We start from the raw sequence: 72089 nt of genomic DNA, 5'->3' as shown, positions 1-72089 counted from the left end.
AGGTGAAATTTTGCAATCACATAAGCAAGAAGAAGAAAGGGTTTAAGGTAAGTATTGAATTTTATTTATTTTTTCTTCTCAAATTTAATTAAATTTAAATAGGAACAAAGATTGTAAAAAAAATTACTAGTAAAATCAAATAATACTTTTTTTTTGAATTGTGAATAAATCTAACATAAATGTAAAAAAATTTAAGAGTAAAATTTAAATTTTTTGCTATGCTTGGTTTGAGTAAATCACCATACCTTTCAAATTCTGATCTTTCTACGGTTCCAAAATATTTTTCTACTCCACAATGCTCCCAATTTGTCTCTCTTGCAAATGGTCTCTCTTTTAATTAAACCTTAACATAAACTGTAAAAGTAATTAGTAGTAAAATCGATAATAAAATTTAAAAATTTTACTATGCAATGTTTTGAGTGAATCAACATACCTTTTAGCATTTGATCTTCTAAATAGTTCTACTGCTTCAAAGTATTATGTTGTTGTACAATACTCCTGGTATGTCTCTCTTGCTAATCACTTCCTTGAAGTTTTGGGAAAAAATTATGAAATAATGAATAAATTTTTACTATTTAAAAGACTTTATGAAATTAGAATTTGAAATTTTCACTCATTTTTTAATTTAAAAAAAGAAAAGAAAAGAAAATGTTTTATTTTTTGTTTTTTTTCGATGTCCCAAAACAGTGCGATTAATATTTTAAAGCAATGGTGCGGTTTATATTTACATGCATCAGTGTTGTAATTGTTATAAGAGAACCAACGTGGTAGAATTCGTTTTTATTTTTAAAATCCCAGAAACAGGTGTGTACGGGTGTTGTTTTTATTTAAATGCATTGGTGCAGTTTTGTACAAGAGCACCAATATGATAACACATTTTATATTTTTCGGAATGACGGAAATCAATGTGAGTATTATTTGTACGTGTCGGTGTTGTTGTGATTTAAACACATCAGTTTAATTTGTACTGATAAGCGCACCGGTAGGGTTTAAAAGCTATACGAATTTTTATTTTCATATAAAATGGCATATCAATCTCAAATTATCCTTTAGGATGCATCCACATGAATTATAGTAGTTTATAGTATACATTTTTTTCTTAAAGTCGCCTTATTATTGAAAAATTGTTTAAAAACTATATTGAAAGTAGTATTATGGTTATATGGTTCTCAAATTTAATTTTAAATATGCACACAATTTTATTTCTAATTTTTCTCAAATGCAGGGACAAAATATCAATAATATCAAATGGTCAATTTTTCAAATTCCATTTCGTTCCATATCGTTGACCAAAGTCATACTTTTTTTATATTTCAATTATCTAATTGATTTTTTTATGTTTTTAATCCATGTCAATTTGAATAAAAATGTATCCAAATTTACAGGAACTTGATTCAAAATTGAGTTCAGATGCATAAAATATTCTTCCATTTCAAAAGTGTTGAAAGTTCTTATAAGGAGCAGCATATCGCTAGCAGTTGGTAGATGAAAATGGATAGCCTCTTCAACCTACCAATTGGAACATGGTATCTGCCAATTGCAATTTGGGATCAATGACGGTAATAATTGTTTGGTATAATGTAATTTGAACAAACCAATTGCATTGATGTGCTTACTAATATCAGTGATATTGTACTAATGACATCCAATATTTTTTGAAATTAGGATTCTAGTCATGATTAGCGACCCACCTACCATCTTTCGATGCACCCCACTACAACATCAAATCGAGAAAAGGTTGCATTAAGAGCAAGGCTTAGAGAGGAAGCATAAAAAGAATGGTTGAATCAACCACATATTCAATTCCCCTTATGTTCAATTCAACAATTAGGAATGACTATAAAAATAGTATTTCTTCATCACAAGTTGGCAATAGAGGCAGTCAAATAGAGGTTGGAACAGATGATTACTTACAGGATATGACTTGCATGGAGGAATTGTTGTTAGATGCATTCCAGAGTGATGAACGAGGGGATGATTCTCATATTTCTAATACCTTATCTAAAAACCTGAAATATACTTCCACCACCCATCTCTTTGGACCTTTGACAAGTCAAATTCTACTTAGCTAAGGACAACGATGTTGATGTACAACTTGAAAGCAATATTTAACGCATGTTTCTCGACAATATTGAGGTAATTCACCTGCATGATCGATCAATTCCCTTATATTTTGAGAAATCTTGTAAGATAATCAACATTAAAAATGGTCGATTTTACAAACATTAAATATTGACATTGTCACAATTATATTCCCCACCAACTTCAGGTTATTCAAAGATAAGATTTTTCTGAGTGATAATGTCTTGCTAGGTAGTTGTGAAGAGGCAAAGCGGTTGTTGAAAATATTGGGTGTTGAGTACATATCATATCATGCATGTTTGAATTATTGTATTCTATATAGAGGAAAATATGCAAACAAATAGATGTCTAAAATGTGGGCATGATAGGTACCGTAATTAAAAAATAGGTAAATCACATGGCCCTCCTCATAAGATATTGAGGCACATACCTATAATCCCAAGGATTCAAAGGCTCTTTCATTACAAATAATTAGCTATGTTGCAGGGATGGCATGCCACACACAATAATGAGTTAGAAGATATGCGAATCCCAATAGATTCAATAGCCATGAAGCATATAGAGGACACATGGCCTGAAAAATTCAAGGATGAAGTCTACGAATCAACATAGCCATGGATGGCATCAACCCAAATTCCCTACAAAACACTAACTATTCTATTTGGCCTATATTAGTGATCAATAACAATATGCCCCCCCATGGTTGTCCATGAAGAATGAACATCTTATGCTAGCTCTCATAATCTTCAGTAGAATACATGTGAAGAATATGGATTTCTACATACAACCATTGGTAGATGAATTAAAGGAATTATGGGAAGGGATACATGTGTACAATGTATAAATACCCATCACAAAAGAGAGGAGTTTTACGTTGTATGGAATATTTTCTTACACCATACATGATTATCCAGGCTTAGGAGTTTTCTCTAGTAAATTACATTTTTATTGATTTGTTTATATACATAACAATATTGTTTCACATATTAATTTAATTCGCTACAATTATTTTGATCTTCATGGTTGCTAACATGTCGACCTGTATACAATAATTTCATAGGTCTTGTAACAAAAGGGTATCATGGATGTAAATGTTGTGGACCTTCTCTGAAGGCTAGGTGGTCCGAACACCTATGAAATCTAGTGTATGACTACTCCATGGTATTCCTCCCAGAAGAACACCCTTACAGAATAGAAACATCCGCTTTCAATGGTAAACCAAAGAGAACCCAAAGGCAGGCAATAATGACACCAACTAAATGGATTAGATCATATGAGAGAGAGAAGGAGAAGGAAATTACAAAAATGTTTGATTCAAATGGGGAGCCTATGTTCGATGATCCAGAATCCTTCGACACCTATGTTGAAAAAATTTCCCATTTGGATGAAAAGGAAATTTGTCTTTTATGAAACCCCATATTGGGAGAATCTTAAGATTTCCCACTTACTAGATCCCATGTATATATTTAAAAATGTTTTGTCTTATTTATGGAGGCACATATCATCGAAATAAAATGACACATTAGGTGTTAGAAAAGATCTTATTTATTAAAAAAATAAAAAGAAACATTGGCCAAGACATGAAACTAGAGGAGAGTCTAGTCCCTCTTGGTCTTTCAAAGAAGGTGACGTCCCATGGATTTTAAAGAAATATGATCTTTATTTGGAAAAATAAGTTATAGTGATTGTGAGGGCCCCTTATTTATATGGGTCTTCACTATGGTATTGCTTCACTATGGAAGATTGTTTGTTAGGGTTGAAATCACATGACCATTTGGACCTTCTAAGAGTATGTATATCAAAAACATGATTTTTTTATTTTTATGCAATGGGATATTTTATAATTAATTTTTTTATAATGTACTATTTACTGTATAGTGTCATTATCCTCTACTCATGTGTGGGTGTGTGAACCATGACTTCCCCCAAGACCTACGACATGCCATATCTAAATTATCTGCATTTGTACATTGGATCACATCAAAGGAGATTCATATGGCTAGCATTCAAGGGTGGCGTTAAGAGATAAATGACATTGTTTGTAAGTTTGAGAAGGAACTACCAACAAGTTTCATGGAATTGCAAGTTCATATTCTAATTCACTTAGTAGATGAGGTTGAATTAGTTGGGGTGGTTTCTTATTGTTGGATGTTCTTCTTAGAGAGACACATGAAGAAATTGAAAGGTTTTGTTTGAAAATAAGAAAAACCTGAGGGGTCTATGGAAGAGGGGTATATATCATATGAGTCTTTCTATTATGCAAGTGAGTACATCAAGTAGTTCGACAACACACCAGGTGACACAATTTTGGATGATGAAAGGGATGAAAACAAAAGAAAATGGGAGCTTCTCAAAATTAATGGAAAGAGGCACATGATAAAGAGTAAATGGATTATCATTTGTCAAATTTATACCGAATGATTATTCACATTTAACTTCATATTAATGCATATTTTGATCTCATATGATGCTGCTTTGATTTCATCAACGAATTCTAAAATTGAAGTCATCAAAAAATTAATTCTTTACAATATGGAAGTGACACAACCATGAGTCGCATTGTACGAGTAAAACAGGAGGAAATGGGATAGTGGCAGGAACAAATTCAAACAGTTGAATGGTAGAAGTGTGCCTTATCCTAATCATTTAAAAGAAAATATGGCAATGTCATGCCCTAACAGTTAGGTTGTTAATAAAGTTAGAGAGAAATCTTATGCATATGGTCGTTATCCACATGCTAAACAGGATGAGATAAACATCAGGATTGGGTGTAATAACTCAGTAATTATAATCTCTTTCTGTACATTGTTAACTTCATACTGCACCTTTAAATTGTAAAATCTATATATATTTTATATATTTAATTATGTTTGAGTTATGAGACACATGACACTGTGATGAGACACATGACACTGTGATTTTTTCACTTTCTAATAAGTACATTTGTTCCCATCTATATGAGACTATGGACATCATTTTTGCACATAGGATGCCAGTGATGGATGCATGACACAATATTGTGGAGTGGAAGTTGAGTGTCACCAATCTAGTCATGCTAGCCACCACAATCAAAACATAATACAGAGGACATTAAGTTACAATGGAAATATACAAGAGATCATTCAAGTGGACTTCTCTTTGTTCTAATGTGTTATTTTTAGCTGCAAGTGGTGGGACACCATTGATAGGAATACTGTAAAGGAAGATCGTGATGGTGGGTTGATATCTATCAACTCTAGAAAGATGTGGCATGAAGCTAGGGAGCCTTATGTTTTCCCAAAACACTGCAAATAGGTGTTTTCTTACCCATATGTGTTGGATAGGGATTGGTGGTTTGTATTCAGACATGGCCCTAGATCAAAACATAATTTTGAGAACAAAAATGTTATCATTGTTATAGACATTTTTGGGCACTACAACCCCAATCATACACGTCCATAAACTAACGGATCGTAAGTCCCTAAAAGTGTTGCTTCATACCCTAAAGGAACAAGGTCAGCTTATCGTATCATCTCCCAGAAGTTCTCCATAGAAAACTGCTCAGAACTGGTCAAAGCTAGACCATACAGGCTGCCCAGTGCAGAGGGTGCGATGCATCTCACCTACTCAGTGAAAATGGTGTGATGCATACTGGAAAGCCCTTCTTTAGGGTGCGATGGGCGAGAGTAGACAGAGATAGTTTGCAAGGTGTATCGTCATGGAATCTTCGAGAAACTTCTCCTGTGACACTTGCCTGAGTAAGAGATCATCAATCTCCAAGTGGAATTAAGAACTATCAGAGAGAGGACACTAATCAAAATCCCAGAAGTTGACTCACCCCCCTGCAATCATCTATATATGGATCCCTCATCACAGAGATCCAGAGGCTGGAATTTTGTATCTTGTAAGGAAGTGCTATTGGCTTCTTGGTGGAATATCATAGTGTTGGGTGATCTAAGATTTTCATGAGGTGAAGAAGGGCTTTCATGCTGGGAGGATGACGCTGGGTCAGAAAAATTGGTTGTAATCCTCTTTGCGATTCTTGATATTAATAAAACTATTCAATTTTTCCTCCACATTCTTGTATGTTTGATGATATATGCATTTGTGTGGTCAATATATATCTGGTCCTATATTGTTTATTATTGTAGATCTCTGTTCTTCGATAGTATTATGTTGCTTTGATCCCACAGGTGCTCTTTGAAGCTGGGAAGATAAAGGAAAAGCGGCAAGGATCTGTCAGAAGGGAGAGGAACCAAGCAAGGAACGAAGTGCAAGACTAAGGTCGGTGTCCTTTGTTCCCCTCTTATCTACTTCTCATAAAGGAAAGCAAAAGTAGTTTTAGTTTATTTGTTTCTAAGATAGCTACCAGTCTTAGTGGGACTAGAAGCTTCGAGTGGACACTAGATTTCCCGATAACAAAATGGCGACTCCACTGGGGAGCGAATAGATTGTTTGCTTGTCTATATTTGTTTGTTTTATAAACTTACAGATGGAGCCTGAAGTTAAGCCAGCTAGCCTTCGAACTGCATTTTCTATGCAAGTACAAAGTAGATCAATGCTGCTTCAGTCTATCTCCAAGTTTTGCTTATAAACTGAACAATCGATTTGCAAACCTTCTAATTTCCCTAGTGGTGGCTCTAGTAACCTCATTAGATCAACCCCTATGATTTATATTTAATGAACATCACTTTCTCTGCCTAAATTCCTGAACTGAGCTGCAAATTGTGACCAAAGACCAAGTAAAAGTCTCGCACTGGTACCATCACACCCTCTCTTCAAGGAAGTCTATATGCATCGCATCTCCTGTGTGCAGTAGTTAGGATGCATACTGGATTCCCTGTGTAATAGGTGTGATGATCAGAAAAGGCTAATTTTGCCTTCAGACTTTGGCTTTTCTTCACTCTCATCAGCTCTATTCAGGAGTTTTGCTATCTGTGATCAATATACCACTGTGGAAACCCCCTTCCTTTACATGATTCTGCCTCCATAGTACAAATAATTTTGAATGTTTTTATGTATTGTGCACCATTTACAATTCTCTTTTACAAAAATTAACCTAACCAAACTGTCGTCTTTTGATTTGGAAGTGTCGCAAGTGTCGTTTTCAGTCAAAGAAAAGAATTCTATTGTTATTGATGGTGAATTATACAGTTACTCTTGTATTTGATTTGAATTGGTAGCTTTTCAAGTGTCGAAAGTAGTTTTCATTTCAAAATAGCAAAGTGTTGTCATTATCTTCCTTTCATTTTTGAAGAGAATTTTGTTAGTAGTGTCACTTTGAAAAGATAATTCAGATTTGTACTTAGCATTCTTCTTGTCATTCACACATTAAGAAAGCTGAAAACAAATATATGCATGTGCATTTGTATTTAGACTGCTTGTTGGTTTGATTTAGGACAGTGCATCTAGTGTGTGCTCTCTGCTCTATGTTGAAAGAATATCATCTCTCTTTCTTTAGTAGCTAGGATTTTCATTGCAAAAAGAAGATTAAACGATTGTTTATCATCTTAGATTGCATTTTAAGAATTGTATATCTACATCATGTGGTGAACCTGAAAGGCAAATTTCTTAAGAAAGATCAACTGTAAAATAAATTTAATGAACATAAAAATGCTTTGGAACCTAATGCACAACATCTAGAAGTCTAGGCTACAAATGTATTTCGGCATCATAAAGCCTGGTAACTGTCGCTTTCATTGTTGGTTGGGTGATTCCTCCTCTTTGAGACGACAAGTGCCAGTATGGACTTGTGCTCCCACGTACCGTCGAGTATATATTGGGAGACCATAATAGGATATATCCTTTATCCATAGGAAGTCATGTCTGCCACCATATCGATCGCAATGCACTGAACACAGCATTCGGGAAGATTGACTGTCGTACCATAAAAAGTATTCTACAGTTTTGCGATTGGTTTGGTAATCCCTCTGTCTGTATTTCTAGAGTAGTCTCTTTCGTTCCTTTTAAGACTTCTTAAAGGAAAAGATCCATCTGAGCATTTGTCACTTCAGGCTCATTAAAAATCGAAGGCGACTAGTGTCACCTTTTGTTTTTTCTAGACTCTTAAAAATTGAAAAAACAAGTTGTGTCAAAGCGTCTAAAATTTATTTTAATCGGAATAATATCACCATTCCTGTGTTGGTCTTAGGTTGAGAAAAATGGAATCCACCAATCAAGGATTTCCCCCTGGAGGAAATCCTAGTCCTTTCTCCTCTTGGGGAGATGTTGGTGCACCTCATATGGCCACATTGTCACTTCTAGGATTGACGATTGGCTTGCCAATATGGCTCTTCTCGACCTCCATCATTCAGATCACCATGATTCCTCAACAATCGAGTCAGAAATTGGATGATACTAAAGTTACCCCCCAACCTTCTACTTCGTCTGATTCTCCCTCTCCTCCTTCCTCTTCGCTTGATAAAGTTGGTAAAGCCAAAAGTCAAGTAACTAAGAAGGAGAAGAAGGGGAAGGAGAAGAAAGAGAAGAAGAAGAAGGAGCCAAAGGCAAAAAGGGGTAATCGGGCGTCGTCTAGTGAAAATATGCACTCTGCACTGTCCAAGCCTAAAACGCCATTTTTCATTCGCAAAGGAGACCACTATCACATAGATTGTCCTTGCATCGCTCGGATCTTAAGGGACTGGTCTCCTCGTTTGCACAATCTGGTGTCATCAACCTCTGAAGATCATGTTGAAAGTACACCATCTGTTGGAGAGGTAAATCCCCTCTACGGATAGAGGCGATCCCTACTAGCCCAGCAAGGGTCTAGCAACAAACACACAATGCTGCTATGCATGTTCCTAATTACAATTAAACAAGAGGTAAAGAGCACCTACTTGGATTCCCGCGCTGTCATTTGATGAAGAGATGTTGTCTTCGCTCCTTCGCTTCGACCGGTCACAATCCTCCGCGATCCCCGCGAATAGACACCTGCACACACGAAGAGGGAACAAACGCAAGCGTGCAATCTAGTAAAAGCAACCATACATCGGTCAGAAAAGATGTAATTCACATTCAACCATTGCATGTACAAATGAGAATGGAACAATAGTAGCAGTCATCTATTATTAATCAAGACAGAGAAGAGTACAACCAAATGTTCTGACGTCGGTATCCTTCTCAGGAGGGGCCAGTCAGCAAGCGTCTCAAGCATTCACCTTTGGAAATGATTCTCCCAAGACAAGAGACTCTCTCTCACACAAGCAACACAAAACAACCTTCCCTAAGCTATCAATCACTTCCACACCTATCACACGAAATACCTATAGTAGCATCAATCTGAGCACTATAAGCTCTATACAATCCAAGCTATTCCAAACTAGCTGCTCATGGTAATGGTGGGAGTTTATATAGGAGAAAGAGCCTCCTAAAAAGGTGGAAGGATGAGCTTATCCTTGAGGGAAGTGGTTGCAAAGAGTCGAACAGACATGCCATAGAAGGGAGTCGATACTCACAAAGCCAACAACCAAACCTGGAGTGATCTGGAAGGCTGGCTGTTGGAACGAATTCGCTCAAACAGGATCAGCGCGGATTATAAGGAAACTGACGCGCTGACGTCGCGCCTCGATAACTGGGAAAGTCACGTCAGCGCGACTCAATACAAAGGAGAGGTGCGCTGGCTCATAAAATGCGACCAACGCGGAAAAGTGATGTGCTTCCGCGCTGGCAGCGCACTGAAAACATTAAGAGCTGCCGGTCAGCGCGGATATTTTAGAAACAGACGCGCTGATGAGGAAAACTTTGGAAAAATGGGTTTTGGGCCAGTTCAGAAGGCATGGACTTGATTATTGTGAATTCTTGACACAGTAGGGTGACTGACAGGGAGACAGTGACAAATTACTGTGTAACAGATGCCCCCTAAAGCATGAAGACCGAGAGAGTGGGAGGGGTGAAATGCTTTACAACGCTGTGCTGAACTGGAACACCACCAGGAAGGACCAAAAATCTCTGATAATCAAGTACATGCAGTCTAGGCATGGGCGCAGCCATCTAAAAGACATGCTGAAAGGTCTGTGGAATGGACGCAGCCACCCAGTTAGTAGAGACCAAAATAAATGATAAGGTATGGTCGCAGCCATCCATCAAGACTCAGGTATGGGCGCAGCCATCCATCAATGAGTCATGTAATGATCATCCACAAAATCGCAACCTGGACCATAACAGACAGGGATCCAGGGTCTTGCGCTCCGTCCCGATCCGAACAAAGTACAAGTTCAAGCATGTGAATACATGGGTTGAAGTCGAACACGCATGAACATCGTCTGATTACCAGTCAATGACGAAAACTGTTAACAGACGCGAGAGGTACCACCAATAATGACAATGGCCCTCAAGGTACTATAGGTACAATCCACGGCATGTGAATCAATGAGCTGGTGTCGAACACCCATGGAATCATTCGATCGGAGGTCAATGATGTAAACCTCGCGTCAAACACGAAGAACCTGCCATTAGGGCATGCAGGCTCTAAGGCACCTGAAGGGGGTCTCTAAGTCACCTTCCTGGATAATGAGCTGAAGTCGACAGGAAGTGACCTTGATCGAAGGTGGGCCATAATGATTCCCACATCATCGACACGAGACAGAGGTCAAAATAATTTGTGTGAGACAGCAGATGAGGTTGTACTATTGCAGAGGTCAACTTCCCTTGAACATATCGGCGGCGCTATAACGGATTTGGTAGTATTTGACATCGAATGAGCGGAGGGTATGGTGATGATGGCAACGAGCAGATGAGAGGTCAAATAGTATAACCCAAACCCACGGGGGCTAGTGAAAAACAAGATGAGATGGGCCCACCCAGACACGAAGCAGAAGAGTGCCATGTTCGAGAGCGACATACTGCCGACACAACTATGATTACAGTTCCATTTTCCCCACCATTTCTGGCAGGTACCCCGGTTATTTTTGGATGACAAGCTTGACGGGGATAGCATATGCTTGAAGAATGTCATTTCGACAATGCCCGATGTCATCAAGTGTTTAACGAGCCTGACAAAGGAAAAACTCGGTGTCTTTTCTTTTTTAGAGAGTCTGAAAAGACAGTGGAAAAGGAGACTCCAAGGGGGTCCTTTTTCGTACAGTTGTGTCTCTCGAGCCCGAAAAAGTATAAAACAATGCCCGAAAGAACTGCCCGACCATTACGATCGAGGAGTACTTTTCGTAAATAGTGTTTTTGACCTGAAAAAGTAAAAAAGCGGTCGAAGACACGTCGTTTTAGAGCCAATAACGAGTGCGAAACGACAAACACCCGGCAATCTTTTTAAGTTATACGGTCGAAAAAAGGGCTTAAAATGACCGCCTCTCGTTCCCTTTAACGAGCTGAAAGGAGGCTCGGCCATCTTTTCTTGTTTTGTGTCGGAAAAGAGCTCAAAGACGACATTGTTTGCGACCAAGTGATTTTAGGATCATTATGATTTCCACCGTTTCGAAAGACCTGCACAATGAAAATACCCGCATAAATCCGTTCGACATGTTAAAAACATACTAGAACATGTATAAAATATTGACAAAAGTGCTAAATCCATGGTAAAAGTATGACCATAAACCCACATTCGTAAAAATTATGATTAATTAAGCCATTTTTACTATAAATAGAAAGGTAAATAGTCATTTTCACCATTGTTACCAAATTGAGCCATTGAGAACGTTGTGAAGCTGTGAAGTTGACGGAGCCAATTCTTCCTCGTGCGGACACCATTTGGCGAACGGCTTGCTCCAGGTAGGTTCCTCTTGCCACGCGCCCTTTTTTGAGTCTTTTTAGCAGTATTTTGACGGTGGGATTGGCCCAATCGGGCGATTTTTTGAGCCATTGGTGCGCTCTCGGTCAGCGCGGGTTTCCCGCTCGGGTCCGCGCTGACCGATAAAAATTGCACGTACCAGATTTCGGGTCAGCGCGGAAAACCCGTGTTCTTCCGCGCTGACCTGGAGAAAATACAAAGGGACCGCCATTTCCATCGCGGCTGTTTTAAAAACAGCCGCGCTGGCGCAGTCAAATTTTAATTTTTACAATTTGGACGTGAAATTTTTATTAGCCAGTATTCTAATTGGTTTTAATGTTCATGCAGGACGCAATGGCCTTCCAGTGGCAAGAGAGGGCTCACGATGTTGAGGATATAGCCGCTTTTGCAAGAGCGGATTGTCGAGATGCCATGCGGGCGTGTGGATTCTTAAAATTCTTCCTTACTCCACGCTTGAGAGCTCATCATGACTTACTGGAGTTCCTGATCCGGTCATGGAACCCAATAGACGGCAAATTTACCATCCGTGGTAAAGACATCGAGTTTGACTTCATGGACATCTATTTCTTGACCGGTTTGTCGCGCCGGGGGGCGAGGCCCATTCTGGAGGGGCAGCGGCCCAGCGGCGAGACTCTCGACCAACTCATGGCTCGAGTATGTCCAGAGGCAGAGAAAACGCGGAGTGGGAAGGTGTCAATTCCCACGGTGAGAGACATAGTTCTTCGCACCATCCTTTTTATGGTGACCCGGGCAGCGGGAAGCTTGGCCAACCATGAGGCCTCGAAGACCCACCTGCTGCTAGCTCTTGATTGTCTACAGCCTACAGTGTTTGATTGGGCCACTGCAGTGACCAACAGTATGAAGAGGCAACTCAACAACTGTCGACGCGGAGAGTCGAAACAGTTTGGCTATGGGTCACTCTTACTCCCACTCATTCTGGAGCGGGTACCGGTCATGCGGTTGCAGACTATAGCTGTGGATCCTCCCAGGAGTCCGCGGGAGACGAGGGCCACTCGATGGGCTCGCATCATGCCACGCGGGGGTGGTGGCCGGCCAGCTAATTGGGGAGTGGTTTTTCGAGAGTGGTTGGAGCAGCAGATCGTTTTCGTTGAGGATTGGCCGTACGCGGGTATGGATTTCCGCAACGATCCCGACATGCCATTGCCGCCGGGAGACCACTGGGATGATGGAGGTATGACACTTGGATTTTTCTGAGTTTTTTAATGTTTTTTGATTTAAATGTATATGTCTTAACAAATGTCGCCGTATGCAGATGTGGGACCTGTCAGACCTGTCGGCTTAGCCCCAGAGGCGCGGAGAGAGGGGCAGGGAGCTAATGTCCTTGCCTTGGTCCCTCCAGGAGTTGATACTTCAGAGACCATAGCTCGCAACCTTGAGGGGTTGCTGGAGGGTGTGCCGGACTATCAGGGAGTCGAGGAGGTTCCCATAGAGCACCAGATCCATACAGTGGGGGTGGTACCTAGGGTGCACCGCCTGTTGAGGCGGGTGGCACGAGCGGCTGTGTGCTACAGAGAGCACAACCCAGCACAGTAGTCGCCTAGGTTTCTTTTTGATGTTTGGAGAGACATATGTCTCGAATGTATGGAGAACAGTGACTCTCATTTTTGACACATACACTTATTTTTGAGCGCCTCAGTGCGCCACACGATATATATATATATACATACCGATTTTTGGATGGATCTTGTTACATATGATGATGTTTTTGCTTATGTTATGCAAATGTTCAATACAAATGTGATCTTACGTATGAATTGCACAACACATGACCCATGTATTTTAATGTTTTTAATGCAAGCTTAAAAGCACACACAGCACGCATGCAAACTATGCTTGAGAAAATATTTACATATGCTTTACTCTATTATGCTTCCTATGTCTTCTTGTATGATGTTATCTATTTCGCAAATGTCTGTCTAATACATGATTTGCCAATGCATCAGTCAACGTGTTTAATCGTCTCGGAATATGTTGATATGTAATATAGTCAAAATTCCTTTCCAACAATCTGACACGTAGATACAACCTTAGGATACGTTGGTCTCTGACGGAATATCGCCCGTTGAGTTGATGAACGACCAGTTGGGAGTCCAGGTTTACCATCATTGCTCGAATGCCGAGATCAACTGCTTCGGCTAGTAGCTCAATTACGGCACTGTATTCAGCAACATTATTAGTGGTGCGACCGAGACAGACTCCTTGAAGATCTAGCAACTCTCCGTGAGGATCATAGATCGCCCATGCCGCAGAGGACAAATTACAGGTACTACGGCAGGCGCCATCAGCGAAACCAACATAAGGTGCACTAGACATCTGCACGAGAAGAAGAAAACACAATAAGAGGCAAACACGCCTTCACACCAAAACAAAACATGAAATCATGCACACAAAACACACTAACACACGTATGTACAAAGTGAGTGCATGAAGTCATGCATAATATTTCTTCAGATACAGCCCGTTGCGGGGCTTGTCAAGAGGATTTCCTTCGTAATCAATCAACTCATATGCGCCCTTTTGTAAAACTCTTTTCACGATATAGGGACCTAGCCACTTGGACTCGAGTTTTCCTGCCCCCAGCTTATCTTTAGCTTGATCATAGAGCAGTACTAGATCTCCCTCAACGAAGGAACAAGGATGAATGTTCTAGTCAAAGTGAGCTTTGACTCTCTTCTTTTGCGCTTCGATAGCCAGAGAAGCTAAACGACGAGTCTCGTCTAACCGTTCTAGGTACAGAAGCCGTTCCTCCACCGAAGTGGTGTTGGGAAGCAACTCGACAGCTAATTTCAACGAAGGAATCTCGCATTCGACAGGAAGGGTAGCCTCCAGTCCATAAACCAATTGGAATGGAGTGAAACCGGTGGCATCCTTCACGGAAGTCCGGTAGGCCCACAAGGCTGGGAACAGCATCAGATGCCAATTAGACTTGTGCGTATTGACGGTGCGTTGAAGCATAGTGATCAAGACTTTGTTCACGGCTTCGACTTGACCATTAGATTGTGGATAGTACGGTGTCGAACTATCCTGACGCAAGCCTAGTTGGGTCGTTAGTTCTGTCATCATGTGATTACGGAAATGCTTTCCGTGATCTGTAACAATAGCCTGAGGGACTCCGAAACGAGTAATGACATGATTGAATAAAAATTGCGCCGCTGTGTAACCATCTTCGTTTAATGTAGGCATCGCTTCAGCCCACTTGGTGAAATAATCCACAGCAACGATGATGTACCCATGCCCCCCGGCCGAACGAGGGTTACAGGATGTATAATCGATGCCCCATTTGGCAAATGGACCTACGGTGACAACAGGGTGCAGTGGTGCAACAGGTGCACGCATCTTCCGGTGGTAAACCTGGCATTCATGACATGCGCGTACAGCAAGGATGCAATCCTTGAAGATGGAAGGCCAGAAATAACCAGCACGGAGGATCTTTTGGGCGGTAGCATATCCGGACATATGGCCGCCACAAGCGCCGGAGTGGCAGTCATTCAAAACCTGCTCAGCTTCTTCGAGAGTCAAGCAACGGCGGAGAACAGAATCAACGCCGAGGCGGTACAGGGTATCGCCCAAGATGCGATAGGGTTGGGCTTGGTGACGAATTCGCCGTCGAGCATCTTTCGATATATTCGGACGGAAGGAAGACGTCTGTAAATATACGATAATGTCCCCGTACCACGGGTCAAGGGTGCTGATGAGAAACAATGTTTCATCCAGAATATGCTCCTCTGAGCGAGATGGTGCAGAATGGGATGGTAAGGAACAGAGCAGTTCAGCAAAGACCAGAGATTTCTTAGACTTGGCGGCAGTGAATTCCAAGTCGAACTCTTGGAGGATTACAATCCACTTCGAGTATTTTCCCCCCAGCAGCTGACGTGACAAAATGTAGGTCATGGGGTTGCAATCAGAGATCACGGTCGTTGTGCGCAACAGGATATAATGCCAGAATCGTTGGATGGCACAGACAGCTGCCAATGCCAACTTCTCGACATATGCGTAGCGAGTTTCCGTATCCAGAAGGTTGCGGCTAAGATAGTAGATAACGTGCTCGGTGCCGGCATCATCATCCTGCACTAGGACCATGCCGATGGTGGTATCAGCGGCAACAAGATAGAGAGTGTAGTCGCGGTGGTAATTCGGAGGTCTTAAGAGCGGAGCTGAGACAAGAAGGTCTTTAAGACGCTCGAAATATTCCTGGGTGATAGCATCCCAGCGAAAGGGCGTGTCTCGCTTTAACAACCATGTGAAACCCTTAGCCACCTCGGCATAATTTGGAATAAATCGTCTGAGAAAATTAGCTTTGCCCTGCAAGCTCTGCAATTGTTGCAAAGAGGTAGGGGGAGGAAGATTCAAAATGGCCTCGACTTTAAGGGGATCCAGGCGGATGCCTTCCCGGGAGACGATGAACCCGAGTAGTCGGCCAGATTCTACGCAGAAGACACACTTATGCGGATTGATTCGAATACGGTAGTGTCGACAGCGGAGAAAGATTTCGCGTAAATGAGATGGATGGTCTCGACGTTTAGCTAAATGAGCTGGAAGGTCATCCAGGTAAGGCTGTACGATGTGTCGGATATCATGAAAAGCATACGACATCGCACGCTGGAAAGTGGCACTGGCATTTTTAAGACCGAAAGGTAGCTTCTTATAAGCGAAGGTGCCCCAAGGACAAATGAAAGCTGTCTTATGCTGGTTTGCGGGGGCTATGTTGATCTGGTTGTAACCAGAGAAGCCGTCCATAAACAAATAAATCTCGCTTCCTGCGCAGTCATCAATAAGCTAATCAATAAAAGGCGTAGGAAAGTTATCTTTTGGACAGGCGCGATTGATATCGCGGTAGTCAACACAGACCCGGATAGTACCCTGTTTTTTATTCACAGGGACTATGTTGGATACCCATTCCGTGAGGGGAATGGCATAGATGAAACCAGCTCGAAGGAGCTTTTTAACTTCGGCCTTGATGGCTGCAGCCTTTCGAGGGTGCACTGGACGTAAACGCTGACGAACAGGCTTAGCGCCTGGATAAGTAGGGATTTCGTGCACCACAATACTAGGGTCGATGCCGGGCATTTCCTCGTAAGACCATGCGAAGACATCGCGAAATTCACGAAATAAAGCGGTATAAAGTTGAACTTCCTCGGGAGTGCATGTGACTCCAATGAAAATATTTTCGACAATCCCTGGTTTGACCGAGATGTCGATGGCCTGGGTCTGCGTGATGTTACCCATATTGCCTTCCGAAGACACTTGATATAGCTGAACAGGCGTTTGGAGAGGCGGAGATGGGACACATGAAGCAAACCACTCGAGACATGCGACCATTTCCGGATGTGGAGGGAGGAACGAAGAGCGATGGTGGTGATCTGACCAAGGGAGCTCCTCGAGAGACATAGTCTCAATGATGGCCTCATCGGAGGGGAATGATTCCTTCAAGGGATCCGAAGTGGCCTCATCTCCCAACCAAGGGAAGTGATCATATGAATCGGGAACGCTGCTTGAAAAAGCAGGTTCAGGAGGGGGAGCCGATGCAGCGACAATCTCGATGTAGTTGAGCTCGGCAGGACTTAACGGCATCATCTCACCCCAAGAGTCTTCCTGATTCAAGGGTGGAAGAACCCATGGATCAGAACGCACTGAAATCATGTTAACAGGGGCGAGATTCGGAGGTGGGAGGGGAAAGACTCCCATCAAAGAGCGATCTTTGAATAACCCAGCGCCCACACTCACTAACGACTTGGAGGTATGCTCTACGAATGGCACATTCCCTTCAGAAGAGGAAGCAAAAAAGGACAGCTGGTCCACCGTGACGATTATTCCTTGATGGGAGAAGCGGACGACACGGAACAAGGAGGAAGCCACGGCTTGCATGGCGTATGTCCAGCTTCGTCCAAGGAGGAGGTTGTAAGTGAGATTCGCGTCAACAACTTCAACCTCTACCTCTACGGTTTTCCCTTCTAAAGAGATAGGTAATCGTGGGAGGATACCATATGGACGAGATTCTCTTCCATCGAAAGCCTCCAGGGTCGTAGGAGACTGGCTCAGAGCAGGAGAACCAATAGCCTTCCAGCAAGCAACTGACATGATGCAGGTTGAGGCACCTTCATCAATGACTGTACGATGGATCGTTTTGTCGTTGATGAGAACCTGTATAAGGAAGGCCACCTGATGAGGCAGTCTTTGTGTGAAACCCTCGAGATCAAAAGAAATTAAATCCGAATCTGCCGGGTCTATGCCACCAATCGCTGATAGCAGGGACTTCCTCTGGGAGGGGCAGCTCTGGAGGACTTCTAACGCGGACATAGCAGACGGAGCCTGAGCTAAGTCCTCGACAATGCTATAGTGCTGAGCAGCACGAGCATTGGGGTTATAAGATGACTTCCTGAGTACACCTTTGGGAGGGGGTCGGGGGATCGTCTCAGTGCTGGGCCGTTCAATGTGAAGGGGACCAGAACTGGACGGAGGAGCGCTGGAGGGAACCTCCGGCTCTTTCCCGGCTGGAGATGGGTAATCTTTCGCTCGAGTTGAAACATGGATGGGGATCGTTCCAGCCATGAACACTTGAGAACCGAACGAGGAAGAGGATTGAGAAGGATCTGCCACCTGATGCGTCTGCTGGGAAGGGAAAGGCTCTTTTAGCACAGCAGGAGGCCCCGGAGCACCTTTCAAAAGTCGACTAACCTCGGACCGCCTAGGGCAATCCTTGGTGTAGTGATCCTCCTCACAGATGAGACAAGGATACTTAGGCTTTCGTTTGGCTCCTTCCTCGGAGGGAGGTTTAGGAGGGTTCTGCTTGGGCTGTCCAGATTTATCTTTAGCCTTCCCTTTCTTTTTGCCTTTCGAGGATTTATCCGCCGCGGTGGACTGGACGGCGTTTACCTCGGAGGTAGTCCCAGAAATAGATTGGCCCTGAGGAGCATTTTCGTTAGAGGCATTCTGTTTCTGCTTCCCAGGGTTCGCGGCCGATTTCTTAGATGACGAGTTAACAGAGCCAATGACCCCATCAACAGAAGGCTTTGGCGGAGAGCGGAGTCGCCAAATTTTTGGAGAGGTAAATCCCCTCTACGGATAGAGGCGATCCCTACTAGCCCAGCAAGGGTCTAGCAACAATCACACAATGCTGCTATGCATGTTCCTAATTACAATTAAATAAGAGGTAAAGAGCACCTACTTGGATTCCCGCGCCGTCGTTTGACGAAGAGATGTTGTCTTCGCTCCTTCGCTTCGACCGGTCACAATCCTCCGCGATCCCCACGAATAGACACCTGCACACACGAAGAGGGAACAAACGCAAGCATGAAATCTAGTAAAAGCAACCATACATCGGTCAGAAAAGATGTAATTCACATTCAACCATTGCATGTACAAATGAGAACGGAACAATAGTAGCAGTCATCTATTATTAATCAAGACAGAGAAGAGTACAACCAAATGTTCTGACGTTGGTATCCTTCTCAGGAGGGGCCAGTCAGCAAGCGTCTCAAGCATTCACCTTTGGAAATGATTCTCCCAAGACAAGAGACTCTCTCTCACACAAGCAACACAAAACAACCTTCCCTAAGCTATCAATCACTTCCACACCTATCACACCAAATACCTATAGTAGCAGCAATCTGAGCACTATAAGCTCTATACAATCCAAGCTATTCCAAAACTAGCTGCTCATGGTAATGGTGGGAGTTTATATAGGAGAAAGAGCCTCCTAAAAAGGTGGAAGGATGAGCTTATCCTTGAGGGAAGTGGTTGCAAAGAGTCGAACAGACATGCCATAGAAGGGAGTCGATACTCACAAAGCCAACAACCAAACCTGGAGTGATCTGGAAGGCTGGCTGTTGGAACGAATTCGCTCAAACAGGATCAGCGCGGATTATAAGGAAACTGACGCGCTGACGTCGCGCCTCGATAACTGGGAAAGTCACGTCAGCGCGACTCAATACAAAGGAGAGGTGCGCTGGCTCATAAAATGCGACCAGCGCGGAAAAGTGATGTGCTTCCGCGCTGGCAGCGCACTGAAAACATTAAGAGCTGCCGGTCAGCGCGGATATTTTAGAAACAGACGCGCTGATGAGGAAAACTTTGGAAAAATGGGTTTTGGGCCAGTTCAGAAGGCATGGTCTTGATTATTGTGAATTCTTGACACAGTAGGGTGACTGACAGGGAGACAGTGACAAATTACTGTGTAACACCATCAACTAGTGAAAGTGAAGCATTTGGACAGAAAAAGAAATGTAAATTTCCATGTAAACTGTGTGAAGGTGATCACGTTATCCACCATTGTCCCTTCCTAGACGAAGCAAAAAGAGTCTTGGATGACCGTCCTGCTTCACCGCTACGGCTTCCTCCTGGATACAAGAAACTCTTGCTGAGTCCATCACTAGATGAAAATCTTACCGACACGCCATTATGGTCAGTTGAAGCATCTATCATTAAAGATAAACCCATTGAATCCATACGAGATGAAATTCAAAATGTTGAGGCGGCAGTCGACTCGGTCTTGTCTTCAGAAGGTCCATCTTCAGATGATACAATCACCAGAGAGAATGAGAACGACACCATTCAAATTATTTTCATAAACAAAGACTCTGATGAACATGGGGGCAATCTACCCATTCCTTTACCACAAGAAGGAAGTTCATCAGAGTCATATCCGGTTGTCTATTCAGTCCCACCTCCGATCAACCTAGTCATTTCCTTCGATTGGAATCTACTAAGCAGACCCCATTTACCAGCGATTGTACCATTCCGAATCATTGTACAAGCTTACAAGATGATCATGGTCAGTACGATCATAGATTAAGGGGCTTCTATGAGTATCCTTTCCTCAACTGCTTGGAAAGTGCTTGGTTTGCCATCGCTTCTACCTGAGATGAGATATCTGACAGGCTTCGACAAAGGAACCAATCGACCATTAGGGATCCTTCCCAATGTACCCATAACGTTGAGAAGGAAAACCGTTTATATGAACGTAATGGTAGTCCAAGGACCTCTGGATTATAACTACTCCTTGGGCATGACTATATTTATAGCATAGGAGCCATTGTCTCCTCACTCTTTAGAGTAATGTGTTTTCTGCATGAACGCCGAGTGGTCCAGCTCATAGACCAGCTTTCGTTCCCCAGCTCACACATAGCTAATAGTCAAATACCATCCCTAAATGGTCTTTCCATGCATGAATGTCTCATCAATCTCCAGTTTGTCCACCTGAAGAGCGCGAGTGATTCGGGAGGACATGACTGAAACCCAGGGAGCATGCACCCTGGTCTATTTCAGCAGGAAAACTTTGGGTATGGGGTAGGTTTCCGCGGGGGATATATGACTAGTCTAACACACCCGTCTGTTTAGGAAAATGGGATTAGACCATAATAAGATTCCCTCATCAAAGTTATGTGAGTGGAGGTGACCGCGCCACTCACCTTTGTCTATTTCGGTGGACATCACCACGGAAGTGTTTTTCCTACAACGCAGATGGAGCAATCTTGCAAATGTGAGAGCTTTCACATGGTAACCTTGAAACTCTACTTCGCTATGCCTGGGGGCATGCAAACCTTTTTGCCTGAAAGTAAAGAGCAACCATTTATTTTCTTAGTTTGTAGTTTCTCAACCCTTTAAACTCATAGGATTGGTCATTCCTAACTTGCATAATGAAAGGATCCAGAGCAAAGTTTTGAATGGTGCAAGCTCCCTAAAAATTGAACCTATCGATGAGACGTCCTTATTATACGACTGGCACGAGCAGTTTTTATGCGATGTTCATTCTCGTTAAAAATTAAACCTTAGCAATGAGCAAACATTCCCCCAGAGTTTAAGCTCATTAAAAAATGAACCAATCTCAGGTAAATAACCATTGTGAATGCATTATCATCAACTTTTGAGCCCTGGTCGTGTTCTTACCATCACCTCCACTCTATTTTAGCTGATCATTCACCTCCATTTGATTGTTTACCCCTTTTGAGGAACAGCTACGAAGAGTGATCCTATTAGCCATCCTTGTGACACTGTCGTGATTGGAAAATTCCAAACCTTACCTGGAATCAGCTGCTACCTGAAATTATCACTTGTTCCTCAAAAGTCGAGTCTCCTTTAAGCTCTTTTCATCTGACTCATTAGATATGAAAAGATTGTTGAGTAGTTGGCCTCTCCAACTCGTTAAAGCTACCGGGAGTGCCATCCCTCCTCTAGATTTTAATTTTTTTGGACTTGAGGGATTATTACACAAAAAGATCGAGCGCTTGTTTTGTTTGGCTCATTGAAATTACCGAAAATTCATCCCTTTTGTATTATTTTATACTTTTTTGGACTTAAGGGATTATATGATGAAAAAGGATTACTGGAGTTTCCTTTAGATCCCTTTCAGACTCTCTAAAATTGAAAAGGACCAAGTTATCTTTGTCGTTAAACTCGTTAAAACCAAATAGCAACAAACTTGTCGATATAGACAAGAACGATGTTCACATTCGCTAGGCTCGTTAAAAAATAGTGACGGGTTTTCCCAAAGGGAAAATTATAGAACAATAATATGTTATCATCCTCAAGCTTGAAAAAAATAAAGAGGTACTGGTCAGCAATGACTGGGGAAAAATTGGGAAGAAAACTTGAAGAAACTTTATTGGTAGCAAGTCACTCTTGAACATGACACTTTCACTCCGCATCCAAGTCGGGTTGGGTTATTCCATTCACCAGTCATATCACCATTGGTCCATCACACCATCCATATTTTGGGTTGACACTACCAATCCATGTCAGTGCTGCCAGTATGTTCAAGAGAAGTCGCTCAGAGAATTCACCTGTGTCTCATCCACTGCAATACATTCATGCTCCATTCTTTCATGACCGCCACCCTGAACCCTGTATCATCAGATCATTTTCACCTCCAAAATCATTTACTCCATTCTGTGTCATAGATATGGGATTCATTAAGGCCCTCCTACAACGGGTCTCTTCTTGTCGACATCAGCTCATTGTCCAAGAAGTCGACTTAGGAACAATGCTTTCAGTACTTTGAAGCTTGCATGCCTCAATGGCAAGTTTCTCACTTCTGGAAACAGGTTTACATCAATGGCCTTCAACCGAAAGATTTTGTATGGTGTTCAACGCCAAGTCCCTTTTCACACCATGCGAATTGTACTGTAGTACCTTGAGGGTCATCATCATTATCGGTGATTCCTCTCACGCTTGTTAACAACTTACATCATTGGCTCGTAATCAGGTGATGTCTTTCCATGTTCGACTCCAGAACATCTTTCACATGGATCGACTTGTACTTCGAGTGAATATTGGATGAGTTTGAAGACCTCGGATCTAGTTCAATCCATTTGGGTTGTGATATATTCAGGAAAATAAAGACATCAAATGTACATCATTGTTGCGTAGATGATCATTCAAATCAAAGGATGATGACTCTATCAGAGTCATCAGTCTTCCACACAGACGGTTTTCTATCTTATGTACATGAAAATGAATTTATAAAGTTGAGTATGGGAATGCAGGCCTTAGCTAGATCATGAAAAATACTGTGAAGATAATGTATTGTATTGTATCTTATTACAGGTCGCCTTTCAGCTCGAAAAAACTTTCGATCCTCATGATATAGCATTTCACTCGACATCAAAAGATTAATGACCTCATGCTTTAGGGGGCAACTGTTATAGACATTTTTGGGCACTGCAACCCCAATCACACATGTCCATAAAACAAGGGCTCCTAGGTCCCTAAAAGTGTTGCTTCACACCCTAAAGGAACAAGGTCAGCTGATTGCATCATCTCCCAGAATTTCTCCACAGAAATCTACTCAGAACTGGTCAAAGCTGGACCATACAGGCTACCCAGTGCAAAGGGTATGATGCATCTCACCTGCTCAGTGAAAAGGGCTCGATGCATACTGGAAAGCCCTTCTGTAGGGTGTGATGGGGAAGAGTAGACAAATGGCAGAGACAGTTTGCAAGGTGGATTGTCATGGAATCTTCCAGAAACTTCTCCTGTGACATTTGCCTCTCTGAATTCGCCCAGGGATGAGTAAGAGATCATCAATCTCCAAGTGGAATCAAGAACTATTAGAGAGAGGACACTAATCAAAATCCCAGAAGATGACTCACCCCCTACAATCATCTGTATATGGATCCCTCATCACAGAGATCTAGAGGCTGGAATTTTGTATCTTGTAAGGAAGTGCTATTGGTTTCTTGGTGGAATATCATAGTGTTGGGTGATCTAAGCTTTTCATGAGGTGAAGAAGGGCTTTCATGCTGGGAGGATGACACTGGGTTAGAACAATTGGTTTTAACGCTCTTTGCTATTCGTGATATTAATAAAATTATTCAAGTTTTCCTCCACATTCTTGTATGTTTGATGATATATGCATTTGTGTGGTCAATATATATCTTGTCCTATATTGTTTATGATTGTAGATCTCTGTTCTTCGATAGTATTATGCTACTTTGATCCCACAGGTTCTCTTTGAAGCTTGGTAGACAAAGGAAAAGTGGCAAGGATTTGTCAGAACCCAGAGGAACCAAGAAAGGAACCAAGCGCAAGACTGAGGTTGGTGTCCTTTATTCCCCTCTTATCTACTTCTCATAAAGGAAAGCAAAAGTAGTTTTAGTTTTTTTGTTTCTAAGATAGCTACCAGTCTTAGTGGGACTAGCAGCTCCAAGTGGACACTAGATTTCCCGATAACAAAATGGCGACTCCACTGGGGAGCGAATATATTATTTTCTTGTCTATATTTGCTTGTTTTATAAACTTATAGACGGATCTTGAAGTTAAGCTAGCTAGCCTTCGAACTACATTTGTTATGCAAGTGCAAAGTAGATCAATGCTGCTTCAATCTATCTCCGTGTTTTGTTTATAAACTGAACAATTGATTTGCAAACCTTCTATTTGCCCTAGTGGTGGCTCTAGTAACCTCACTAGATCAACCCCTGTGATTTATATTTACTGAACATCACTTGCTCGGCCTAAATCCCTAAACTGAGTTGTAAACTGTTACCAAAGACCAAGTAAAAGTCTCGCACTGGTACCATCGCACCCTCTCTTCAAGGAAGTCTGTATGCATCGCACCTCCCGTGTGTAGTAGATGGGATGTATACTGGATTCCTTGTGTAATAGGTGCGATGATCAGAAAAGGCTAATTTTGCCTTCAGACTTTGGTTTTTTTTCACTCCCTTCAGCTCTATTCAGGAGTTTTGTTGTCTGTGATCAGTATACCACTGTGGAAACTCCCTTCCTTTGCATGATTCCGCCTCCATAGTACAACAAATTGTGAATGTTTTTATGTATTGTGCGCCATTTACAATTCTCTTTTACAAAAAGTAACATAATCAAACTCTAGTATTTTGATTCGGAAGTGTCGCAAGTGTCGTTTTCAGTCAAATAAAAGAATTCTATTGTTCTTGATGGTCAACTATACAGTTACTCTTGTATTTGATATGAATTAGTAGTTTTTCAAGTGTCGAAAGCAATTTTCAATTCAAAATAGCAAAGTGTCGTCATTATCTTCCTTTTGTTTTGAAGAGAAATTTGTTAGTACTGTCACTTTGAAAACATAATTCAGATTTGTACTTAGCATTTTTCTTGTCATTCACACATTAAGAAAGTTGAAAACAAATACATGCATGTGCATTTGCATTTAGACTGCTTGTTGGTTTGATTTAGGACAGTGCATCTAGTGTGTGCTCTCCGCTCTATGTTGAAAGAATATCATCTCTCTTTCTTTAGTAGCTAGGGTTTTCATTGCAAAAAGAAGATTAAACGATTGTTTATCATCTTAGATTTCATTTTAGGAATTGTATATCTACATCATGCGGTGAACCTGAAAGGAAAATTTCTTAAGAAAGATCAACTGTAAAATAAATTTAATGAACGTAAAAACGCTTTGGAACCTAATGCACAACATTTAGAAGTATAGGCTAGAGATGTATTCTAGCGTCGTAAAGCCTGGTAACTGTCACTTTCATTGTTGGTTGGGTGATTCCTCCTCTTTGAGATGACAAGTCCCAGTATAGACTTATGCTCCCACGTACCGTCGAGTATATATTGGGAGACCACAATAGGATATATCCTTTATCCATAGGAAGCCATGTCTATCACCCTATCGATCGCAATGCACTGAACACAACATTCGGGAAGATTGACTGTCGTACCGTAAAAGTTATTCTGCAGTTTTGTGATTGGTTTGGTAATCCCTCTGTCTAGATTTCTAGAGTAGTCTCTTTCATTCCTTTTCAAACTCCTTAAAGGAAAAGGTCCATTTGAGCACTTGTCACTTCAGGCTCATTAAAAATTGAAGGCGACTAGAGACATCTTTTGTTTTTTCTAGACTCTTAAAAATTGAAAAAACAAGTTGTGTCAAAGCGTCTAAAATTTATTTTAATCAGAATAATATCACCATTCCTACGTTGGTCTTAGGTTGATAAAAATGGAGTCCACCAACCAAGGATTTCCCCTTGGAGGAAACCCTAGTCCTTTCTCCTCTTGGGGAGATGTTGGTGCACCTCATATGGCCACATTGGCACTTCCTGGATTGACGATTGGCTTGCCAATATGGCTCTTATCGACTTTCATTGTTCAGAACACCGTGATTCTTGAACAATCGAGTCAGCAACTGGATGATACTAAAGTTACCCCCAACCTTCTACTTCATCCGTTTCTCCCTCTCCTCCTTCCTCTTCGCTTGATAAAGCTGGTAAAGCCAAAAGTCAAGTAACTAAGAAGGAGAAGAAGGGGAAGGAGAAGAAAGAGAAGAAGAAGAAGGAACCAAAGGCGAAAAGGGGTAACCAGGCATCATCTAGTGAATATCTGCACTCTGCACAATCCAAGCCTAAATCTCCATGTGTCATTTTCAAAGGAGTCCACTATCACAGAGATTGTCCTTGCATCCCTCGGATCTTAAGGGACTGGTCTCCACATTTTCACAATCCGGTGTCATCAACCTTTGAAGATCATGTTGAAAGTACACCATCAACTAGTGAAAGAAAAGCATTTGGATAGAAAGAGAAACGTAAATTTCCTTGTAAACTGTGTGAAGGCGATCACGTCATCCACCGTTTTCCCTTCCTATATGAAGCTAAAAGAGTCTTGGATGACCGTCCTGCTTCACCGCTACGGCTTCCTCCTGGATACAAGAAACTCTTGCCGAGTCTATCACTAGTTGAAAATTTGACCGAAACGCCATTATGGTCAGTAGAAGCATCTTCCATTGAAGATAAACCTACTGAATCCATACCAGACGAAAGTCAAAAGGTTGAGGCAGTAGTGGACCCGGTCTTGTCTTCAGAAGATCCATCTTCAGATGATACAATCACCGAAGAGAATGAGAATGACATCGTTCAAATTCTTTTTGTAAACACAGACTCTGATGAACATGGGGGTAATCTACCTATTCCTTTACCGTAGGAAGGAAGTTTGTCAGAGTCATATCCAGCCATCTGTTCGGTCCCACCTCCGAGCAACCTAGTCATTTCCTTCGATTGGAATCTACTAAGCAGACCCCATTTACCGGCAAGTGTACCATTCCGAATCATTGTACAAGCTCACAAAATGATCATGGTCAGTACCATCATAGATGAAGGGGCTTCTGTGAGTATCCTTTCCTCAACTGCATAGAAAGCGCTTGGTTCACCATTGCTTCTACCTGAGATGAGAAATATGACAGGCTTCGACAAAGGAACCAATCGACCATTAGGGATCCTTCCCAATGTACCCATAATGTTGAGAAGGAAAACCATTTATATGAACATAATGGTAGTCCAAGGACCTCTGGATTATAATCTACTCCTTGGGCGTGACTATATTTATAGCATAGGAGCCATTGTCTTCCCTCTTTAGAGTAATGTGTTTTCCGCATGAAGGCCGAGTGGTCCAACTCATAGACCAGCTTTCGTTCCCCGGCTCACACATAGATAATAGTCAAATACCATCCCTAAATGGTCTTTTCACGCAAGGAATGTCTCATCAATCTCCAGTCCGTCCACCTGAAGAGCGCGAGTGATTCGGGAGGACATGACTGAAACCCAGGGGGCATGCACCCTGGTCTGTTTCGGTAGGAAAACCTTGGGTATAGGGTAGGTTTTCGTGGGGGATATATGACTAGTCTGACACACCCATCCATTTAGGAAAATGGGATTAGACCGGAATAAGATTCCCTCGTCAAAGTTATTTGAGTGGAGGTGACCGCGCCACTCACCTTTGTCTATTTCGATGGACATCACCAAGGAAGTGTTTTTTCTGCAACACGGATGGAGCAATCTTGCAAATGCGAGAGCTTTCATATGGTAACCTAGAAAATATACTTCACTATGCCTGGGGGCATGCAAACCTTTTTGCCTGAAAGTAAAGAGCGACCATTTATTTTCTTAGTTTTTAGTTTCTCAACCCTTTAAACTCGTAGGATTGGTCGTTCCTAACTTGCATAATGAAAGGATTCGGAGCAAAGTTTCGAATGGTGCAAGCTTCCTAAATACTAAACCTATCGATGAGACGTCCTTATTATACGACTATCACGAGCAGTTTTTATGCGAAGTTCAAGCTTGTTAAAAATTAAACCTTAGCAATGAGCAAACGTTTCCCCAGAGTTTAAGCTCATTAAAAAATGAACCAATCTTAGGTAAATAACCATTGTGAATGCATTATCATCAGCTTTTGAGCCCTGGTCATGTTCTTATCATCACCTCCACTCTGTTTTAGCCGATCATTCACCTCCATTTGATTGTTTACCCCTTTTGAGGAACAGCTGCGAAGAGTGATCGTATTAGCCATCCTTGTGACACTGCCATGATTGGAAAATTCCAAACCTTACCTGGAATCAGCTGCTACCTGAAATTATCACTTGTTCCTCAAAAGACGAGTCTCCTTTAAGCTCTTTTCATTTGACTCATAAAATATGAAAAGATTGCTGAGTAGTTCGCCTCTCCAGCTTGTTAAAGCTACCGGGAGTGCTATCCCTCCTCTAGATTTTAATCTTTTTGTACCTGAGGGATTATTACACAAAAAGATTGAGCGCTTGTTTTGTTCGGCTCGTTAAAATTACTGAATATTCATCCCTTTCATATTATTTTATACTTTTTCGAGCTTAATGGATTATATGACGAAAAAGGAATATTGGTAGTTTCCTTTACGTCCCTTTCAGACTCTCTAAAATTGAAAAGGACCGAGTTATCTTGGTCGTTAAACTCGTTAAAACCAAATAGCGACAAACTTGTCCATATAGACAAGAACGAGTTGCACTGTCGCTAGGCTCGTTAAAACATAGCGACGGGTTTTCCTGAAGGGAAAATTATAGAACAAGCATATGTTATCCTCCTCAAGCTTGACAAAAATAAAGAGGTACTGGTCAGCAATGAATAAGGAAAAATTGGGAAGAAAACTTTAAGAAACTTTATTGGTAGCAAGTCGCTCTTGAACATGACACTTTCACTCCACATCTGAGTCGGGTTGTGTTATTCCATTCATCGGTCATATCACCATTGGTCCATCACACCATCCATATTTGGGGTTAATGCTACCAATCCACGTCAGTGTCGCCGGTATGTTCAAGAGAAGTCGCTCAGAGAATTCACCTGTGTCTCATCCGCTGCAATACATTCACGCTCCATTCTTTCATGACCGCCACCCTAAACCCTGTTTCATCAGATCGCTTTCACCTCGAAAATCATTTACTCCATTCCGTGTCGTAGATGTGGGATTCATTAAGGCCCTCCTACGACGGGTTGCCTCTTGTTGACATCAGCTTATTATCCAAGAAGTCGACTTAGGAACAACCCTTTCAGTACTTTGAAGCTTGCATGCCTCAATGGCAAGTTTCTCACTTCTGGCAACAGGTTTACATCAATGGCCTTCAACCAAAATATTTTGCGTGGTGTTCGACGCCAAGTCCCTTTTCACACCACGCGAATTGTACTGTAGTACCTTGAGGGTCATCATCATTATCGGTGATTCCTCTAGCGCTTGTTAACATCTTACATCATTGGCTGGTAATCAGGTGATGTCTTTCCATGTTCGACTCTAGAACATCTTTCACATGGATCGGCTTGTACTTCGAGTGAAGATTGGACGAGTTTGAAGACCCCAGATCTAGTTTCATCCATCCGGGCTGCAATATATTCAGGAAAATAAAGACATCAAATGTACATCATTGTTGCGTAGATGATCATCCGAATGAAAGGATGATGACTTTATCAGAGTCATCAGTTTACCACAAACACAGTTGTTTGTCTTATGTACATGAAAATGAATTTATAAAGTTGAGCATGGGAATGCCCGCGTCAGCTAGATCGTGAAAAATACTATGAAGATAATGTATTGTATTGTATCTTATTACATGTCGCCTTCCAGCTTGAAAAAACGTTGGATCTTCATGATAAAGCATTTCACCCGACATCAAAAGATTAACGACCTAGGAGCCTAGGAGCCCTTCTGTAGTGTGCGATGGGCAAGAGTAGACAAATGGCAAAGATAGTTTGTAAGGTGGATCATCATGGAATCTTCGAGAAACTTCTTGTGTGACACTTGCCTCTCTGAATTCACCCAGGGATGAGTAAGAGATCATCAATCTCCAAGTGGAATCAAGAACTATCAAAGAGAGGACACTAATCAAAATCCCAGAAGCTAACTCACCCCCCTGCAATCATCTATATATGGATCCCTCATCACAGAGATTCAGAGGTTGGAATTTTGTATCTTGTAAGGAAGTGCTATTAGTTTCTTGGTGGAATATCATAGTGTTGGGTGATCTAAGCTTTTCATGAGGTGAAGAAGGGCTTTCATACTGGGAGCATGATGCTGGGTCAGAACAATTGGTTGTAATCCTCTTTGCTATTCTTGATATTAATAAAACTATTCAAGTTTTCCTCCACATTCTTGTATGTTTGATGATATATGCATTTGTGTGGTTAATATATATTTGGTCTTATATTGTTTATGATTGTAGATCTCTGTTCTTCGATAGTATTATGCTACTTTGATCCCACAGGTGCTCTTTAAAGCTTGGTAGGCAAAGGAAAAGCGGCAAGGATCTATCAGAAGGGAGAGGAACCAAGCAAGGAACCAAGAGCAAGACTGAGGTTGGTGTCCTTTTTCCCCTCTTATATACTTCTCATAAAGGAAAGAGAAAGTAGTTTTAGTTTGTATGTTTCTAAGATAGCTACCAGTCTTAGTGGGACTAGCAACTCCAAGTGGACACTAGATTTCCCGATAACAATCATGCCAAGCAAGGAAGATAATCAAGGTGATGCGAATGAAGAGTGATATGTATTTGTGTTATTTCAACATTTATATTATCATTGTATGTTTTTTTTTTCTTTATTTAACTAATTATATTATTTTTTATTCATTTTGTTTCCATTTTATATAATTGGTAAGATTCACAAACGTTTTACATGTTTTTTTGCAGTGGAAACATTTTTATACTTAAAACTAAATATTTCTAATTGTGTACAATATTTATGATAATATGATTCAAGGTCACAATCCTTCTCAAATAGTAAAATGAGAAGAATATAACCAAGATGAGAAAATAGTAATTTTAGAAACAACATTGAAGATTTATTCTTGATTTAGATACTTATTGCTTTATTAATCAGTTCACATGTTTTTTCTTCTTGTTTAGTACAAAATCAATACAAATCATGTAGTGATAACTCTATGAGGAATTTAACAATGAAACATTTATGTATTAATATATAAGATTAAATTCTTGACATGAGAGGTAAAGTCATGTTTACTATATTTAAATTATAGATCTTGCAACAATATGTAGGCTAAAAGGAGGTCTTATGCATGTATAAAATATTGATTGCATATTTTTATGGACCATAAGAGAAACAAATGGGCCTACATGGATGTATGCGAGGTTTTAATTTTTCCTTCATGGATAATGGAATAGTTTTGACTTTTGTTTTCACTAGTAATTATAAATAAAAGTTGAATTAATAAATATTTTATGGCTAAAAGTTAAATGATAAATAACATGATGGTGATTAAGAGGCACTTGTTTGAATTTCTGGTGGACTTGGTGATGCAATTTTCTTTCCTATTTAGATTATGTAAAATAAATACATATTTTTATGTATTTATAAGTAAATTATTTTAAGTAGACATGCCTTTTATCATTGTGAACATGATGTAATATTAACTAGGAGAAATGTGAAAACATAAATTTTAGTGACTATCTCGTGATAAGTATGTGGAAAAAAATATTTCTTGAGTTATTCATTAAGAAATAATCAAATATATTATTTGTCAAAAGTTTAAATATAATATAGTATGATTTTTGTATTATTTAACTCATATTTATTACTAAAAAGCGTAAAAATTAAACCAGTACAATAGTAAATAAAAAAACCAAAATAACACCAAAATGTTATATTTTTATTGCTAGAAAAAGTTCACTTGTCTCTTTAAGGGAGAACTTCCAATAGAGCAAATCCACAACTATAAGTAACTTCACAAGCCTTATTTTACATTTCTTGATCCTCATCTTTAGAGAGAGAAATTTCTAATTTAAATTGGTAAGAGTTGCTATAAATATTAAATTTAAATTGCTTTAAAATCTCATAACTTTACTGATAAATTAAAATTTAAAAAAAATATAAATTTTTAAGTTATATTAAATTTAATTCATTATAAAAAAAATTCAGACTTAAGTTTTCTAAATTTAACAATAGATTGAATTTTATAAACCAATATAGATCCACCTTAACAATGGATCTTCCAAGAGCTGAGAGGGATCAAACCTCATTATATGAAAATCTCTTTTTAGAATATAAAACTTGAAAAAAGATGTACTTGTCAAAAGATTTAATCTCTTTTAGTGATTGATAAATCTATGATTAAAATGGATCTATAATACTGGTTTTCTATTTTTATGCTCTTAATCCTGCAAGACGATACCAGAATACCAAATATGCGAAAAAATACACTCAGAACATAGAACAAGAGCAAAAACAACAAGTATTTATTATTCAAAAAGCAAAGTTCACTTGCCTCTTCGAGGGGGCAACCTCCAATAGAGTTGAGCTCGATTACAAAATAAGACACGATGCTCCTCGCAGGGAGTCTCTATCCTTTATATAGGATTCATACATGCAATACCATGGGGCAATATCATGCTTCTTATTAATACCATCTATCTAATACCATGGCCCATTTGCAACTAACTTTGGTCCCGTCATTAAATGCAGGTTAACCACTTACAATTATTAATATGGGCTTTATTGAATCTTTACTTAACTATAACTATGACTCGATCCTATTACATAAATAAGGGGGTTAGGGTGGAACCCTAACATGCCCTCCCCCATAAGAATAACCTTGTCCTCAAGGCTGAAGCTATGGAAACTGCTGAAGAATAGTGGTTGGTTCCCAGGTTGCATCTTCCGAGTGGTGTCTTTCCACTTGACAAGGACTTCCTTGATCAGGCGGCCACGCAGGTGCCATTCTCGTGTGTCCAAGACCTATTTAGGTTGGAGCCAGATTGACCCTTCTTCATCCAATTCAAGTAGATTGGTTTGAATTTTGCAATTATTCCCAATCACTTTCTTGAGGCATGAGACTTGGAAAACTGGATGGATTTTTGCAGTGGGTCGCAAAGCTAGCTTGTAGGCCACTTCTCCAATGTGTTGAAGTACTTGATATGGTCAGTAGAATTTTGGAGATAGTTTCTGACAACCCTTGTCTTTGAGTGATGTTTTCTTATATGGTTGCAGCCTCAAAAATATCTGATCCCCTTCTCGAAATTGGTGTTCTGAGCGATGATGATCTACTTGTTGCTTCATGTGATTTTGAGCTTGATGAAGATTCTCTCTAAGATGGACGAGCATGGTTGTGTGGTTCTGTAGGAGCTGATCCACTGCTTGTACCTTCGAGCACCCCTTGATATAAGAAGTAGGGGAAGGAGGGAGTTGACCATAAACTGCTTCATATGGAGTCATTTTGGTGGTGGCATGATAGTTGGTGTTATACCACCATTCAGCTATAGGTAACCACTCTACCTAGAGATGTTGCTTTTCTGAAGTGAAACACCTAAGGTAGGTTTCCAGAGATTTGTTGACATTCAATTTGACCATCATTTTGTGGATGATCAGAAGTACTGAGTTTTATTTGGGCACCTTGCAGCCAGAAGAGTTTCTACCAAAAATTACTAGTGAAGACCGGATCATGATCAGACACAATGGAAGTGGGCATGCCATGCAATTTGAAGATCTAATCCATGAAATATTGAGTGACCAAAGTCGGTGTAAAAGAGTGGGGTAGGGTGCAAAAATGAGCATACTTAAAAAGTCTGTCCACAACAACCATGATGACTGACTTGTTTCCTGACTTTGGAAGACCTGTAATGAAATCCATAAAAACCTCTGTCCATATTGATGCCGGGATGGGCAATGGTTGTAATGTGCCTGGTGCTTTTATTGTCTCTCATTTTTTGCACTGACAGACATCGCACTCAGCTACAAAAGTAAGAATGTCCTTTTTCATGCCTGTCCAAAAAAATTATCTTCGAGTGTGAGCATATTTCTTTTGAAAGCTTGAATGTCTTGTAGTGAGAGATGAGTGCAACTCCACCAAAATGCGGCTTTTGAGGGTGGATGTTGGTGATATTACTACTCTATCCTTGTAGCAAAGAATCTCATCTTGCCACGAGCAGCCCTCGGTGGAATTTGGATCCGCTTGTAATTGAGTAATGAGTTGGGAGAGCCAGGGATGTGAAACCACTCCTTGCAAGCCTCTTCAATCAATTCTGGAATGGGAAGGGAAATTGCGAGCAAGGTACTTTCCTCCTCAAATTGGCGAGATAATGCATCTACTACAATATTTTCGCGCCATTTCTTGTAAATTATCTCATAATCATATCCCAGCATTTTGGTGAGCCATTTATTTTGTTGTGGTGAGGATAGGAGTTGCTCCAAAAAATATTTAAGTCTTTGATGGTCTATGCAGTTTTGGAAGCGTCTCCCCAATAAGTAAGGTCAACAGGTATCTACTGCATGTAAGATGGCCATCATCTTCTTCTCATAGGTAGATTGTCCCAGATTAGGGTCAACCTTCCTACATTAAGACCACCCCAATACCTGTACCTGAAGCATCACATTCAATGGCAAAAGATTTTGTGAAGTCGGGTAGTGCTAAGACTGGAGTGGAACACATGGAATTTTTTAGAGATGTAAAGGCCTGTTGTGCTTCGTCATTCTAGAGGAATGAATTTTTCTTGAGGAGTTGAGTGAGGGACCTCGCAATGCGACCATAATTACAGACAAATTTGCGATAGTAGCCCGTGAGACCCAAAAATCCTCTCAGGCTCTTCAAGGTCTTAGGTTGAGGCCAATCTTGCATTGCCTGGATCTTTTTGGGGTCCACCCTGACACCTTCATGCCCCACAATGTGGCCCAAATACTCAACTTCTTCCATGCCAAAAGAACACTTGGACATCTTAACAAATAATTTATGCTCGCGGAGCAGTTGCAAGAGGAGATTTACATGCTGAAAATGTGTAGCCCAAGTGCGATTGTAGATGAGGATGTCATCGAATAAAACAAGGAAAATTTTTCTGAGATATGGTTTGAGTAGGTGGTTCATAAGGCTCTGAAAAGTGGATGGGGCATTACAAAGACCAAATGGCATGACCAGGAACTCATAATGGCCTTCATGATTTGTGAAAGCAGTCTTTGGAATGTCGACTTCTTTCATGCGAATTTGGTGGTAGCCTGAGCGAAGATCAAGCTTAGTGAAGAATTAAGCCCGATTTAGTTCATCTAGCAAATCATCAACAACTGGAATGGGAAATTTATCTTTGACTGTCAAATTATTGAGGGCCCTAAATTCTAGACACATACACCATTCCCCATATTTCTTGAGCACCATGACCACCGGTGATGAATAAGGACTAATACTAGGATGAATGACGCCTGCTTCCAAAATTTCCTTGATTATTTTTTCTATTTCATTCTTTTGGGTGAACAGATATCTATATGGGCACACATTTGTTGGTTGTGCCCCTGGGACCAAAGTGACGCTATGATCATGTTCCCGTCTCAAGGGTGGAAGCTCATGAGTCTTATTAAAGACTGGCTGATGGGTATTTAAGATTTGTTGCATCTTAGGATGAATCGGAAGAGAATTGGGTTTGAAAGCCTGGATGGCATTAAATTGAGCTATAACTCCATGATGGCCCTTTTTTAACAATTTTTCCATTCGATGTGAGCTGATGATAGAGGGAGCTCCCGCCTGGAGTCCGCGGAGGGTATGTGTGTGGTTGTTCTGATTAAAGCTCATATATAACTCCTGGATATCCATTGTGATTGGGCCAAGTGTGCGAAGCCATTCAGCACCTAGGACAATGTCGCACCCTCCATGTGTATGGCAGACATGTGGGTCTTTAACTGATAATCCCTCATTTGAAGTTTGACCTTTTCACAGCGGCCTTCACATTTCATTGTGCCCCCATCAGTAATTTGGACTTGGAAGTTAGAAACTGCTCATACAAAACAATGCACTACTTCCATGACTCTTTTATGGATAAAATTATGTGTACTTCCACTATCAGTTAAGACTACTATTGGGCGATGCTTAATAAAACCTGTGATTTTGATAGTTTGAGGTGAAGAAATCCATGCCAAAGCATGCAGCGAAATAACTGGCTCTTCAGATACATTGTCCTTCTAGTTGTCCTCTTCTTCCTCCTCTGGTTCCTCAAGTGGTGGGGCGTCTTCCAATGAGTTGTGATCAGTAGCATCAATTTGAAAAAATTGGGCTCCTTGCATTTATGCCCGGGGGAGTATTTTTCATCACAGTAGTAACATAATCCTTGCTTTCTTCAATCTGCCATTTCTACAGGTGACACCTTTTGAACCTTGAGTGTTTGGGTAGTGTTGTGAGCCTGTGGGGGGTGACCCTTGGCTGTGAAATTTGGGCGATTGGATTGGGCCGCTAACGCACGTTCTACTGCACGAGCTATCTTTCAAGCCTCCAGCCATGAGGGAGGGTGGTGCAGACGAACGTGGGCTTGTATGGCCTCTTTAATACCATTGATAAAACATTCTGTGTAGAACTGATCTTGTAGACCTAAAGTGCGGAAAGCTAAGGCTTCAAAGGCTGTAATATATTCATCCACTATTCCAGTCTAACGGAGCTTATTGAGATGACCCAAAAAAGCAGAGTCAAGCTCAAAGCAATCCATAAGAGTTTGTTTGAATGTGTCCCAAGTCAAGGGCCTTCCATAGCAACGTTGATGCCATTGCCACCATTGCCATCTTTCATTGTCCAAGTACATGATCCCCACACTAAGCTGAGTGTCATTATCCAGGATGTAATTCAGATTGAAATATTGCTCCATTTATGCTATCCATGCTGCCGGGTGAGAGCCATCAAAGTTATGCATGTCTAGCTTGGGATTTCATGGACGGGATTGTTGGTGGGTGCCCCAGAGGTGAAGAGAGTGGCTAGACTCACCCTTACTATGTTCATTGCCAATATATGGCTCCTTAAGGGCTTCCACCTTGCCCATAGAGAGTGTTGTAGTTAATCTTGTCAGCTGATCTTGGATTTCTTTCAAGGATGCTTCAAGTTTGTCCATCCTTTCATTCGCCATAGCTTGATTTCTAGTTTCTACCATGCACCGAGCCGATTTACTTGAAATTTGGGACTGCCCAATTTTTTTTTTGGCACTAACAATTGAATGGTACCACCTTGCTCAGCTCGTTGTCCTGATTCTTATGGGCTAAGTCACCAATAAGCATGCGGGGGGGTCTCAGACTTTTTTGTTTTAATTTAATTGAATTTTATTTTATTTTATTAACTCCTAATGGAGTTTTACTCCTTGCTTAGGAATACTGTAGTTGCCAAATCCCTAAAATGTCAATGCTGCCAAAAGTCTTGCGAAAATCATGCCTAGGTATAGGAACCCACACAACTACTCAGATCTGGATGGTGGATCTAATGGATCTGAACTGTGGAACTGATTGTTGTTATGGATCTGATGGATCTGAATGGTGGAACTGATTTTTGTTATGGATTTGATGGATCTGAGAGATCTGGATGGATGATTTGATAGATCTGAACTGCGACACTGATTGTTGTTGCGGCGGTAAAAACCCCACTTGCGAGATCTGATCTGGCAAAGATTATGTATGATCCAGAGAGAGATCATGAAACTATGGTCTCTAGGAGTGTCAGATGCTATAGATCGCAATATACATAAGGGTCTGACAGTAGTACTCGACCCAATTTTCTAGGGCACTAACCAAGGAGGATCAACCGTACCCTTAGTTGTACAACCTGACTACCCTATCGTACGAGCGAGTAATCTCTCCAAGTGCTATTCTCGGTGTATTGTAGCAGCAAGACGGCTGACAGTTTATCTATGGTGAGGTTTCAATGGAGCTAGGGGGCTTCCAATATACCTAAAAGGTACTTGGAAGACAGTCCGTGTGCAGTTTTGTCTAATGCGCTACTACTCGAAGGGGTACCCACAGGGGTTACAAGGGAAACCAATAAGCATGACCACCTCTTGTATTTCCTGTGTGCATGCCTCCACAAATCTATAGGTTTATGCACTCAACGACAGATCCCATGGTTTAAAGACGTCGGAACACGTCTCTAGCCAAAAAACAAAAATCTAAAAAATGGAGATCCCACCAACCTTGGAAAGCGCTCTGATACCACTTGTTATGCTCTTAATCCTGTAAGACAATACCAGAATACCAAATATATGAAAAAAAAACACCTAGAACATAGAACAAGAGCAAAAATAGCAAGTATTTTATTATTCAGAAAGCAAAGTTCACTTGCCTCTTCAAGGGGGCAACCTCCAATAGAGCTGAGCCTGATTACAAAATAAGACACAATGCTCCTTACAGGGAGTCTCTATCCTTTATATAGGATTCATACATGCAATACCATGGGGCAATATTATGCTTCTTATTAATACCATCTATCTAATACCATGGCCCATTTGCAACTAACTGTGGTCCCGTCATTAAATGCGGGTTAACCATTTACAATTATTAATATGGGCTTTATTGACTCTTTACTTAACTATAACTATGACTTGATCCTATTGCATAAATAAGGGGATTAGGGTGGGACCCTAACATCTATCTTTATGTATAGATCAACCATAGTGTAACTTTTCATTGGTTAAATTGTATTTTTGAACGATTTATTATTATTAAAATTTTATATTGAAAATTGAATGAATTACACATTTTCACCTTATTAAGAACTAACTAAATTATTTTTTCCTTGTGAGTATTGAAATATTTTACTAATTAAGTTAGAATGTATGTGAATGAAGTGTCTAAGCAATAGAAAAATATTTTTCATAATTTTACAATCATAGTTTCAACCATACTAAACTTTGTAATTTATAAAAATATCTTTGCATTTTTTCTAAAGCAAGTCGTTTTTCATGCAATTTCATGTATAAAATTTTGATATAAGTTCACCAATACATAATCTATAATAAATATTATTTCATAAAAATAAACATCATGATGATAGCAATCTATAAAACATAAACATAATCTAAGATATACATTCAAATTCACTACCATCATCTAATTATATACACCTCTAACACATATAAACGTCATTAGCTAGCACACAAATCTAATAATCTAACAAGGCATCATCACATTTAACAAAACACAAACATTGTCATCTAACATAATCACTACAAACATCCTCAAATTAATATATATCTCATGTCAAATAACTGTTATCACATACATATCTATCTACAAGCACATTAAATGAACATATCTAACATGACCTAACAATATACACGTCAACACAAACATATAAATTAAGTACATAAACATGAACCAAAAAATTGCACCATATATATATATATATATATATATATATATATATATATATATATATATAATTCAAATAAATACATAAAGTAAAATAACTACAATCAAATATCTGATACAATAGATGTAGTAGTGGCAGCTTGGTTTGTAGCAAAAGATAATGGATGGTCAACTATTGCCTGAATGTCTATTGAACTCTCAGGTGGAGGAGGAGGTGGTTGGTTTGTAGTAGAAGACAGTGGATGGTCAACTACTGTCTCAATGTTTGTTGAACTTTGAGGTGGAAGAGGAGGTGGTTGGTCTACTCTCTTAAGAGAAACATGACACACATCCTCTAGCTCTAACATCTAATCATCAGGCGAATTGTAACAACCTTGGTTAAAAAATAATGTAAAAATATATAATACCATGGTGATGTGGAATGTATTCCAAGTTGAATGGTGTGAAAAACATCCTAGTGGGTGTTCATTTGGTATATTATGGCTAAGGAAATTGGCAAAGGAAATGGCAAAGGCTTTGGAAAGGCATGAGGCATTTATTGACAATTTACTTATGAAAATAATGGAAATTAGGAGAAAAGGAAGGTGAAAGGTCACAAGTTGCAAGTGAGGAGGAAAATGAAGGAAAATAATGGAAATTGAAGAAAATAGAGGCCTCATTGATAAAAGGACTTATGAGGATCATGGGCAAGCTTGGTCAGTGTAAGTTTCATCTGTTCATTTTTGGAGCTCTCTCTTTATTCTCTCTCTCTCTCTCTCTCATTCTTGGACACTTAAAGTTTTCTTGGAGAACTCTTGGAGGGTGTGGCATACTTCGATTTTGGATCAAGAAGGCAAAGGAAGAGTAGAAAAGTGTGAGAGGACATTGGGATCAATAGCTACAGTGGCTTTTTCTTACGGGTACCGAGTTGAATGTATGTTTTCCTAACTAGTTTCAAGCTGCATGACACATGCATGTGGTTTCTTGGTTATGATTTGTCATTGGCATGGAGGATTGCCTGGATTGATAGTGGATTTGTCTAGCCTTTCCACTTCCTAGATAGCGATCGAGATTGTTGGTTTATTACCTTGTTTTTTTAATTCGGTTCTCATGTTTCCTTAGCTTGGGTTGAGTTATTAGTTACTAGAAGCTCTAGTTGGACAAATGCTCTAGAAGCCCTGTAACAGCTTGGGTTGAGTTACTAGTCCTGGAAGCCTTGGTTGGAAAAATGCTCTGGAAGCCCTTGGTAGGTTGAGTTACTTGTCTTGGAGCCTTGTTTGGACAAATGCTCTAGAAGACTGACGACAGCTGTGGGTTGAGTTACTAGTCCTGGAAGCCTTGGTTGGAACGAACACTCTGGAAGCCCTGAAAGGCTTGTTTGGAGACCAATCTGATCATGGTTTTTGTGATGTCTGACCATGAGGTGGAATCAATGTTTGATGGGTTTAGGTGGATGGCCTCTGGAAGCCATGGATGGTTTTGGATTGATGTTTTCTATGAAATCCCACATTCATGCTTGGAATATGGCACATGGGTGAATGGATAAAGAGAGATTTGGCTTAGCCATTCTATGGTCGAGTGGAACATAGAAGTCCCATCACAGGTTTGGATTTTGCATCATTAAAATGAGTTTATTTCTCCTTGTTGTCTCATGAGTATTATACTAGTTTATATGTGGATTATATGGGTGTTGTTTCCTTGGTATCTACGTTGCTATTATGATGGCTATGAATATGTATTATGACATTGGCTGTGTATGGCTCCAATCATGTTTTTACTTGTATATGAATGAAAAATGTATCTATGGCCTAATGGATGAAACTACAACTAAATTGATAAGGAAACAATGCCTCATAGTGAATCTCAGATAAGTATGAGACCCCTATGCTGAAATATGTTATTTACACCTGTATATTACATATTCATGATATGTTTGAGGAAATGTCTTTCATGGCTATTAGGGGTCTAGTCAAGGTCTTATTCAAGTAATTGTATTAGTACTGTTGTTTCCATGTTATTTTATTATTCTGAAGATATCATTCAATTATGGGTAGTGGCTTGGGCTCTAGGCCTGAAAAAGTGGCTCAAATCCTAGGGATGCTGGCACAACACTCTGAAAAAGAGTCCCTAACGTTGGCTTGGAGGCCACTAAGAGAATCTAGAGTCCCTAGACACTGGCATGCCCATAGAATGAGAGCATCCAGAATTCAAGTGGTCCAAAATATAAGTGGGATCTAGGGGTTGGTTGGTAGAAAGGTTGGATTGGTTCTTGAGGGTCCCAATGCTAATGTTGAATCTATGTATGGTGTGTTTCTATCTGTTCCACTTCCTTAATGTGACTAAGGAGGTTGAATCATATCATAGTGGCCTCTCGTCGCATGTTTACCCTTGTTGGTTTATTTCTTGGGTAGACGTGGGAGGAGGGTGTTACAGAGTGGTATGAGAGCATGGTTCGCCCCTAAAACTGGATGGGCGGTGTGTTGGTCATGCTTTCATGCTGGTTGCATATGTGTTCCTTATGCTTGTAGTCCATGTGCTTGTTGCATTTGCATGGTGTTGATCATGGTTGTAGTGACATCACCATGGGAATGTTGATGGTGTTGTTGTGGAATGTGTCATCATGAGTGTATGGTTGTATATGCATTTGTTATGCATGTCGGTGTCTATATGTTGTTATGCATGAATTTTCATGGTTATGGTTATGCATGTATGGTAGGTCAGACATGCATTGTGAGGTCATTGTATGCATTTTAGCTCATCATGATGATATTGGTTTGTTATGATGCTGATATGTTGGCTAAGATAGAGCAAGAGATGCATATCATTAAACTGAAGTTGCACCATTGGACCTCGAGGCAAGAACATGTTGTCATACAGGTTTGTATGTTTTACATGCAGGTATGTAGGTTAAGAATTGTTATGTGCATTATGGTTAAGTGTATGTATTTCATTCTATTGATGTTATGGTTACATACATGATAGATGCTAGTTGATTAGTGTAGACATATGCATGTTGGGCATCGGATCCCCCCACAACATGTCTTGGGGCTTAAAGCCTAGGTTTTGGTCATATGTAATGTAAAACTTCGCGAATTGGGGGCGTGGAGTGCGGAGTATAGGTTGAGTCATACGGTTGTCCACCCTAAGTTTTGTAATGCAATGTAATGTCATGTTGGCCTACCCATGGTCCGCAGACCATGGGATTGTATAAATAGAGCGAGGCTCTAAGTTGTAAAGATAGCGAATGAGGGAATGAGTGAATTAGAGACAGATATAGAGTAAGAGCTAAGTGTATTGGGTCGTAGTAGTAGGAAGAGGCTCTACAGCTGAGTGCGGAGAGGCCTAGTAGAGTCCACAGCTGAGTGCGTGGACCCTGTAGTTGAGTGCATAGGGCGGTGTCAAGTCTGTAACCTTGAATGAAGAATAATAAAGAGAAGTTGATTCCAAATTCTATGCATTTGTTTGTGTATTGCATTCTATACATTTATACTATTTTTTTTATCGCACGCGCTTATATGATTGCTGGATATATTGTTAGTTATCACTAGTCTTACACAGAAAAGTTAAGTAATCAGGTAATAATAGGTTAAATAGTGAGTAACTTGGGTATAATACAGATTGTGCCCCAAGTAGGGCTACGCGAAGGCAACATCACAGGTTGTGAGGGACTAGTAGATGCGCATAGCGACGTGCATGCAAGGTCAAACTGTGGACCACCAGAAGCTCATCAGACATCTCCAGGGTGCAGAAACCTAGTTCTAGTACCCTCCCATACTACTTCGGGTGAGGCCTCAATCCACGCTCCACGGACTATTGCCGAAAGAGCTAGTAGTACCAGGATTTGTTTAGCTAAATCACCTCTGAACCTGGGTCAGGCCCATACAAGCCAAAAAATGGTTCTATTTCCAGGATCGACATCTTCATAAAAGATGTCTGATGTCATGCCACTCGAATCCAACAGAGAAAGAAATTGAAGGGTGGTTGGACAAGAAGATTCACAAGTTCGCGGCACACGAAAATAGAAATCCGCGAGTATCTAAGGAATAGTGGTTGAGAGTGCTACTTGTATACGGAAATCCACAAAATTTTCTTTGCATCCTTTCCTTCTGAGCTGTATGAGTGGATCGTGAAGCTCGCAGACAGTTAGGGAAGGTTTAGGCTTGAAAAACCAATTGTGTGGACTACAGAATTAGTGCGTAGACTAGAAGCATCAGGAGAGAAGATCACACGAGCTGTGGACCATTGGCTCGATCGAATTATAGGAGGATTTATCACCGAGTTCACGGTAGATACAACCGTCAGCTACAGTGAGGCGGAGTGATGCTTCCTAAAGGGACAGTGAGGTAAGTATATTAAATATTTAAACACTTAGATTAAGATGTTATTGTGTGAAAAATGGGTTATGCGAATAAATTAATGTTTTGGACTACACGAAGTGGGAAGATCTACAAAAGTTGAAGTAGTGAAGAATTAGAAACTATTCCATTGATTTCCCCCTCGCGAGAAAGTGAGGAAGAGCTTGCGAAATTTTCTCCGAGAAGCGCAGTCAGTCTGATAAGGCAGCAGAATCCACACTTACCACCTCCACCCACACTGCAACTCATCTCACCCTCCTCACCTCCATCTCCACCCACCCCACCTATGCCACCACCATAATTTAGTATGGCAAGTGCGATCAAACTATCGGTATTCAGAGGAGTGGGGAATGAAGATCCAGACCAATTCTTGTTGTGGTAAAGGCAGTATGGGAAGCACAAGGAGTCGTGGATGATAATATCAAGAAGGCTATGTTGGTGAGCACATTACAGGATCGTGCATTAACATGGTACATCAAGCATTCTAATGACCATCCAAACGTAGGAATCACAGAGATCCAAACCGCGCTGAATAGGAAATTTAGCAGGCCAAAGTTAGAAGCACAATCAATCATCGGGTTTAAGGAGATCACGATGCTCCCGAGTGAGACCCCCTAGGATTTGGACCAAAGACTGAAGGGTATGATTCACGAAGCCAACATGACATTGACAAATCGATAGCACTGAGCATGGTTTGTAGCATCACTAACACCGCACTTAAGCACGACATTGTCACAGCAAAAACTTTTCACCCAGGTCAAAGCTTTGGAGATGGCGATGAGATTACATGAGACCCCTATATAAGGCTCTGGTTTGGGAGTCCAACAAATCCATGTGCAACTGAAAAATCTATGTCTGTAGATGCAGAGTTTGAAACAGGACAGGATACCTTGGCTAGAGGTGTGCGAGGAGGTATGGTGCATAAAATGCAAAGGCCAGGGGCATGACAAGGATCATTGTCTAGTGTTCGTGAATTACTTGGTAGGAGGAGGGCTGATGCCATTAAGACCTGAGGAATAGGTAGGAGCAAGCGCGCCACCTGCATTATGGTGCACGATCTATCATATAGGAGGAAATCACACTACAGATAATTGTCATCTATTGCAGAAGTATATGCAGACGTCCCAACAATTGTTTTGTAATTTCTGCAGGTCGGTAGGCCATGATCAGCGCACCTGCAAAAGATATGAACTAATGATGGATCATACTCCTACCTATAGGGTGCAGGAAGAAATGTGAGCCCTCGACCCAAATGCAGTAATGGCGTGCACTGGATTTCAGGGGTGTGGTCGAGGTTGAGGTGGAATGCGACCAGGAAGGGGTCGCGGACAATTAATTTGTTACGATTGCGGAGGGCCAGGACACTATGCCCGCGATTGTACAAACTCGACAAGGAAATCATGATTGTACTGTACTCATTTTGATCATGAGGCAGAAGACTGCCCTACATTGATAGCGAGACTGCGCAAAAAAGGGGTACTTTAGCCCCCTCCAACCCAGAATCTACAGATGATGAGGTCTGAGCCGCACGAAGAAGACCCGAATGTAAACATGATGCTCAGGAGTGATATGACCACTGGTGATGATAAAGGGAAGCAGTCCGAAGAAATTGTGTGGGTTCATAAGGCTCCTACAAAGGAACTTGAATTTGATTTAGAACGCGCGAAGGAAACACTCATGGAAGCTAAGAAGAGCTTCACATAGGCCTCTACTTCAAGTAGTAAGGATCAACTAGAACCAGGGATGGATCCTTCAATGCTCACTACCTTTCTAGAGACATGCATGAAACTGCTACGTTACAGCAAGGCAGTAAAAGGACTAGAGGAACTTATCACTAGGTGTGTGGGGTCAGGAGAATCACGCGTGGTCTGGAAAATGGGAAAGCATGCATTGTACATAAGAAGGGAAACGAGGTTGACTGCGCAAATTGGCAAGTATGAAATGAATCAGGTATTCCTGGATCTCGGATCGGACATGAATGTACTACCAAAACAAACATGGGCATGTGTGGGCAGACCCGCGCTACAGTGGTCTCTTATTTAGTTATGAACAAAGAACCAATAGAAAATCTTGCCCATGGGAAGATTGCAAGGGGTAACAATAAACATTGAAAGTGCGAGCGTGTAGGCAGATTTGGAAGTGATAGAGATTGTCGATGACAGTAATCCCTATCCTTCACTACTAGGAATAGACTGGGCCACCGATATGAATGGAGTCATAAATCTAAATAAGCGCAAAATGATCTTTGAGAAAAAGTCACTACGCGTAGTAGTACCACTAGATCTAGCCGAAGGAGTGCGATACACTGAACTGGTGCGCGATGATGATAGTGATGACTATCTCAATTGTATTTACAAGATAACTATGCAAGAAGAGGATTGGGTGAATTTGAATGCAGATGGAAGGATTTCATGGGAGCGTGAAAGATCTTGCACTTCGGATTCAGACTAAGAGATAGAGTGATGGTAGAATTGGCTGCACGAAGTAAAAATGCTTAATTACAATACGATGGTTAGGTCATTGCACTACATGACAATAGAGGCAAGGGATCTACCTACATATGATGGGTTGACAATAGTGGATGAATTCTTGAACAAATTTGAAATCACAATACCAAAACAACAGCATTTCGATGCTCTGAAGTGGGCACTACGCGCAACGTCGCATGATGGTGGGGTGTGCATCAAGAAATTTCTGAGGACTGGTGTGGATGCAGAAGGATGATGAGCCTATTCTTTCGAAAACCCTAGCTCAGAAACAAGAGCAAGTCAGCAGGGGCGGAACAACTTGCACGCCCACCTTCCCTGATGGGTATGAACATATGTTGTCACAAGCACACACCACTCCCAGAATAGAGAATCGGAACAAGACACAACAACAAGAAAGGCGATGTGCACTATTATCCATGGGGAAGAATTTGATAGGGTATGTGAAGTACTGAACAAGGTTCAGCAGGCAAGATGCACTGATTGGGACCTATGCGTACCAGCGGTGCAATGGGCCTATAGGACCTTGTGCAAAACCTTGATCGTAGAAGCGATTCCAAAGGTGCAGAATAGAGTAGCAACCATAATTTCTGAAGAGAATGCAAAGAGGAATCTGCCTATAAGAGCTCTTGCAGTTGTGACAATGCGCAAAGAATAGGATGGAGAAATGACACAGCTACATGAGGTCGAGCACATAAGGATTCAGGAGGCCATTCGGTGAGGGAACCTTAGACTTTGTGAACTCGAAAAAGATCAGGTATGACTGAGGAAGAAAATCATTTTGATGGACATTGAGAACAAGAGGCTAGAAAACAAGATCAAGCAAGCATGTCTCGTCGATAAAACAAGGATGACAATACAAGGTGCGGATGATCATACCACTAGATTAGAAGAGTGTCGTCGATAATTTATGACTCTGCTACCATGGCTATGACTGCATCTCACCAAACGTAGTAACCAAGGGAGCTCACTACATACGATAGAACGCGCGATGTCAGTTTTTGTGAGGGAAATTGAGGATTTCCATGGACTATACTGGAAGGCAAGTTGAAGCCTCACACAGGTGGTACAACCACCTGACTAGCCGTAGGAAGCATAGTCTCAGCACTCCAAGCAGTTGAAAGAGAGCATGGGACTATAAAAGAGTCTGTTTGGGAGTTGTGCGATAAGGGAGGTGTGCACAAAATCAACATGTCACAAGGAGCGTGCCCATGCATAGGAGGGTGTGCTATCACGTGGGTAGGCTAGAAAGTGACTGTTGGTGTCACTGTTCATGGCAGGATGTTTGATTTAAGACAAAAGGGAGCGGGCGGGGGGGAATTTAAGACACGATTAAGGGCAAGATTTGGGACAATCTGCCGCCAAGAAAGCATTTATGGCATAGAATTGGGGGGAATAGTCTAATTTGAATTCAAAAGATGTTATAAAACTCCAAAGGCTAGCCACGAGACAAAACTTGTTCACTTGAGATTTGCGCAGTTGATTAGAGCTAGAGTGTTGAGTGTCAAGCGATATTCGAGCCCCAAAGTTTGTGAATGACCACAAATAGTTCAAACAAGATAATGGCTACTAGGAGAGGTTTGGGCTATGTAGAAGGAACCGCCGACGAGGCCGCATAGAACCCCACGGTACACTATTTTCCCGAAGATACTGAGGTCACGCTGAAAATCCTGAAATCACCTCAGACGTCGAGACCCAAGAAAGATAAGCAGGTAGCAGGACCAGTCCCCATGTCCCCAACGAATCTTTGATTCGGTAAGCTCTCAATGGAAGAAAAGGATAAGGTTGTCACCTTTGAGACAGATGATGAGGAGGAGGACCTATAGGATATCGTCGATGAGATAGAGGAAGAAGAGGACATGGAAGAGGATATCTAGCTAGTGCGCTCTGTAGCGAAATTTCCCGAGTATGTCCCTCCGTGAAAAGGGAAAACCAAGATACCAAAGGATCTAGATGCCACAAAGAGCGCACTCCAGACCTTGCTCCTCCCTGATGGAATTGTGTTTGAGGGCTCACACCTGGGCTGCGTGCCCACAATGAATTTTGAAGATTGGGACCTCGCGGATAGTGAGAAGTTCCCACAATTAGAGACGGAGAGCCTCATGAAGCAGAGCATAGAGGGGCCAGTCACAACATTAGAATTGTGAAATGGTTGCGCGGTGTGGAGAAGGGCGGATTTCTTCATCTGCTATGGATACCACACTTTCACCATGCACCCATCACTATTTTCATCATCAGGCAGCTGCTTTTCCTGGTGCATGATGGGTACTTATGGCTGGAGGAGCCTATTCCCATCATGGTGGATCTCATCCACAGAATTTCTCGGCTTCCCTGTAAGGGAAAGGACCCCACGACCATAGTAGTAAAAAGCAATGATTTGGCTCTCGCGGAAGCCATGAAGAAAAAATATAAGCTTGAGAAGCAAAAGAGCAGTTACGTAATCAGCAACATCAAAGATAAAGGGGTGCGCGTAGCCACCCAACTCCTGGTTGGGAAGGTAATGAGAAAATGTCGCGGTGGTGAAGTACCAGCATCGGTAGTTGTGTTGGTCGAATAATGCACAGAGGGGGTCCAATTCAACTGGGTTGAGTTCCTCTGCAAGGAATTCTTGATCAACTGCAAGGAAGCCCAGTGTTATAGACATTTTTGTGCCTTACAGCATAGAGCATGAAATGTCAATAATCTAAGGGATCCAAAGTCCCTAAACAAGTTGTTCTTAGCCTTAGAGGAACAAGGTCAGCAAACCACAGCACTGCAAATCAGTTCTCCACTGAAAAACACTCAAAAACAGGTCAGTTTTGGGTCATTGCAGCTGCTCCACTAGGCATCTGCGCTGCATAGCAGGTACAACAAAGGCTACCTGCGTTGCATAGCAAGTAGAACAAAGGCTACCTGCGTTGGGCGTACTTGGACATGTGGAGGAATCTTTTTCTCAAAGTGCCAGTGCCCAGGAAGCTTCTAAAAAGACACTTGATGATAAGATTCACCTAATGATGAGTTAAGAGCTTCTAAGACTCCAAGTGGAAGACAGAAACTCCGAGTGAAGAACTGAAGAACAACTGGAGTTGAAGAGGACAACAAGTCACACATCAAGCTGACTTATCTTCACTCCAAAACTCTATATAAGGATCTCATCCCATGAGATCTAGGAGGGCGGAATTTTGTGCAAAGAATTGCTGTTGGTTTACAGTTGTGAGTATTGGGTGATTGCTTGAGGGAGGTGAAGAAGAGATTTCTCTCCGTTGGGAAGGTGATGCTGGATTGGACCTCTCATGGTTGTATCACCGCCTGAACCTTACTTCCATATATTAATAAAGCATTTGAGGTTCTTCTATTCGCATGTGTTTCAATGGTGTATTGTCTTACTTGTGTCTTTGATTTATGCTAATCCTTGAATCGATTATGAATGCATGCCTCTTGTAGTTTCCTTTTCTTGTCTTATTTGCAGGATCTCGTGTAGCTGGGCCCGTGAAAAGACTTGGATCTGGAAGCAAGCGGCAAACAAAGGAGATTGGATCGACCATTTGCGCAAGACATCGGTAAGTGGATCTCTTCCTTATCTCTTGCATGTCATAAAGAAGAAACTTTAGATAGCTTTGCTTTCAGCTGTTGCTAAGGAACTGTCACCCTTAGAGTGGGTTAGGGTCATTTCGAGTTGGATACTTTCCCCCACAACAGACTGGCGACTCCGCTGGGGAGCGTGTCTTGTTGGTAGCTTGTGTTTCTTGCTATTGATTTCTTGAACAAAGAGAGTACCGAATCGAATTGCATTCGAGTCTTTCGAATGCAAAGTAGAGGGCAGCTACTCTAGCCCAGTGCTGGGCCTGTTTATGATTTAAAGAGCAGATCCACAAGGACTCTTTTTAGCTCTTTGTGATAGTGTTCATCTTCCTTTAATCATCCTCTAGTGTATACTTGACTGACAGCCTCTGATTTGGCCAAAAACCGCTCATTTTTTAGCAAACTGTGACCCGAAATCTGAGAGAGATGTGACTTGTCTCATCAGTGCAGCTGCCACAAAGGCTACCTGCACTGCAACGCAGGTCCCGAAGGGGCTACCTGCGCTGCATCTCAGATTGACAGTGCAGCACCTGCGCTGATCCAGTTTTGCCTTGTGCAACTGGGATTCCCCACTGTCTGTTGCCCAGTTTTCAGTATTGTTTTTGCAGCCTGTTGTCAACCTGTATACCCAGCTGAAACCACTTCTCTTTGCCTTCATTTCGCCTCAGTTGTATGAAGAAACCGTGATTGTTCTTATTGTATTTCTTGCTGTCATTCACAGTTTCCCATAGCGAAAGTGAATTAGTCTTGCTATGACCTCTTGAATCTAGACCTGTGAGAAAGTGTCGTTGTGATTCTAAGAGTTAGTTTATTGATGTTCATAGCTGCTTGAGCATTTGCTTTCGTTATATGGTTCGAATTTTAGTATTTCTTGTGTTGAAACGAGTGAATCTTAAGGTGTTCTTTTGATTATTGGACAAAAACTTGTTTTCTTTCACTTGAAATTGAATTCGAAATTATACAATAGCTTTCTTTTTGTAATACATCAACATTAAGGAAGAAGAAAAGAAATACTTGCATTGTGCATGTGCATTTTGACAGTTTGCATGTCGATTTAGGAAAAGTGCATCAGTGTGCACTCTATGATCTGTTTGAAAAGATGATGTCTTTCTTTTCCTTCAGTAGTTAAGGTTTTCATAAGTTGAAAGAATTGAAAAAGCTTGCTTATCATTCTTAGACTGCATTTAGGAGTTGTATCATACATCACGTGGTGATCCATAAAGGCAAACTGCTAAGCAAGATCAACCTAAAAAGAACTGAATTTATCTAACAACGCTTTGAAACATAACGAAACACAGTAGAGGTCTAAGTAGAGACGTGAACCGGCGTCGTTAAACATAGTGACTGTTGATCTCTACGAAGGTGGGTGATTCCTCCTGAGGGACGATAGCACTAATACGGACCTGTTCCCCCGTGTACCGTCGCGTATATTGGGGGACCCCTATAGGAACAAAGCCTTTATCCATAGGAAGCCGTGTCGGCCGCCCTACTGATCGCGATGCAGTGAACACAGCATTCACGAAGATCGACCACTCGTACCGTAAAACGTATTCTGTGGTTTTGCGAAAGGTTTGGCACACCCTTGCCTAGAACTCCAGAGTAGTTTCTTTTGGCCTTTTTCAAACTCTATAACTGAAAAAGTCCATCCGAGCATTTGTCACTTCGGGCTCGTTAATACATCGAAGGAGACTAGAGTCATCTTTAGCTTTCTCTCGACTCTTAAAAAGTGAAAAAGCAAGTTGTGTCTAAAAGCGTCATCATATAAAATTCATCTTAAACGGAACATAATCACCCCTAATTCCTACGTTGATCTTAAGGTTGAGAACATGGAACACACCAATCAAGGGATTCCACAGCATGGGACCCCTATCCCTTTCTCCTCTTGGGGAGAAGTTGGTGCGCCCCACATGGCCACATTGTCGCTTCCAGGACTGAAAATTGGCCTGCCAATTTGGCTATTCTCAACCGTTGTAGTTCAGACCACCACGGTTCCTGAGCAGTCGAGTCAACAGTTAGACCAGTCTAGAGCTACCCTCCAGCCTTCCACTTCTTATGAGCCTTCCTCCGATCCTTCTTCTTCGAAAGGTCAAGCCGCCAAAAGCGGAGCTCCCATAGAAAAGAAGAGGGAAAAGAAGAAGAAAGAAAAGAAGCAAAAGGAGCCAAAGGCGCCTGGGGGCAAGCAAAAGGCATCTAACGAAAACCCACACACAGCACGGACCGGGCCCAAATCGCCATGTGTCATATGTAGAGGAGACCACTTCCACAGTGATTGTCCCAGTATTTCCCGGATACTAAGGGACTGGTCCCCTCGTTTGCACGATTCGGAAGCGTCAACCTCTGACAACCAGGTTGAATGCTTACCGTCGACCAATGAAAGTGAAGGTCGCAGACGACGAAGAGGGATGAGATTCCCTTGCGAACTGTGTGAAGGCGATCACACCCTTCGCCGTTGTCCCTTTTTAGATGAGGCAAAGAGAGTTTTGGAAGATCAACCGGTGGCACCGGTGCTACTTCCTCCTGGATATCAAAAACTCGCGCCAGGTCGTTCGTTGGTCGAAAATACAGCTGTCTTGCTCAGAGGGCCAGCTGAAGTGTCAGTCACTGAAAGTGAACCTACTGAATCCGGACCAGATGAAAGTCCAAAGGTCGAAACGGCAGTTGACCCGGTTCTCCCTTCAGAAGTTTCATCTTCAAACACCACAGTCACTGAGGATTCATCTTCAGTTGACACCCCCGCCGAAGAGAATAAGGATGACACCGTCCATATTCTTTTCGTCAACTCCGATTCTGATGAACATCAGGGCAATGTGCCCACTCCTTTATCGCAGGAAGGAGCATCGTCAGGATCATATCCGGCCGTATATTCGGTCCCACCACCAAGCAACCTAGTTGTGTCCTTTGATTGGAACCAACTAGGCAGACCTCGGTTACCAGCCAGCATACCATTTAGAATTATAGTCCAAATATACAAAATGGTGATGGCTGGAACTATCATTGATGAAGGGGCATCTGTGAGTATCCTGTCCTCTATTGCTTGGAAAGCACTGGGTTGCCCGGCGCTTTTGCCCGAGACAAGGCATCTCTCGGGTTTTGACAAAGGAACCAGTCGACCATTAGGGATTCTACCTAATGTGCCTATTACACTGAAAGGGAAGGCTGTCAAGATGAATTTGATGGTCGTCCAAGGACCCTTGGATTATAACCTACTCCTTGGACGAGACTACATATATTGCATGGAAGCAATAGTCTCCTCACTCTTTCGAATAATGTGTTTTCCATACGAAGGAAGGATGGTCAAGCTCGTAGACCAACTTTCACTTCCGGGATCACGCATCGCAAATAGTCACATACCTATCCTCAATGGTCTTTTCGATCAAGAAAGGTCTCTTCCCCCGGTTCTTCTTCCTGATGAATGCGAGTGATTCGGGAAAGGAACGTAGGAGCCCAGGGGGCATGCATCCTGGTCTGCTCTGGAGGCAGAAAAAACCTTGGGTGTAAAGTAGAATTTCCGCGGGAGAATATGACTAGTCCGTACCCCGTCCCCTCCTTCATCTTTGTGAATATTCCTCTGAGCCATCTTCGTGAGAAGAAGGACAAGAAGACAAGAGAGACTGGAATCTCAGAAGGGGCTGTTAGGAATGGGGTTGTTCTAGAAAAAGATTCTTTTGTTAAAGTTAAGTGTGTGGCGGAAGCGCCGTCATTCACCTTTGTCTAAATAAGTAGGCTCTGCCAAAGAAGGGGATCCGTTTGCGGCAGCAAGTAGTAACCATCTTTGGGTAAAAGGCAAGCCTCACCCATTAAAACAAATGTTTTAAAGGATAAGTAGGGGCAGCCTCCAAAGAAAGAGATTCTATTGCTGCAACAAATTGTAACCATCTTTGGATAACCTAATGATAGACATCGCCGAAGAAAGTTTCTGTTTAAAAAGAATTAGCAGAACGATCTTCGGATAACCTGAAAGAGGTAAGCCTCACCCGTTGAAAACAAGGGTTTTTGACGGATGAGTAGGGGCGACCTTGAAATTAGACTTACACCTGGGGGCATGCAAACCTCTTGGAATGCAAGCGTGGTCGGCTTTTTAGTTTTAGGTAGGACTAACCCCTCTAACCCGTAGGATAGGCCGATATCCAGCTTGCATAAAGAGAGGATATGGAGCAAAGCGTGAGGAGATGAAGCTCTTTAAAAAATAGTAATCTTCCAGGAGACCTTCCTACTTTATGACTGGTAAAAATGAGCAGTTTTGGCAAAGTTCATGCTCGTTAAAAAATAAACGCAAACATGAGCAGTTTTGGCAAAGTTCATGCTCGTTAAAAAATAAACGCAAACATGAGCAGTTTTGGCAAAGTTCATGCTCGTTAAAAAATAAACGCAAAACCGAGCAGTTTTAATGCGGAAATTCATGCTCGTTAAAAAATAAAAATAAGCATGTGAGCAAGCTTCCCCCAGAGTTCAAGCTCATCCAGAAAAAATGAACCGGTAAATGACCATTTGAGACCGTAAATTCATCAGCCATAAAAGCCTTGGTCGTGTTTGTGTACCGTCACCTCCACTTTTCATTTGGCCGATCATTCACATCCACTTGATTGTTTACCTATTTTGAGGAACAGCTGCGAAGAGTGATTTCACCTAGCCATCCTTGTAATACTGCCGTGATTGGAAAATTCCAACCTGTACCTGGAATCTGCTGCTATCCCTGTTTATCACTCGTTCCTCAAAAGACGAGTCTTCTTTGAGCTCTTTTCACTGACTCGTAAAAAATGAAAAGTTTGCCGAGTTTTGGCCTTCCAGCTCGTTAAAAGGACCGGAAGAGCTATCCCTCCTCTAGATTTTAATCTTTTTGGACCTGAGGGATTAGTGCACAAAAAGATCGAGCGCTTGTCTGGTTCGGCTCGATAAAGATATCGAACATTCATCCCTTCTGTATTGTTTTATACTTTTTCAGACTTAAGGGATTAGATGACGAAAAAGGACCCTTGTAGTCTACTTTATGTACCCTTTTCAGACTCTCTAAAAATGAAAAGGACCGAGTTGTCTTTGTCGCTGGGCTCGTTAAAAATATTAGATAGCGACAAACTTGTCTTTAGACAAGAACGAGTTTCCCTATCGCTAGGCTCGTTAAAACATAGCGATGGGCTTGCCCGAAGGGCAGGTTATAGATCAAGCATATGTTATCCTCCTCAAGCTTGACAAAAATAAAGAGGTACTGGTCAGAAATGACTGGGGAAAAATTGGGAAGAACCTCAAAGCTTAATGGTAGCAAGTCGCTCTTGAACATGACACTTTTGGCCTCCGTAAATATCGGTTTGGGTTATTATCATTCACCGGTCCCTTCACCATGGTCTCACCATACCATCCATACATGGGGTAATGCTACCGATCCATCACATCAGTGTCATTATATGTTCAAGAGATGTCATTCAGAAAGTGTCAACCGGGTCCCATCCACTACCATACATCATATTTCATCCTTCCATGACCGCACACCCTGAATCATATTTCACAGATCGTTTTCACCATCATCACTAGCTCCGTTCCGTGTCACTGATGTGGGATTCATTAAGGCCCTCCTTTGACGGATCACTTCTTGTCGACATCAGCTCATTATCCAAGAAGTTGATCTAGGAACACCCCCTCAGTACTTTGAAGCTTGCATGCCTCAATGGCAAGTTTCTCACTTCCGACGATAGGTATACATTAATGACCTTCGACCGGGAGACTTTGCGTTGTGTTCGACGTCAGATCCTATATTCACACCACGTGAATTGTGTTGCAGTACCTTGAGGGTCATCATCATTATCGGTGATTCCTCTCGCGCTTGTTAACAGTTTACATTATTGACTGGTAATCAAGCGATGTCTTTCCATGTTCGACTTCAAGAAATTCTCACATGGGTCGACTTGTACTAGAGTGAAGATCGAACAAGTTTGAAGACCCCGGATCTAGTTTCATCCATCCGGACTGCGATATATATTCAGGAGATAAAAACATAGACATGTGCAGCAGATGAGCATCCTACTAAAAGGATGATAATTAAAAGTAGAGAATTATCCATCTCTTATCAGACGATCGTCTGTTTATGTACGCAAATGTATTTATAAGATGATCATGGGAAATGCCCGCATCAGCTAGATCATGAAAAGAAAGTATGAAAAGATAATGTATTGTATTGTATTTTGTTACAGGTCACCTCCCGCGATTGAATGAACTTCGGATCCTCCTAATAAAGCATTTCACCCGATAAACGACCTCATACTTTAGGGGGCAACTGTTATAGACATTTTTGTGCCTTACAGCATAGAGCATGAAATGTCAATAATCTAAGGGATCCAAAGTCCCTAAACAAGTTGTTCTTACCCTTAGAGGAACAAGGTCAGCAAACCACAGCACTGCAAATCAGTTCTCCACTGAAAAAACACTAAAAAACAGGTCAGTTTGGGTCATTGCAGCTGCTCCACTAGGCATCTGCGCTGCATAGCAGGTACAACAAAGGCTACCTGCATTGCATAGCAAGTAGAACAAAGGCTACCTGCGTTGGGCGTACTTGGACATGTGGAGGAATCTTTTTCTCAAAGTGCCAGTGCCCAGGAAGCTTCTAAAATGACACTTGATGATAAGATTCGCCTAATGATGAGTTAAGAGCTTCTAAGACTCCAAGTGGAAACAGAAACTCCGAGTGAAGAACTGAAGAACAACTGGAGTTGAAGAGGACAACAAGTCACACATCAAGCTGACTTATCTTCACTCCAAAACTCTATATAAGGATCTCATCCCATGAGATCTAGGAGGGCGGAATTTTGTGCAAAGAATTGTTGTTGGTTTACAGTTTTGAGTATTGGGTGATTGCTTGAGGGAGGTGAAGAAGAGATTTCTCTCCATCGGGAAGGTGATGCTGGATTGGACCTCTCATGGTTGTATCACCGCCTGAACCTTACTTCCATATATTAATAAAGCATTTGAGGTTCTTCTATTCGCATGTGTTTCAATGGTGTATTGTCTTACTTGCGTCTTTGATTTATGCTAATCCTTGAATCGATTATGAATGCATGCCTCTTGTAGTTTCCTTTTCTTGTCTTATTTGCAGGATCTCGTGTAGCTGGGCCCGTGAAAAGACTTGGATCTGGAAGCAAGCGGCAAACAAAGGAGATTGGATCGACCATTTGCGCAAGACATCGGTAAGTGGATCTCTTCCTTCTATCTCTTGCATGTCATAAAGAAGAAACTTTAGATAGCTTTGCTTTCAGCTGTTGCTAAGGAACTGTCACCCTTAGAGTGGGTTAGGGTCATTCCGAGTTGGATACTTTCCCCCACAACACCCAGGAGTAGGGTAATACCTTCCACTATGCGTGGTTTCTCTTGTCCATTTTGTTGGTAGCAAGAGAACTACAAGAGGACAGTCAGTTCCCAAGCATTGAGTGTGACTTACCAGAGGCCACAAAGTACATGTCGCTCTGAGCTACCAAGGACGCAAAGCAGATTCGTGATACAAAGATCTTTTGGGTGCTCATGGAGGTGAGCATCCGAATGTGGATTAATAGAAGGTTGCACATGTCCCCCACAGTGCACAACAATCTGTGGAGCTTTGCAGACTTCAAGGCAAACATGCATAATATTTACATCAAGGAGTGAAAGGATCCAGTGTAGTAGTGGACCAAGATCCCCTTCAATGTTCATTGCCACTAATGATGCAATTTTACAGTGTTAGAATCATGGCCTCTCGAGTGGTGCATCCCGGATTTGGCGGAGTTGGATAGGACAGTAGCACAGAAAAGAAAGGATGAAGCCAAGCTACGCATCACACAGTTGACCAAGAAGAGGCACAATGAAAAAGCGGTAGTGAAGGTAAGGGCAGTTCGCGAGGTAGCAAAGGTAGCCGTGGAGTAGGCAAAGGCTGTCGAAGTAGTGGCAGTAGTGCAGAAAATAGGGGCCACAACAACGCAAGAAGAGGAGGGCTAGGAATTGTCAACAAGATAGGAGGCAGAGGACATAGACCTTGTAGAAGAAGACATGGACCCGGGCACAACTTCCACCCAACTCAAAAGGCCACGCATCATAGAGAGATCGGGTCCACGGAAAAAGGTCAAGGCCTCCAAATTGGCCATCAACCTGATCATGTTAATGGAATTTGACCTCTATGACATCGGTGACACAGTTCACAAGGTCACCAAGGAAGCACTCCAAGAAGCCATGATGGAGCAGTAGACTGTGTTGGGGGCCTTAAGGGTACAACTGCAAGAACTACAGGTGTGGCCCCCATAGGAAGGAATCGTAGCCACCTATGGCGCAGCAGGCACATCAGCAGCAGAGAAGGTGCTACGCACAAAGATGGCCAACACCATAGTGCTACCGGAAGGGGCACTAATAGTAGAGAATAAGATCGACAGAGCCGCAATTGGCAAGATCAAGGGACTTGGCCTTAAGTTGGCTACCCTTCTGCGAGACACACTATACCAACTACAGGATGGAGTAATAGTAGAGCTCCGCGCCAGGGAGGGTCGCACGATTCAGGTGATGAGTGAGAAAAAGATCAACATCAAATAGCTCAGCCTGCAGCGTGACGAACTGGTGTCACAAAACCAGCAGTTAGCACAGAAAGTGGATGAAGCGTGCTGGCGTGTCCTAGAGTTGTCCATCACCATAGACCTATCAATAGAAATGCAGATCCATTGTTTGGAAAGTGGAGTCCGAAATGCGCATGAGAAAACAACGTGAGTGTAGTTGGAGCTAAATCTCCAGATTTCTGAGTTGCGGCTGAAGGTGTAGCCTTCCACTCCCCCAGAAGTTAGAGAGCAACACGTTAGCGCTATCCAAATAGGGTTGGAAGAAATTGGACGGGCAGTGTAGGATTGTACCAGTATGTTGGACCAAGCCTTTGTAGTCCTCACATCCTTACAAGAGGACCCCAATATACAACACCTAGAAATAAAGGCGCGCGAGCTTCAGGAGTAGTATGACAATGTAAGGGGAACTACACAGATAGTCGTCCTCACTCCATGGCTCGCAAAGATGCAGCAAGCAAGGTCACTGAAAGAGCAGCTAGATGCCACAAGACAGAAAGAGGCACTTCTCAAAGCACACGTCCAGCCATGGATCGATGAGGCCTTCACCATTACGGTAGATATCGAGGGCAAGCTCGCACAGATGTAGGGGCTCTATGGGCTAAGGCAGGGATGTGATCCTCACAAAGAAGCATCGGAAGAGAGAATGCAGCAGGTCTAGCAAACTGCAGAACAGTGCAGTGCGGACCTCCGAGTAGTGTGGGACCAATTGGAGGGGCTCCCCGCCAAGATCACCGTGCCAACAGAGTGACTCGAGGGCAAGTCACAATGTTTGTGTTGGGGACCTGTTGGGCATTGGATCCCCTAGATCATGTTTTGGGGCTTAAAGCCCAGGTTTTGGTCAGATGTATTGTAAAACTATGAATTACAGGTGTGGAGAGCGAAGTATAGGTTGAGTCATAGGGTTGTCTGCCCTAAGTTTTGTAATGTAATGTAATGTCATGTCGGCCTACCCATGGTCTGCGGACCATGGGATTGTATAAATAGAGCAAGGCTCTAATTTGTAAAGATAGCGAAGGAAGGAATGAGAAAATTAGAGATAGAGATAGAGTAAGAGTCTAAGTGTATTGGGTCGTAGTAGTAGCCTAGTAGGAAGAGGCTCTGTAGCTGAGTGTGCAGAGGTTTAGTAGAGTCTGCAGCTGAGTGCGTCGACCCCTGTAGCTAAGTGCGTAGGGCAGTGTCGAATCTGTAACCTTGAATGAAGAATAATAAAGAGAAGTTGATTCCAAATTGTGTGCATCTACTTGTGTATTGAATTCTATACATTTATGCTTTTTTGTCTATCGCATGCACTTATATGATTGTTGGATATATTGTTAGTTGTCACTAGTCTTACACAGATAAGTTAAGTAATTGGGTAATAACAGGTTAAATAGTGAGGAACTTGGGTATAATACGGATCGCACCCTAAGTAGGGTTACGCGAAGGCAACATCACAGGTTGCGAGGGACTAGTAGACGTGCATAGCGACGTGCACGTAGGATCAAACTGTGGACCACCAAAAGCTCATCAGTCATCCCCAGGGTGCGGAAACCTAGTTCTAGCACCCTCCCATACTACTTCGGGTGCGACCTCAGTCTGCGCTCTGTGGACTGTTGCTGAAAGGGATAGTAGTACCAGGATTTTTTTGGCTAAATCACCTATGAACTTGGGTCAGGCCCATACAAGCCAACAATGCACATGTGTCAAATAGTCATGAATGATAGTATCTTGTGGTTGTATGCATTACTATTTTTGTTTTATGTTATAGGTTAACTTGTTCTTGTTATATGATAGTTAGCTTGATGATTAGGTTATATGTTGTTGATGAACGTGATATATAACATGTTGTTATATGATAGTTAGCTTGATGATTATGTTATATGTTGTTGATGAGTATGTTATAGGTTAACTTTTTGTTGTTATATGATAGCTAGCTTGATGATTAGGTTATATGTTGTTGATGAGCATGATATATACCTTGTTGTTTTTATATGCTAGTTAACTTGATGATTAGTGTTATAGCATTAATATATTGATGTTATATGTATCATGCTAAATTGGATTGGCCTATAGAGATGGTTAGGATTATGACATTGATGTATGAGTCGACTTATTTGTGACATTGTGTTGTACTAATCTAGAATTATCGTACATATGTTATTGATATGCATAATTTATAATTGTTTATGAGCTTATGATGTGAACGTGTTAGTTAGTTATTGCTATGGATATCATTATCTTATTTGTGCTTGAGCCAATGTGTTGTAAATTTATATTGTGCTAACTAGATTGATTGTGTAGACAAGATAGTCTCCCCAGAGATACATTAAAGTATGATTTTGCTTATGTCATATTCTTGGTGGTTAATTGTTTTATTATGTCGTCTATTTGGTGTTTGAGTGTTTGGTGTCTATTATGTCATCTATTTGTTGTTGAATGTTTGAAGAATTGCATAATACGAGTACACATTCAAATGATATTATTTTAAGATGATTGTACTAACACATATGTGTTGAGACAATTAATATGTACTTGAGTGTAAGTAGGGGATAGTTGTAGCATTATGTCTAATGAATATGAGTTGACTATGAAATATGACATGATTGCTAGTCTTGGTAAAGGGTGATTTCAAGTCAATAGATATGATTGTATTGATATTTGGAACATGTGGTTGAGATATGTGAGTAGTTTCAGGGTAACATGCTTGGTATTAGTATGACAAGGTAATAGTTGAATTGTTTATATAATTATCTAGTGGATGATGTGACCATACATCATAAGACTCAGTTGCAACAAGGTAAAGGTAAAAGAAAGGAATTGGGAAATAATTCCTTTGTCTATGCTTGAAAACCCCAATTCCAAACAAATGAGTGCTTTGTATACTAGAAGTCTTCTTAACTTTTATTTGTCTAAAATTATGTGGATATGTTCTATGTTCATGGACATGTATTTGACAGATATAATAGTTGGTGTCTATTTATAGCTAGACCTTCCAAGGGAATTGGAGTCCCTTGAGACATGGCACAAATGTGCTTGGCTACAAGGAAACGTGCTTGGCATAACAAGGTAATCTAACTCGTACATTTTATATTTATTTATACATTGACAACTATGTGTTTATGGTAGTGTGATGTAGGGAGTTGCATGGAAAGAGAGGTTGCCATGAAATATTGAAGAAGGCTTGGGTTGATATTTCCTTGGGAACCATGGGATTGAGTCATGGTGTCTATTGTTAGTCTTGTGCTTTCAATCTTTTACAATTTGTTTGCACTTGATTTGCGGCTTTGTTTACATTTGGTGCATGGCCATACCACTTTGTTTGTGGTGTTGTACTCTTGTTGGTTTTCCATAGTTTTCTTCTTGTTTGCTTCTCGGACTTGCCTTTATTGTTTTTAGAGTATTGGGAATTTGTTTGGAAAGAGGAACGTTAATGGAGCTCGGGGAGAGCTGAATGAAACCTCGCAGGTAATGTAAGACCTAGATGAAGCTCGGTAGATGAGTAAGAGAAGTTGAACGTAAGAATATGACAATTTGTTTGATTGGTTTGGTGAATTGGTATAAATGGACAATGGCAGTGAAGTCATGAGAAAGGTAACAGAAAAGTTAAAGTGAATGGCTTTGAGGCATCCAATTCCTTAGCTATGATGGGATGGTTGTTCTAAATGTTGTGCATGTTGTGCATAAATAAGGAAGTTACCTTAACCTAGACCTTATGATGTCTAGTAATTATGTTGTGATCATGATTATGTTGATGTGTATATGTGTATACATGTATGTATGTATGTATGTATGTCATGTATGACAGGGTCATCATATATCATGATTATTTTATGCTATTTTTTATATGTACATATGTATGTATGTCGTTCGCTGAGTAGATCATTATTATTTTATGTTGATGTTTATATGTATGTATGTTTATGTATGCACATCGTTGTTTGGCAGGATCATGATTGTTTTATGCTAATGTTTATGTATATGTATGTATGTATCCATGTATCTATGTCACTATTCGACAAGGTCATCAGGGATCATTCTTGTGGAAGAATGATCGCTTATCGAAGTGAATGGCATGAAGAGGTTCCTGGTCTTATGAAGAATCAATTGGGAGGAGTAGCCCTGACAAATCTATGAAGTCAGTATATTATGCTTATGAGTTGATATTATGTGATTATATTATGTCTATGTTATGGGTAGGATATACTGAGGGATACATCAGCGGAATCAAAGCAGTGTGGTTTGCAGCATGATGGGACAAGCATGGATAAGACATTGGAGAAAGGCTTCTTGGTAGAGACAATGTCGTTTTGGTTGTGTGGTACTATTGTTGTGTATATGTTGTATATGTTGTACATGTTTCATATGTGATATTGTGAGCATGCGGTGTTGTGTATATATATTTTGTGCACAAGTTGTTTATGCAATTTTATGTACATGGTAGTACAGATAGTTTTGTACGAATATTTCATATGCAGTGTTTGGTATAGGTGGTTCTATGTACATATGGTGTTGTGTGCATGATTGTAAAAGTGGTGCTGCGTGCATGTGGTGTTGTGTACATGTTGTATAAGTTGTGTTGTATGCAAGTGATGTTTTGTACATGTTGTGCATGTGGCATTGTGTACATGTGGTATCAAGTACATGCCTTGCATGTGGTGCTATGTACGTCTAGCGTTGTGTACACATTGTACAGGTGGTATGATGTAAATATGGCATTGTGTATGCATTGTACAGGTGGTGTTGTGTACATTTGATGTTGTGTACACATCGTATAGGTGGTGTGGTGTATAGGTGATACTATGTACATGTTGTACATGTGGTACTAGTGTACATGTGGTATTATGTGCATGTCATACATGATGTGTTGTATGCATGCGATGCTATGTGTGTGCATTATGTAGTCATGGTATCATGACATGTGTACTCATTGTGCTGCACTCTATGTAATACATGTATTTTGTTGTGTTGAACACCATGTGTAGGTAAATGTATCATGTGGTGTTGTACATAAGGTAATGATGTATGTGTTGTGTTGTATATTAGGTGTCAGTACATGTATCCTGTGGCATTGTACACCGAGTAATGATGTATGTGTTGTGTTGTATACCAGGTGTATGTGTATGCATTATGTGGTGTTGTGTGTTGTTTTTAGTTGTATGTGTGTGATTCACACTATGTGTATGTGCACATGGTTGAGTAGAAAGCATTGGGTGTTTTCCGCATGTGACAACTGATCTGGAGTGCGTACAGAATAAAGACAAAGGTAGAAGCTAAGGATTGATTAAATGATAAGTATCAATATTTTATTGTAGTTTTATTATGCATGTTATTTATGATTCTAGTATATGATGATTACATGTGATCTATGATCCTGACATGTGATTTATGATTCTGGTATATGATGATTACATGTGATCTATGATTCTGACATGTGATGGTTACATGCGATCTATGATTATGGTTTATGAGGATTTCATGTGATTCATGATTTTAAGTTATGATGGTTGATTTTGAGCTAAATGAAGTGATATGTTTATTCATGATGATTTGATCAAGCCATTAGTTTGACTTGTTGTGAGAGGAAGTAAACATGATTGCAAGTGTACCTTATTGATGACATAACAATGAGGTATGATTTGAAGTTATTCCAATTTATTTTTAATCTAATGGAAATTATGTGCTTGGTATATGAAATAATGAAATGCCCAGTTCGGTGGTTGAAGTCAATTACAAGAATTAGAAGTAGCAGCAAAAGGAATTGGAACAAGAAATAATATGTTGGTAAAGCACTTCAAGAGTAGGCCCATTATGGGACACTCATACCAAATAGTGTCCATAGATTTCCATGAGCATGCTATGATCAATATGTTGTTTGAGGTAGTGATATGCGTTGGTTTTTATATCTTTCAATGTGAGGAAGCCTTGCCAAAGGATGGAATGCTCGATATGGGGGTGCTAGCGGAACTTGGAAGGTGTGTGACTGCATGGAAGGGGGTGACCAAATTTCCCGAAGGACTATGTAGTTGAGAAGGGAAGGTCGAGGATGGATTTTTTTTTTGTTATTAGCATTTCCAAATGGAATCAAATGCACATTGGGAGTGTGCCTGGAACAATGAGTAGGTAACTGTTCACTGAGAGGATAGGTGGTGTTGGATTGTAGCATTGGATATTTGATGTAGTTTTGACTTTGGAAGTGGATTTTGGACTTCCAAGGTGTTATAGACATTTTTGTGCCTTACAGAATTGAGGATGAAATGTCCATAATCTAAGGGATCCAAAGTCCCTAAACATGTTGTTCCTACCCCTAGAGGAACAAGGCTAACTAACCACAACAATTCACAGAAGTTCTCCACCTGAAACCACTCAAAAACAAGTCAATTCAGGATCATGTCAACTGCTCCACTGAGCATCTGCGCTGAATGTCAATTGCTACACTGGCTACCTGCATTGAATGTCAACTCCAACACTAGCTACATACGCTGAGCGAGTTTGGACAAGTGGCAGGCTCATTCCTCAATGTGTCAATGCTCAGGAAGCTTCCAAAATGACACTTGCCTCAGGGAATTCGACTGGTGATGAGTAAGAGGTTCCAAATCTCCAAGTGGAAGCAAGAACCTCCAAGTGGACTCAAGAACTGAGAGAGGGAGAGGACACTAGTCAGATCTCAAGCTAACTCATCCCCTCTCCAAAATAACTATATATAGATCTCTCCTCCATGAGATCTAGGGGCTGGAATTTTGTTATTGCAAAGAATTGCTGTTGGTTTGAGACTGGAAACATTGGGTGCTTAATGCTTTGAAGGGAGCTGAAGAAGGAATTCCATTCTGTTGGGAAGGAGATGCTGGATTGGAGCCCTCTGGGTTGTATCTCTTCCTGAACCTTGTTATCAATCAATAAAGCTATCTTGGTTTTCTCCTATATACTGGTATATTTGTATGATTGCATTAGTGTATTTGATTTACTTCTAATCCTGAATCATTTGTGAATATGAATATCTGCCTTTGTGTTGTGTTCTTCTCTTGTCGCAAGTAGTTGTTCTCTTGTCGCAGGTAGTTGTTCTCTTGTGATCTCGTGGGAATCAAGTAGTTGTTCTCTTGAGCAAGCGAGGAGGCAAGTAGCTGTGAACACCCAAAGAGAAGAGGATCTAGATCGAGGGACAAATGGAAGACAACGGTAAGTCTATCGATCTCCCCTCTTTCACATTTCATAAAGGAAGAAACCAGAATAGCTGTATCTGTTTGTTGCTAAGGCACTGTCACACCTTAGGTGGATAGGATCGTCCTGCATAGGCATTTTTCCCCACAACACAAGGAAGGAGGTGAATCCTAGCATTCCTTTGAGGATGGAGGTGTGAGCCTTTGGATTCCCTTTTTGTGGATGCAGGCATCATATCCTTTTATTTTCCGATTGATAAAATATGCATATGTGTATATGTGTCTATTATTGTAAATATTGTATCGAGCTGGATTTATAAAGCTCCATAGAAAATATGGTTATTTGTTGGGTGAAGCAAATTTGTATGTGTATATGTGGTTATGTAAAAATATATAAGACCACGGTGATGGGACATGTATTCCAAGCTGAATGGTGGTAAAAAAATCCTAGTGGGTGTTCATTTGGTTTATTATGGCTAAGGAATTGGAAAAGGAAATGGAAAAGTCTTTGGAAAGGCATAAGTTATTTATTGGCATTTTATTTATGAAAATAATGGAAATTAGGAGAAAAGGAAGGTGAAAGGTCACAGTTGCATGTGAGGAGGAAAATGAAGGAAAATAATGGAAATTAGGAGAAAAGGAAGGTGAAAGGTCATAGGTTGCATGTGAGGAGGAAAATGAAGAAAAATAATGGAAATTGAAGAAAATAGAGGCCTCATTGATAAAAAAAAATTAATAAATAAAGTTGAGGATCAGTGGATAGCCTTGGTTAGTGTAAGCTTGGTCAGTTCAGTTTTGGAGCTCTCTCTCTATTCTTTCTCTTTCATTCTTGGACGCTTATATTTTTCTTGGAGCACTCTTGGGGGGTGTGGCATACTTGGATTTTGGAGCAAGAAGGAAAAGGAAGAGTAGGAAAGTGTAAGAGGACATCGCGATCAATAACTACAATGGGTTTTGCTAGCAAGTACTAAGTTGCATGTATGTTTTCCTCACTATTTTCAACATGCATGTGGTTTCTTGGTTATGATCTATCATTGGCATGGAGGATTGCCTATATTAATAGTGCATTTGTCTAGCCTTTCCATTTCCTAGATAGTCATGGAGATTGTGGGTTTATTTCCTTGTTTTTTTGTTGGTTCTCATGTTTCTTTAGCTTGCATTGAGTTATGAGTTCCTAGAAGAGCTGGTTGGAAAACCACTCTGGAAACCCTGTAACAGCTTGGGTTGAGTTGTTAGTCCTCAAATCCTTGGTTGGAAAAATGCTATGGAAGCCCTTGGTGGGTTGAGTTAGTAGTACTGGAAGCCTTGGTTGGAAAATGCTTTGGAAGCCTGACGACAGTTATGGGTTTAGTTACTAGTCTTGGAAGCCTTGGTTGGAAAAATTTCTCTAGAAACCATGAAAGGATTGGATGGAGACCAATATGATGATGGTTTTTGTGATTTCTGACCGTGAGGTGGAATCCCTATTTGATGGGTTGAGGTGGATGGCCTCTGGAATCCTTGGATGATTTCGGATTGATGTGTTCTATGAGATCCCAAATTCATGCTTGGAATATGACGCTAGGGTGAATGGCTGAAGAGATATTTTGCTCAGCCACTCTACAGTCAGGTGGAGAGTGGAATTCCCATCCTAGTTTTGGATTTTTCATCATTAATATGAGGTTATTTCTCCTTGTTATATCATTAGTATTATACTAGTTTATATGTGGATTATATGGTTGTTGTTTCCTTGATATTTTTGTTGTTATTATGCTAGTTACGAGTATGTATTATGACAATGGGTATGTGTGGCCCCCATCATGTTTTTAATTATATATGAATGAACAATGTATCTATTGACAAATGGATGAAACTACAACTAAAGTGATAAGGAAACAATGCCTCATAGCGAATCTCAGATAAGTATGAGACCCCTATGCTCAGATCGGTTATTTACACCTATAGATTACATATTCTTGATATGTTTGATGAAATTCCTTTCATGTCTAGTAGGGCCCCATTCAAGGTGTTATTCAAGTAATTTAATTAGTACTTTTGTTTCCATGTTTTTTATTGTTCTAAAGATGTCATTCAATTATAAGCAGTGACTTGAGCTCTAGGCCTAAAAAAGTGGCTCAAATCCTAAGGAAGTTATCATAGCATTGTGAAAAGAGTCCTTGGATGCTGGATTGTAGGCCTATGAGAGCATCCAAAGTCCATAGATGTTGGCATGCCCATAGCATGAGAGCGTCCAAAGGTCAAGTGGTCGAAAAGCTCAGTGGGACCCAAGGGCTAGTTGAAAGAAAGATTGAATTCCTTCCTGAGGATCCTAATGTTGATGTTGAATGTCTGTATTTTGTGTTTCTACTGGTTCCAATTCCTTAATGTGACTTAGGAGGTCAAATCATATCATACTAGCCTCTTGTCGCATGTTTACCCCAGCTAGTCAGTTGCTTGGGTAGACGTGGGAGGGGGGTGTTACATGAATGATGGTGAGGTGTACTACCTGAAGGATCACTGACACCCTGACCATGATTTGATTGGGTAGTACTACCAAAATCATGATCACCACCCTCATCATCGTGATCCGGCAGGGTAGCACTACGTGAAGGCTCATTTAATGTATCTTGCGTTTCATGCCCTACATCCCTCATCGTTGCTAGTAACCTACTAGCTCCAGTGATATGATGCATAAGAGTCATAATCTCACACGGGCAGTCCCTTAAGAGATCCATAAAACTAGGATCTGCATTGATATCTCGATCCCTCACAAGGCAGATTCCCTCCTCAACCAAAACTCTAGACAGTCTATCGCAGTAGTCCATCATAAATATCATACCATCCCTATGGGACCGGATGCCCACACCCCTTGAGGATGTACCTCACCCTCTTGGGCCTCGCTTATCTCCTCATTTTCTCCCTCCAAGGGGGGAGGAGGCATGTCCCCAAGGATTGTGTTGATGTCTACAAAATATATAGTGCACAACAATAATTAGAGAATTTTGTTAAAAAATTTAATAAAAAAAGTTAAAGAACGTGCTAGAATAAATTTTATTCTAATTAATTAAGATAATAAAATGAAACTAGATTAATTTAAAGAAAACACTAATATTACCTCTATAATCTACAAACTCATCTGGTATGAAGAGGATGTTGGGACATTGTCTCCAATCAATACCTGCATACAGAAACAACAACAAGATAAACACATGGTCATCCTCACTAGCCAATAGTTCCATTGCTTGGGTGAAAATCATGGTCAAATACTCTAGAAGGCCCCTCTTGGGCATCATCTGGCTACACATGCGCATTCTCACCTCAGTCATCAACTAAGGAGGGCAACGGTCAAATATAGGTCTCGTCTCTTAAAACCTCTAAAAAAATAAACAAAAAATCTCTAAAGTGAAAGGGAAAATCGTCCTCCCATGTATCATTGTACGACATCTATCTAAAGCCATACAAAACTACCTCAAAAAATGATAGACCATGTGATACATCATGGTTCCTAAATGAAAGAATCAACATAACATAAAAGAGGGAAACTAATGCACTTCCCATCACTAGTAAAGTGTGCAATGGTGGTCACTAATAATGAGAGGCACCTACCCTCTTGTGCAACAAAACAAGAAATTCATAGTTGTCCACCACAGACTTGAAAATATGTTGGACAAACTGCATGAGGCCCAACATATCTTTGAGATTAGGCAAGTTGAGTCTCTATTGCAACCCTGTAGAGGCCATCAAGGAATTGAGGAAAATCCTCCCCTCTCTTGGATAAGCCAGTGATAAAATATATTTCCTACTCAAAGGGCTTATACCATTCCTTAGGACTGACACAGAAACCCTGCTCCTGGATACTCCATTGGTGAATTAGATGTGCCAACAAGATATAGTGCATATTTATGGATGTAGCCTCCTCATAGTAATTGAGGAGGCCTACATTCCTTAAGATGGCTTGAGTTGCTGCACTAATAGGGCGAGGGTGTAAATCCCTCTCCCTCTCTCAGGCCTCCCATGGTCGGACCACATTGTATTGGTTTTCCATTTCTCTTTCTCTTGCTCATGCTCCATCTGTTGATGTCTTTGCTACATGATTGACATATAAAATACATCAGCCTTATACATAAAACAATTTTCTCTTTTATTAAATGAAAAATGTATTTATAAACATTAGAGAAATTCTGAGGCAAGAAATGGGCCTCAAAATACAAATGTACAACAAAAATCAGCTTTATAAGAACCAATAGGATTTACGATGATGATTTCAACCATGGGGGAGTGATTGACCATTTTTGGAGTAAGAAAATAAAAAAATAAAAAAATTACTTTTTCAACTCGTATTTTCAACTTATCTCCATATGGTTTCACTCAAATTTTGAGTGGGATCACTCATTGGAGGCAAAATTTTATTCCACATCTAAGAAGTATACATATTGCATACTTTCAATGGACCTTGCTACACTAAAAATGAGAAATACATGAAAAAATTGATTGCAGTCACACTTTTTCATGTATTTCTCATTTTTCATGTAGCAAGCTCCATCAAAAGTATGCAACATGGGTAATCCTTGGATCAGGAATTAAATTATTCATCAAACGAGCACTTCTTCTTGAAATTTGAGCAAAACTATAGGTAAATAAGTTGAAAATACAAGTTGAAAATGTAGTTTTTTCTTTTTTCCCTCTAAAATTTGATGATGTAATCTAATCTTATTTTATTATTTCAACTATTATTTTATAATATTCCTTAGGAGGCCCATTTTAGACCTCAAATTTTCTTTAATGTATGGAAACACAACTTCCAATAAAAAATAAAAAAATCCCTTGTGGGCCCAAAAAACAATCATGCACCAGCTCTAGTGTGCTATTAAACACAATCACTCTAGATACAGTGCACACATATGTATGACACACCACTTTTGGTTCACATATTTAAGTTATCGTCATGGTCCATCTCAAACTTATGCACTTGTGCGCACATATAACATTTTCATACCGACATGGAACATTCAGGTTATCTAATGCACCAAGCTATATTTTTTTAACATTATTTTTGTAGTGCGTTTGGTAAATATAAATGCACTGGGCGTAACCTAAAAATGTATGCACTAATGTACAATTTATATCTTTTCCCAATGCATTTTCATTTATGAAACACACTGCAAAATTGGCGGTGTGTTAGGTTCATGCACCGAACGGTGGTAGAATTCGAAGCTTTCGAGCACACCGCACAAGATTTTTTTTCTTTTCAAAAAAAAAATGGTTTTGTGAGGTTTTGTGCATGATGAAAAATAACCTATAAAGACCTAAACATCGTTTCCATTCAAATAGTAACTGGGCCTTGAGAAGATTCCTTAGTAGGACGTTGGGGCCACACCTCGAAAGTACTAACGACATTTCCAACAACCAAGGTAAAAGAGGGTTATAATGGGGGGTATTGGGGCTACATCCTAAAAGAAATGGCAATGCTTCCAATAGCTTTACCAAGATCACCTCAGGCCTCTATGCCCCTGTACCTCAAACTATAAGGAAGGATGCTCTAAGATTTGGCCACTAAGTTACCTACATCTAGTGGGAATGGATGAATCTCAACTTCTGGTTGTTAGTTTTGGATCCATAACTTGTACCACATGTCAGGAGACAACATGAAGGTTTTTGATAATCCACCACCTAAGCATTACACCCTTCACGGGTTTCTTTCCATGTATCAATTTTTTCACTAGATGATGCAAGATTTAAGCTCCCTAGAAGACAACTTTCTATGTTTCAATATGAAAAACAACTACGACATCTTATGTGTTGCCTACCCCCATGGTCCTAACCTAAAATATAAATGATATGGCGGCCCCTGTGGGGAATTTAGTGTGTTCATGTTAAGGTTGTTTTTAGAGAGTCTTTACTTCACTTAGGGTGTGAAAAAAATATATAAGCTCAAAGAAACTAAGTACAAAGATTCCGGAAAGAGGATACCCTTTATACAAAGTTTAAGTGAGCTTAGTGTGTGGGGTGAATGTGTGTGCAAGTGAAATTGTGAGCATACAAAGTGTGAATTGATGTGGATATGTGGTGATCCTTTACAATTCTGCTAATTAAACTCTATGTTATGCTTGTTCCTTGCAAGAAAAGAAATGATGTGTGGATGATGGGTCACTTACTTCTTTCTTAGTTATACTATGTGAGCTAAATCTTCCAAAAGATTATAATATGAGTGAATTGTGTAACTTGATCTTACGAAATATTCCAAAAGAACCATTCAAATTATATATGTACACATAATTACAGTAGCTAAATTATATGAATTTTATTAAAACATAATTATTGGGAACAATAAATAACCTATATAACATATATTTACATAAATCATTTCTTCAAAAAGTTAATTTCTTAATTTTCAAAAAATGTTATTTGAATTCTAGTGTT

This window comes from Pinus tabuliformis, chromosome J, assembly GCF_031772625.1.
Source record: "Pinus tabuliformis cultivar Carrire ecotype Pingquan chromosome J, CPIR1, whole genome shotgun sequence".
Classification (NCBI taxonomy): domain Eukaryota; kingdom Viridiplantae; phylum Streptophyta; class Pinopsida; order Pinales; family Pinaceae; genus Pinus; species Pinus tabuliformis.
This window is presented reverse-complemented; position numbering follows the sequence as displayed.